The 70,525-nt window shown below is 45.5% G+C and overlaps 3 protein-coding genes across 10 annotated transcripts in view; 2 read left to right on the top strand and 1 right to left on the bottom strand.

Annotated features, from left to right (window-relative positions):
- Positions 1-934, bottom strand: part of Dio1 (iodothyronine deiodinase 1) — an 11,298-nt gene extending 10,364 nt beyond the window's left edge. Inside the window, exon 1 of the mRNA XM_034503287.2 lies at positions 579-934. Coding sequence (XP_034359178.1) covers positions 579-915 — 337 coding nt within the window. The 5' untranslated portion in view covers positions 916-934. The remainder of the gene's footprint in view (positions 1-578) is intronic.
- Positions 935-11,608: 10,674 nt separating this feature from the next.
- Positions 11,609-53,780, top strand: Yipf1 (Yip1 domain family member 1). 7 transcript variants are annotated; one of them, XM_034504007.2, is made up of 11 exons: positions 11,621-11,760; positions 11,920-12,253; positions 13,436-13,515; positions 17,415-17,578; positions 29,821-29,901; positions 30,135-30,222; positions 33,636-33,752; positions 37,753-37,919; positions 38,271-38,453; positions 44,240-44,341; positions 53,270-53,780. In XM_034504007.2, the coding sequence occupies exons 3-10, from the start codon at positions 13,485-13,487 to the stop codon at positions 44,327-44,329; spliced, it is 921 nt and encodes a 306-aa protein (XP_034359898.1). In that variant the 5' UTR covers positions 11,621-11,760; positions 11,920-12,253; positions 13,436-13,484; the 3' UTR covers positions 44,330-44,341; positions 53,270-53,780. The 7 variants fall into 7 exon arrangements, with proteins under 7 accessions (XP_076790646.1, XP_076790644.1, XP_076790645.1 ...); XM_034504005.2 differs by having other exon boundaries at positions 11,622-11,760; positions 44,240-44,367; XM_076934529.1 differs by lacking the exon at positions 11,920-12,253 and having other exon boundaries at positions 11,610-11,760; positions 44,240-44,367.
- A 5,346-nt stretch (positions 53,781-59,126) lies between these two features.
- Positions 59,127-70,525, top strand: part of Ndc1 (NDC1 transmembrane nucleoporin) — a 44,442-nt gene continuing 33,043 nt past the window's right edge. The window contains exons 1-5 of one of the 2 annotated variants that reach the window (XM_034503684.2): positions 59,127-59,524; positions 60,244-60,364; positions 63,141-63,242; positions 65,418-65,592; positions 66,341-66,479. In XM_034503684.2, coding sequence (XP_034359575.1) covers positions 59,156-59,524; positions 60,244-60,364; positions 63,141-63,242; positions 65,418-65,592; positions 66,341-66,479 — 906 coding nt within the window. In that variant the 5' untranslated portion in view covers positions 59,127-59,155. The remainder of the gene's footprint in view (positions 59,525-60,243; positions 60,365-63,140; positions 63,243-65,417; positions 65,593-66,340; positions 66,480-70,525) is intronic. The other variant, XM_034503685.2, reaches the window with a different exon arrangement.

Here is a 70,525-nt window from a genome sequence, read left to right as displayed (position 1 = left end):
TGACAAGTGGAGGAAGGAGAGCAAAGAGATGGTCTGCCAGGGAGAGGAGGAATGAGGAATAGTTAGGGCTTTCAGAACCCAAACAGACCGTTATACCTGATGGAGAGAAGGATGGAGAACCAAGAGGTCTCATAACTCATAAACTACTATCCTGTGCCACATCAGACACAGGGCACTCTGGTGGGTTATTGGTCACCCCCTGTGAATTTATAGGCTAGTGAGAGTGGCAGGGAAAACCTAGGTACCCACTTATAACTGAAAACCTTGAGTGTCAGTAAAGCAAAGTGTCGGATGCTATTTGGCACATAAAAAGGGTAACCTGGGGAAGTCAGACTGGAGGCTGAGAAGGATTTCACCAGGTAGAGGTGAACTGCCTATATCCAGGGACTGGAAGGCCAGAGCACATGGCTTGTGATATGAACCCTGGGGAGATACCAGCCCAAGAGAGAGAACCTGGAAGAGTTCACCACTGGTCAAGAAGCTACACAGGAGCATCTGGAGCGATGACAGAAAGCTTGGTGCTTTCCATCCTACCTCTCCACCCCACCCAGCCCCCTGCTCCGAGCCCCTGAGCTGACCTTGAATGAAATCCCAGATGTTGCACTTCTGTCCTGAGAGGTGGACCACGGTGCAGTTGGGGGCCAGCCCCCCAAACTCAGCCCTGTCTTCCAGTCTCTGCCAGCGGACCTTCAGGACGAACCAGAAGTACTGAATGCTGAAGAAGGTGGGGACCCAGTTGTCAGGGGTGAATCGGGGGTTCCTGGCCATCCCGGTCTTTTGGCCCATGGCCAGGATGTTCTGCTTGACTCTCTCTGGGAACAGTGTCATTAGCACCTTGCCTACAGCCACCTCCAAGGCCACCTGCAGGAATATCACAAGCCGCTTCAGCCACAGCCATAGCTGGGACAGTTCCATCTCAGCACAGGGCAGAACTGGCTCTGAGGCCTACGGACTGAAGGAGAGGCCCCAGCCAGACAACACTGGGTGGAGCTGGACAAAGGTGCAGGGTTCTGCAGCCAACCCTGACAAGAGGATCCTGCCAGGGCAACAAGTGTTTGCCTTGCTGTCAATGGGATGGAAAATTCCAAATCCAGGGCACAGAGGTCTCTCTAGCAATTATCCTCCTGGATTCTTTGTTACCTTTTGAGAGATTCTTAGTTTCTGAAAGAAAATTCTGTAATTTTTTTTTTAAAGACAAACACTTGAAAAGATCACACTGAAAGGGACCCTGGTTAAAGTATAACAAACTCCACTATTTTGTATAATTAACATCCAGCCATTTTAAAAAAAAGGACAAAAAAAAAAAAGGAGTCTGTTAGAAGATCCCAGCTGCTGTAGCAGCACACTTTTAACTCAGCACTCAGGAGGCTGAGGCAGGGGGATCTCTGTGAGTTTAAGACCGCCTGGTGTACATTAGTAAGTTCTGGGCCCTGCCAAGAAGAAGAAGAAGAAAAAGAAGGAGGAGGAGGAGGAAGAAGAAAAAGAAGGAGAAAGAGGAGGAGGAGGTAGAGAAGGGGAAGGGGAAGGGGAAAGGGGAAGGGGAAGGGAAGGGGAAGGGGAAGGGGAAGGGGAAGGGAAGGGGAAGGGGAAGGGGAAGGGGAAGGGGAAAAAGAAGGAGAAGGAAGAGGAGGAGGAGGAGGCAGCGGCCGGGCAGTGGTGGTGTACACCTATGTATATCCCCAGGAACTATAAAATAAAATGCAACAACTTGTATTAGGTTTTTTTTCAATAATGAAAAAATATTCATTGTCTGGCTATACCCAACTTGATCCATCCATCGACTGGGGAACATCTAGGTTGCTCCCAAATCATAGACAAAACAGACACAAGCATCATAGGCAGATGGAGACAGTTTGTCAATTCATTTGGCTCTCCAGCGGGTGCAGCCGATGGTTTGTGTAGTAGAAGCGTGCTTGGTCTTGTAAGGAAGCACCCTACTGTCTTGCAGTTTGTTGGGGATATTTTATTGCCCCAGCAATGACAAGGTTGCACATCTGTTGCTTCATACCTTTGCCAATGTTTGGTATTGTCAGTATTTTGCACTTTTGCTATTCTGGTATGTGTACCTCAGCATCTCTCAATACAGCTTGCAATTCTCTGATGACATATGCTATGGAGCACATATTAATAATAGATAAATTTTATCCTTTAGTTCCAGCACTTGGGAGCCAGAGGTAATTAGATCTCTGTGAGTTCGAGGTCAGCCTGGTCTACAGAGTGAGTTCCAAGACAGCCAGAGCTGCTATACAAAGAAACCTGTCTAAAAAAAAAAAAAAAAAAAAAAAAAACCCAATAAATAAATAAGCAAAAAAAATTATATCCTGATAAACCTACTGCAAGTCAAAGATATCAAAAGTTGAAAATGCCAAGGGGCATGGTGGCTCACGCCCTTAACCCCAGCACTGAGGAGGCTGAGGCAGGTAAATCTCTGAATTCAAGGCCTAGACTACAGAATGAGTGTCAGGATACCAAGGGCTCTACAGAGAAGCCCTGTGTCAAAAAACAAAACAGAACAAAACAAAACAAAACAAAATAAAAAAGCATTTAATACAGCCAATCTACCAAGCATGAGAGTAGCACCCTACTATTGTAAAACTAAAAATTAAATTACATTTATCTTCTTTCTGTGTCAGGGGCCATGCATGCTGTGGTACATGGGAGAAGGTGAAAGAACGGCTTTGGCAGTCGGTTCTCTCCTTCTACAGCGTGGTCCCCAGGGATTGAACTCAGGTCCTTGAGCTTGGTGGCGATCGCCTTTACCCACATGTGCACTTTTGTGACACAGTAAAGTTAAACCCGTAAGCAGAACATTGTGTGTTCAGCAGCATCTTCAATCAGCTGCCATCTGCATCTCTTCTTGGATGAGGTACAGATCACAGCCTCTGGGTTTTTTAATGGGATCCAATGGCCTCTTCTGGTGTATCTGAGGACAGCTACAGTGTATTCATATATATATATAACAAACAAACAAACAAACAAACAACAAATCTTTAAAAAAAAAAAAAAGCCCACCCCTATAGTGACATACTTCCTTCAATTTAGCTTTAGCCACACCTACTCCAACAAGACCACACCTTCTAATAGTGCCACTTCCAATGGGTCAAGCATATACAAACCATCACATCCTCTGATTTTGTTCTTCTTAATTATTATTATGACTATTCTGAGGTCTTTTTTTTGCTTCACATAAACTCAAGAATCAATTTGTGGTGGTTTGAATATGCAGGAAGTGACACTTTTAGAAGGTATAGCCTTGTTGGAGGAGGTGTGTCACTGTGGAGTGGGCTTTGAGGTCCTATGCTCAAGCTCCACCAAGTGCGGAGACCCTCTTTCTGGATGCCCGCTGAAGACTTTCTTCCTGGCTGCCTATGATCAAGAAGTAGAAAACTCTTGGCTCCTTCAGCACCATGTCTGCCTGGGCGATGCTGTGCTTCCCACCATGACGATAATGGACTGAACCTCTGAAACTGTAAGCCAGCTCCAATTAAATGTTGGCCTTAATGAGAGTTGCCTTGGTCATGGTGTCTATTCACCGCAATGGAAACCCTAACTAAGACATTGTATCAGTAACACAACTTGCTTGGTGTAGCTGTGGGTTGTGTTGAGTCTGTAAATCTACATGAAAAGAATTAAGATCTTGGCTGTGTTGGATCTTCCTGTGTGTGGACATGGAAGACATGTTGTTTTATCAGAACTTCTTTGGTTTCTTTTGTTGGAGTTTTGGCGATCTTGTCCACATATTTAGATTTTATACTAAGATTTTTACTTTGGGAATGCTAATATAAATGGTATTATGTTTTAAATTTGATTTTTCAGCCATTCACTGATCTTCGTTGTCAATTGACAGAATCTAGGATCACCTAAGGAAGGGGGCCTCCAAATCTTCCTGTTGCATTAAATGAGGTAAGAAGACTTGTCCACTGTGGGTAGTGCCATTCCCTAAGCTGGGATCCTGGACTGTAAAATAGAGAAAGGGAGATGAGCAGCAGGATTCATTCAGCCTTTTCTTTTTGATTTACCACGATGGACTGTGACCTTGAACTGTGAAGCAGAATAAACCCTTTCTCCTTTAAATTTGCATTTGGTTGAGTATGCACTAAACGTGCGTGTGTGTGTGTGTGTGTGTGTGTGTGTGTGTGTGTGTCCTTATGGTACATGGGTAGGGCAGGGGTCATATGCCATGATATGCATGGTGGAGGTCAGAGGGCACCTGTAAGAGTCAATTCTCTTCTTTTACCATGTGGGTCCTCAGGTTGTCAGTCTTGGCGGCAAGCACTGAGCCATCTCCCCAACACTGAATTTATCTCTTATTACACTCATTTTGTTTTGTTTGAGATGGGGTTTTTCTGTGCAACCCTAACTGTTTTGGAATTCACTTTGTAGACTAGGCTGACCTTGAACTCAGAGATCCTTCAGCCTGCCTTCCAAGTGCTGGGATTACAGCTCAGCTACACAGCATTTTAATAATATAAAGATAATATAGTTCCTCATTCAGCCTAAAAAAAGGCATCTATAAAATTCACTTGTTCTATTTTAAAAAGAAAATCTTAAGCGGGGCATAGGGGTATGTACCTCTAATCTCAAACTTTTGAGTTTAAGGCCAGCTTGGACTAGTTGGGATCTTAATGACCTTTGTCCAAAAAAAAAAAAAAAAAAAAAAAGGAAGGTGACAAAGAAGAAGAGGAAGAGGAAGAGGAAGAAGAAGAAGAAGAAGAAGAAGAAGAGGAGGAGGAGGAGGAGGAGGAGGAGGAGGAGGAGGAGGAGGAAGAAGAAGAAGAAGAAGAAGAAGAAGAAGAAGAAGAAGAAGAAGAAGAAGAAGAAGAAGAAGAAGAAGAAGAAGAAGAAGAAGGTCTAATAAAATCTTAAAGTTAAAAGCGAGTTAATGCTTCATTAACTAGAATACTAATCTCAAAACCATTAGTGACATTAGTTCAGATTGACCTTAGGTCAAAGTGGTGGATAAGGAGTTCTCAAGAATGATGCCTGGGATTGTCCTCTGGCTTTTACATATACTCGTTCATGTATGCACACCTATACATGTGCATATACATGCACTATGTGCAGACTCACCATAGATTTAAATAAAAAAGTATAAGTAAGGGCCAGCAAGGTGGCTCAGCAAGTACAAGTCTAATGACCTGAGTCTGATTCTCCAGAGACCATACAAAGGTGGAAAGAGAGACCTGATTCCACAAAACTGTCCTCAGACTTCCACACATGCACTGTGAGGTATGTGCATGTGCACTCACCCACACACACTCACCCACACACACTCACCCACACACACTTACCCCAATAATAATAATAACAAAAAAGTTTGGGCTTTTTTGAGACTGGTTCTCACTATGTAGCCCTAGTTAGCTTATAACTTGCTATGTTGACCAGATATTGAACTCACAGACATCTGCCTGCCTCTGCCTCCCAAATGTTGGGAATAAAGATATACCTCATCATGCCCAAAGATAAAGGGTTTTTTTGTTTTGTTTCTGTGTTTTGTTTTGAGTTTTTAAGTTTGCTTAAAACTTGTGGACTGAGCTGTCCTCTTCAGGGAAAGGACCCCTGAGGGATTTGACCTGTTGCCCATCACTCTCAGGAACCATGTCCTAATGTAGTAACTCCGTGACACAGAGCAGGGTTGTGCAGGAGCCTACTGACCTTTTGTTTCCTCTGTTCCTAAACATGAGGGGTCCTCTAGCTTCTACGGTGACCTTGTTCATCCTCACACCTCTGCTTCTCAATCCAGGTGGGGCTCCATAAGGACACAGTAAGCTATGGCAGGAAGAGGGCTCTGAATTGTCTCCTATGTTCTTATTTCTTTTGAGATAGGGTCTTATGTATCCCTTGACATTCTGCGGTCCTGCCTCATCTCGCTAGGGCTAGGATTCCAGCCTTCACCACACCTGGTGCTGGGGATTAAGCCCAGGACGTTTGCATGCTAGGCAAGCACTTTACTAACTGAGCTGGATGCCCCAGCCTCTGACATTTTCTGTTAAATTAGCATAATGTGGGCTTGCTAGAAAAGGCAGGGAAAGCTGAATCGATGGCCCAGAATCAAGAGAAAATGTCACATCTGTTGACATCTGAATACTACAAAATGTCTCTTGGTGTCATCTGTCTGAGAGAAAGTGAGAGACATTTAGCACTGGGGCTCATCTCCTGCATCCAGGAGTCTCCCAGAGAGACTTTTTGGTGTGCACTCCTGCAACCCCAATGCTTTGGAGGCTGAATCTGGAGGACTACAACTTTGAGGTTAGCCTGGAGTGTATGGTGAGATCTTGTTTGTCCTTATGATATTAACTCCATCACATTTTGGACATATGTAAGGCAAGGGGTGGGGCTCCTGTGGAAGGGCCCCAAGGCAGAGTCCTGTCTGGAGTGGCATATGTGAGGAGCTTGTCACAGCCTACACAAGTCATAGCAGAGGTGTTTAGAAGGCAAGGGTTGGAGGCAAGAAGATAAGAAGTGTCCCTTGAGAGGCACTGGATGGCATCTGCAGAGGGGCTGTGCTCCTGCACAACCCTGCTCTGTCTCACAGAGTTGCTACATTAGGACATGGTTCCTGAGAGTGATGAGGAACAGGTCAAATCTCTCAGGGGTCCCTTCCCTGAAGAGGACAGCTCAGTCCACCATGATGTGTGGTAAAGGGGGCCACTGTTTTCTGATGCTGCAAGCAGTTCCCTTCATTTCCTCCCTCCATGGCCTCTCTCCAGTTTCCCTCAGCCTTAGCCAGCATTTTGGAATGACTTAGAATGCTCTCCCTGAGTGACTCAATCCTTAGATGCCCTTGCCAGAATGAGAATGTAGTGGCTTAAGATGCCTGCTTATCCTTATTGCTAGATGTGGAAGTCCCAGGCAATGTCCAAGGAACTCCCTTTTGTCTCTGTTCTTTCTATGTAGCTCAGGCTGCCCTTGAACTCACAGCAATCCTCCAGCCTCAGCTTTCTGAATATTGGGATTACAGATGTGGGCCACCACACCTTCTCCCAACTTTTTAAAGCATTCATGGCCAATTATCCTTACCTCACAGCCTTCCTCTAGCACACTGGAGCACTGGAGGGAGGAACCAAAAATGTCAAGAGATAGTTACAGTCTCCAATCTAATGTTAGGGAGCAAAATTGATTCCTTTCTCCCCTGACCTCTCCCTGGGAACCAGGATTTCCCACAGAGAGGAACTTGAACCTGGGAAGGACATAAATCCCGCTCATGGGCTGCTTTGCTGAAAATGATAAAATGCACCACCCTGTGGCTTACAGAGCCATGGACACATATTTACAACAATGCCCATTGTAATTGGTAAGCCATTGGTTTGATGCTGATGCTGTGCACTTCATGATGGAAGACAGAGTTGTCATCACATTGAATTCTTCAAATGTGCCTTAGCTGTGCCTTCAACAAGTTATTACACAATTCTGCTAGGCTGGCTCCTTCTGTGACTGAGTTTTGAGTAGATCCAAGGTCAGATATCCCTGTTGTTAGTAGTTTCCAATTATCTCGGTCCCTTAGTCTGAAACAATGATGAACAAATTACTATTTGTCAGGCTTTGAATCTGAAATCCCCCCGGAGGCTCACGGGTTAAAGGTTAGGTTGTAGCTCATGGGGCATTATGGACAGGACTAGATCATGAGGACTCTGGCTTCATCAGCAGATTTGTCCAAGGATGGATCATGATCCACTGGCATTATTAGGAGATAGGAGAGACTTGGGAGGAGGCAGATCACCGGAGGCATACCCTTCAAGAGCATCTTGCTTCTTCCTGTCTGTCCCCCTCTATTTCCTGAATGCCATAAGGTGAGCAGCCACCTGCTCCTGCCACCATGATGTTTTGCTTTGTCTTAGACTAAAAGGAATGGATCCAGATCACCTTAGGCTGAACTGTTGTTTTAAAAACAAAAATCCCAGCTGTTAAATTTACCAGTGAAGACGCAGGAGCCAGATGCTGGCGTACAAACCTGCTAGCTCAGAGAGGCAGTGAAAGCACCCAGCCGACCTTCCTACTTCACTGATGTCTCAGAAGGAAAAAGCCCCTTCTCCATGACGTCTTAAATACCCTTCAGCTCAGAGTCTCCTTTCTCTTTCCTGCATTTCCTATGTTCACTGCCTGTCTACTGGTTGCTTGCCCTGCCTCTTGACCTATGGTTGACTTTTATTTATCCTGTTTACAGAAAGCTCTTGGGTTAAAGGCGTGTGCTAGGGTTGAGCCACACCACAACAAGAAGAGGATTTTGCAGCTCAAAGTCTTGGGGTTCACAATGTGATCAAATATCTGACAACACTGAACCCTTGGAACCATGAGCTTACACAAACCTTGCCCCTCTTAAATTGTTTCTCTTTGGTATTTGTTGCTACAAAAAGTTACCTGGCACTGTTATAGCACCTGTAAGCAAGGGGAGATTTCTTTCTTGGGCAACAGAAAAAAATTGCTTCTGCCTCTATTGGAGACCCAAGGAAGTATGGGAGTGGGGTACAGTCGGTTGTGTATGTATGGCTTTTCTATCCAAATGTCTACATCCAATTCTCAGGTTTCCACTTCTCCTGTCTGTGCTGGGATTGTTCTGGAGGAGACTGAGAGACTATGCATGAGGACTCTTAGACACTTGGCCCTCCTGACAGTAAACTGATTTGCAGGCAGCTTTTCTTTGGAAAAAACACAAAACAAACAAACAAACAAACAACAGAGCAAGTCTCCTTCAAAGCTTTTTTCCTCCTCCTCCTCCTCCTCCTCCTCCTCCTCCTCCTCCTCCTCCTCCTCCTCCTCCTCTTCCTCCTATTCTTCTTCCTCTTCCTCCTCTTCCTCCTCCTCTTCCTCCTCCTAGACCAGACTAGCCTCGAACTCAGAAATCCGCCTGCCTCTGCCTCCCAAGTGCTGGGATTAAAGGCATGGGCCACCACTGCCCAGCTTCCTTCAGAGCTTCTAAAGAGACTCTGCAGTGTCCACATTGTGCCCTAAGATGACAGCTGGTAGCTCTGACCTGTTTTCTCAGGGCTTTCCATGAAGTTAAGAAAAGCTAGTCTGCAGGCTAAGCATGGTATCATACACTTTAATCCCAGCACTTTTGGGAAGGAGGCGAAGATGCAGGGGGATCTTTATGAACTCAAGGCCAGCCTGGTCTACAGAGTGAGACCCTGTCTCAAGCAGCAAAAGCAACAAATCCAGTCTGTTTCTTAATCATTGTCTTAATCATTGTCATTCCAGGGCCTCAGTGCTTTTTCTTTGATGTGTGTCTCTTCTCTGTCAGCCATACTTAGACTCTTGAGGAATGTGATGCTGCAGCCTTCCCCTCCCACCATGTCCCACCCACCTTTATCACCAGCCATGGGCTGTTGCTGCTTTCTGACTCGTGGGTGGGCTGGTTCCAAATGCCTGTACTGAGGCTGAGGAGATGGCTTGGTAGGTCATAGCACTTGTTCAGCAAGCATGGAGACCCGAATATAAAATCTCCAGCACATACATAAAGGGCTGGATTTAGTTATGTGTGCCTGTAACCCCAGCATTGGGGATGGGGTGGAGTTAAGCTGCCCAGGACCTTTCTAACCAATCTAGCTAAAATATTGAGTTTTTAGTTCAGTGAGAAACCCGTTCGTAACAGAACAAGGTGAGAAATGACAGAAGATGCCTGATGCCCAGTTCTGGCCCAGTGCCAGCTGTGGGATATTGACCTTCCAATTATTCAAGGTGGGGTCCCCACAGACCCTCCTAGGACAAAACAAGCTACTGTCTTGCTCACGGTTACCGACCAGAGACAGATGATAAGACCCTCTGCTGAAGCCACCACACATAGGACACGGAGAATTGAAGCTAGTACTAACCTCAGAGTTTCTTCCCTACTGACTAGTGTTCATCGTACCTGTGCTGGTTGGTATTTTTGTCAACTTGACACAAGCTATAGTCATCCGGGAAGAGAGACCCTTAAGTGAGCATTTACCCCTATCCAGAATGCCCATAGGCAAGTCGGTGGGGCATTTTCTTGATTGATGGTGGTGGGGCTCACCCCAATATAGGTTGTGCCACCCCTGGCAGGTGGTACTGGGTAGTATGACAAGGCAAGCTTGGCAAGCCATGGGAAGCAAGGCAGTAAACAGCCTTCCTCCACAGTTCTGCCCTGACTTCCCTCAGTAACGAACTATGACTGGACCGTGTAAGCCAAGTCAACTCTTTCCCTCCCAAGTTGCTTTGGTCATTGTATTTATCACAGAAATAGAAAACAAGCTGGAACACAGTCAGAAGGTGCGATACAAGCGGCTAGTAAAGTTTGACCTAGTTGTGAACACTTGTACCCACATGCATTTACCAGCCCCCAATATACACCCGACTGTGCCTTTGCTTGGTGCCTACACGCCTTAGTGTGTGCGCTCATGTGGGTAATGCAGCATGAGTCCAAGGACTAGGTGAGGGTGGGGGGGGGATGGTAGTGTAAGACAGGGCAGAGAGTTAGCCATCTCAGGTATGCATCATCAACGGGATTTGGTTGCTCAGTCCTTCAGTGCATTTGAAAGCAGCAGAAAGCACCTGTAGGCATCTGTGTGAGGGGAGATGCATGGGCTCACCAACTGTTAACTCTATTGGTCTGGTCAAGGATTTGCCCGTGAGGCGTTAACTGCTTTCTCCTCTGCATGTCTGGGATGCACCAGCCTGGGTCCTAGGTGGTTTTAGTAGAGTCCCCGTGATCTATGAATGAAGAGACAAGGCTGGGTGCAGAAGATGAGGAGCGCATAGCATGGGTTTGGGATGACCTTTGCTCAGGGTCTGCCTGCTGTAGCCAGAGTAGGATCAGTGGGGGTGAGGTTAGCAGCAGGTGAGTGTGAGACACAGAAGGTGTTGGGCATGCTCGCACGACTGAATTCATAAGCTGATGTTCATTCCCAAAACATTCACCAAAAGTGCTCGGCACACACCCTAAGCCCAGTTTTCCCTTCATATAACAAGGTGACCCCATCAGGTTTGCAGCATTGTTCTGAGAGTCAGAGGTCCTGCATAAGACAAAGCCCCTTCATATGAGTTACAATGACTAACATGTGTTATTACACCTGATTGCTTGCTTGCTAGTTAGAAAAACATTATCTGGCTGGACAGATGGCTCAGTGGTTAAGAGCACTGACTGCTTTTCCAGAGGTCGTGAGTTCAATTCCCAGCAACTACATGGTGGCTCACAACCATCTGTAATGGGATCTGATGCCTTCTTCTGATGTGTCTGAAGAGAGTGACAGTGTACTCACATACATAAAATAAATAAACAAATCTTTAAAATAAGAAAAGAAAGACATTATAAATCATGATTAATATTCAGAATATGTTAGAAGTCAAATGGGAAGTACCCTGTGGATGAGGCTAAAGACACTGGTCTCCTTGTATGAGCTATGAATCAAGTGTCTGCTGTTTACACTGCTCCCAGACAGCAAGAACTGTCTATGGACCCTTTCAGTCCATGTTAGAATACTGTGAACAGTAATTGTATGCTACTGCCTTGGCTGGTACTGGCTACCCGGAGACTAGAATCATTCCAGGTCTTTTTGTTCTCAAAGTGTTCACTGGCTGGCAAAGATGAGCAAACAGAATTCAGGCAAGCATTGCCAAAGGAGGGGGAAGCCCAGGGGATTAATAGAGCAACAAGAGTCCCAGGGGAGAAGGTAGAGTCCTCTATGGGTAGGAGGAGGCAGTTTCCCAAGCCTGGAGGAACTCCAGGAAGCAGGCCACAAGGTCATTCACCAGACTTCTCCAGTGTTGCTGAGTCCTGCTGTTTTCGATGTGACTGTCAGACAGGTAGGTGGTACAGCTGGGGGGCCAGCCCCCAGTGAACAGTGACAGGAGGACTCCTTTTATTCGCAAGCCACTGCTAAGGAGCCTTCCTTGCTGGTTTTTATGACCAGTGACACCCGAAATTGGTGACCTATTATTTCCTTTTTCTCAATTATTTTTCAGTTTTCTATTTGCATAAGAAAACGTAAAAACAATGAATAAAACATTCCGGAACTCCCGAGAATTCGTCCTACTTCGCCTGTCTCTTTAAGACCACCGAGAGGGGCGGGACGCGGCTCAGAGCTGCTCGGTGCTCGGGCGTCTCTGGTGTCTTCCGAGTCTTCGCTGGGTGACCGCGTTTGCTTTAAGAGAGGAGGCGGTGCTCTGCCCGGAGGAGGCGGAGAAATCCAATGCCTTCCCCCGGATCTCCGGCTTCCGTAACCGGGCTGACTGGTTACTAGTGCAGAGCATCCCAGGCCCCAATCTTTCCTGGACAGCTGGACCCTCTCCCTGCGAGGTGAGGGCGTCAGGGCTTCTGGGCAAGTTGGGGAATCTCCTTCTTGCTCCGGCCTCTGCTGCTCAGGCTTTCCCCCAACTAAACCCTGTCGGTGCTTCCCCGGGTCTCTGACTGCAGGGTCGCTAACAGTCAAGTGCTACTAATTGCCTGGTTCTTCGCTAAGCGCCTTACACGCACAACCTTATAGAATGGTCTAGACACCATCATGAGCCCATTTTACAGATGAGGAGGCCTCGAGGAGAGCACACACAGCAGAGAAGCAGCAGATTCGGGACTCAAACCCAGGTCTGTCTGACCCCAGGGTCTAGGACCTTTAACCTGCTGCACTGGAATGCTTTCCCCATCACCTCTCCCAAATCCTAGGCTCCCTTCCATTTCCTTCCATCTCCTGGCTGCACCTGACCCCTAAACATTCAGGCGGTGGCAAGTGTCCCCTGCAGCCAGTCTCTTTTTGTTGATACAGTGCCCTCTTCTAACTCATGGTCTTGGGCTCACCAGGTAGCTCCGGATAACCTTAAACTTCCTCAGACTTCTGCCTCCATCTCCAAGGTGCTGGGATTGCAGGCATGCACCAAATTTTGCAGATCCTGAGTACTGAACCCAGGACATTGTGCAAGCTAGGCAAGCATTCAAATGAGCTACACCACCAGCTTTCTGTTCCTTTATAGGCTGGCTAGTGTTGCTCTAGATGGTTCTTCCTGTATTGGGTGGATTCTGCTCACAGATGTCTTGATCACAGGCTTGGGTGGACATTCACTCAGAGTCCTGAATACTTACTTCTAGGCTTTCCTGTGTTCAGTTCTCACACCCGGTGTTCAGTTCAATCCCCACTGAAAGCGTAGCCAAGTATTTGTGCGGGGAAGATTGCTCAGCAGGTAAAGATGGCTGTCCCCAAGCATGGTCCGAGTCCCATTCTGGGTCCCTCATGGTGGAAGGAAAGAACTGACTCCTGTAGCCACAAAAGATAAAGAAATGTAATAGACATTTTTAATTTCTGAGACAGGATCTCTCTATGTAGAGCAGGCTACCCTTAAACTCATAGAGATCTGCCTGCCTCTGCCTCCTCAGTGTTGGGGTTAAAGGCATGTGCTCCCACTACAGCTAGCCCTAAAAATTCTTTTACTGTGAATTCTTTCTGCAGATTGTTCCGTTTTCCTAAGCTTACTTATTTCTCTGTTTTAGACCCCGAAACATTTGCTTCCTCACTCTTGGGAGAAGAGCCTCTGGCTGAATGGCAGCTGTAGATGACTTGCGCTTTGAAGGTATGGCAGGCGGGTCCCTACTTTTGTCTTGTGATTGTAGCTTCCTCTGCCACAGCAGCGAGTTTCATTATGGACACATATCTTAAAGGACTTATTTCAGACATCTTGGTAAGAGGCTGTTAGGCACACCCAGGTTTTTCTTGTTTGCTTAATTTTCTCACAGAACTATTCTGATGGGCAGCAGGCACCATAAACTAGGAATTAGCAGTTGCCTTGTGTTTTCTGAGCACTCGATGTGCAGACACCGTTGTAAATCCTTTACAGGGGACAGCTCATGTAATCCTTCTCAGATCAGGTTTTATAAAGTAATCATTCTGCTTGTCTTTTCAGTAAGGAAACCAAGTCACAGAAAGAAAAAAAATCAAACTATCTGCTTAAGAGTCACACAGTTAATAAACCAGACAGTCAGGACTGGAACCCAGGCAGTGTGACATCACAGACTCTCCACTGTCTGATGTTAAAATAGAAATAACTTCTTGGGCAAATACTGTCACACCATAATTCTCCATCTTGTTTCAGACCACCCGTAAGAGCACTTGCCCTGGGAAAGTTCTCCAGTGCAGATTCCCAGTACCCATCCACATCAGGTGCTCCCAGCTGCCTGTAAATCCAGTTTGGGGGAGCTGATGCCCCTTCTGGTCTCCACCAGCACTGCACACAGGCAGCCATATACTCCTCCACCCCCACACATACACAGAAACACTAATAAATTAAACACCTGCCTGTTCCTCACGTCCTCTCCCCTTCCCATAAGGTACAGGGTCACCTTCACCACAATCACCTAAATTAAAACCCTGCCTTTGCTGTTCCATCTCACTGGGACTGAAAGCCTGGAAAACCGGGGCCCACTGCCTCTGTCATCTCCTGTCCTTTCATAGCTCATGGCCTTTTCTGCTCTTGCCTGCCACACAGGCTGGTGACCTAATAGACCCCACTTAGGGCTTTTGCCCTGTTTTCCAATTCCAGGCTGTCTTTCTTCAGATCTCCCTTCACGGGCGAGCTCTTCCTTGACCATGCTATCTAAAAGCATAGTGCAAGGAGGTGCAAGTATTCTGAACAGCATTTGCAAAGCCCCTTGGGCGGCAGGAGGAAGATTGCTTAGTCTTTTTTTCTCTTTAAAGGACTGAAAGTTGGTCTGTGTTCCAGATCATAGACTGGGCAGCAGAGGTTGTTGGTGCAACGTGACTTGAGAGGAGGCAGGCAATGACGAGCGTGAGGCTATTTAATGGTGTTAAGGACTTTGGCTTCAGAGAAGAGCACGTGGTCCCTTGGGTGGCCCGGAAGGCTGTCCAGAGGAAGATGGTAGACAAGAAGGTGGAGTTCAGGTGCCTTCTGTCAGAAGTCACTGTGCTAGGAGAAGATGGACATAAAAGACAGCTTCAGACAGGCCAGGGTGCAGGGGCAGAGAACGTTACTGTTGGAAGAGATACACTCCAGATGGTGCCGTCCGTGTCTGCCAGCGTGCACACACTTCCTTCTCTGCCCCTGGGTCCTTCGCAACACTTTGTGTAGCACCTACGGCCATTCTTATTGGGCCTTTTTCTCAGGAGTCTCTGACCCCATCACCTCAGCGAGCTGTATCTTCCCTTGGGCCCCTTTGACCTCGTGCTTGCACAGTGCCACTCTGTTCCTTCTCCTCTTCCTGGTGTGCCTTTTTGATAGCAAAGGTGCTTCTGAAACATGTATGACTTAAGTGTGTCTCCCCTTATGTGGCTCCCTTTGACAGCATTGTGACCATCTTTTAAATGTCAGTATCCAGTCTGCCAATATACAGTAGTCAGAACTTGTACCATTTCCCAAGGTCTCTGTGGGGTAGGTATTGTGTGCAGTATTTAGGTGAAGAATCAGACTCAAAGACATGGAATAATTTCCCTAACAACCAGGGTCATGCATGTTTGTTTTTGTTGTTATTGTTATCATCATTATTATTACATTTATTTATTTTCGGTTTTTCAAGACAGGGTTTCTCCATGTAACCCTGGATGTCCTGGAACTCAATCTGTACACAACTCTAGCCTCAAACTCAGAGGCCTCTGCCTCCTAAGTTCCGGGACTAAAGGCGTGTGCCACCAGGCCTGGCATATGATTGGAGTCTTAACTGAAACAGAGGTCATCTCATGCTCTTAAACCCCAAAGGTTGGCCACAGGCTCTAGCAGTTGTTACACAGTAGTCTGTTTCTTCAACCTTGTTGCTTCGATTTTCTACATAAAGTATTCATGGACTTGTGAGGCACTAAGAGAGAGCTGAGCTAAGCTCCACCCCACTGCTGGAACCTGTGAGTTACAGTGTGTGTTATAGCCATGACTACTGGTGCTCTCTCAGGTCTTCAGACGTTCAGAGGTAAGCTAGGTGTGGCAGTGCCTACCTGTAACCTCAGCACTCAAGAGGCAGAGGCATGAGGATCTCAGGTTCAAGACCAGCTTGGGTTATTTAGTGAGATCCTGTCTCAAAGCAAAAATGAAGAAGAAAAATTTCAGTGTTGTCTTGAGTTTTCTTCAACATAGCTAATCAAAGCATTTGGATGCTCAGAGATAGTCTCCATCACTGTTGGTGGAAGTTAATGAGGAAAGTTTTCTGGATGCAATTTAACAGTATAGCCCAAGAACCTTAAAATGCTGACCTAGGGCTGGGGAGATGACTCGGTGGATAGAGCACTTGCTAATGTGAGAACTGCATGAAGCACGTGGGCAGGTGGGCAGGCTGCCTGTAGTCCCAGCACGAGGGAGGCAGAGACAGAGTTTCCAGCTAGCTGGACTGGCCCGATTGACAAACTCTGGGTTATAGTAAGAGTGCCTGCCTCAGTAAGTAAAGTGGAGAGTGATGGAGGAAGATGCCTGATGTTAATCGTAGCCTCTTTCCGTACATATGCAAGCATACATGTGCAGATGATTACACACCATACACATATACATGCATATGCATGCACACACACATGAACACACACACATACGCAAAGGTGACTTAATGGTCCCACTGATTAGTGGATACTGGAGCCCCCATACTCTTTTACTTTTCTTCCTTTTATTCTTATTCTCTGCTCATTTGTTTACTTATTTTTCAGGTTAGCATGGAAAGTAACCGGTTCACCATGGTATCTTCATATGTATATGTCATTGCGTGTTCTTTCCCATAGTCCCTCCACTAAGAGCTTTGTCTACACTGTCATCTCTTGTGTACTTCAAAAACTATTATAGTACAAAAGTCATTGTTTCTATAAGGTCGCCAGTAGACAAAGCAGGTTCTAGAATTGTTTGTTAGATGTGAGCACACCCAAGAACAGGACCTGGTACCCTCTCAGCGGAGGAAAGTGTTTGTTTTATGAGGAAGTGATCATCACTGGCATGGATTTCACTATGCAAAGAAAGGAAGCACACAGGACGCTCCTAGCACTTGCCTTCCTGTAATGGAGCTGAGTGATTCTTTTTTTTGTTACTTCCACTTTGCTTTTTGGTTCTCATGGCATCTATGGTGATAAGGACTTGCCTGAATCAGAGATGTTTAGATAGATTGGGTACCCTACTAAAGACTGTTTAGATAATCCTCCTGGTTCTCCTCCTGGTTCCCCTCTTCACTGTGCCGTGTGCGCAGGTGGATCTTGAGTCAAACCCTCCTGCTTCAGCCTCCCTGGTACTGAGATTGTTTCCAGAGCCTCTTGCTTCTTGTCACAGACAAGGTTCATGGCGGAGCTGAGGTAACAAGGAGCCTGAGGACTGGGCATCTTCATATGTATATGTCATTGAGTGTTCTTCCCCATAGTCCCTCCACCAAGAGCTTTGTCTGCACTGTCATCTCATGTGTGCTTTCCCACAAAGCTACGTCGTCTCCAGCACTGGAGCTCTCAGTGAAAAGCTAGCAGTGCGGGAGGGTTTCCAGGCCTTTGTGCTTTGCTTCATTTCAGAATTTGGTGATGGAGCCACACTGTTAGCAGCAAACCCAGATGCCACCACGATAAACATCGAGGACCCCAGTGTATCTTTCAAACACCAACCCAGACCCCCCGGGAGCTTGGGGAGAGAAGAGGATGAGGAGCTGCTGGGGAACAATGACTCTGACGAGACGGAGGTTTGGACCAACCTTCCAGTGTCTGTTCCTTTACACTTCTCAGAGCTTAGAGTCCACACTTTTACTCATTAGGTACATGCTTGGTGCCGTGCCAGGCAGTGGTGACACCAGGGTACATGGCCCATGACATCACTTTGGGGCCGGGAAACAGACAGGTGTTGGGGTGGTGTCTGGGAAGCAGAGGGGAGGTTAGGAAAGGCTTCTTCCGGTCAGTGATGCCTGGCTAAGTTTGCTGCAAGAGGGAAAGATGGCCCGGGGAAGAAGATCAGCAAGGGTGGTGGAGGCAAAGGGGAGGATCTTAGTAAAGCCACAGAGGTGTGAAAGATCTCAGTGCAGACAGGAACAGCCTCCGACTCCTGCACTGCAGCGAAGGATGAGTGAAGACAGCAGGTAAGACTACAGACAGGCAGGGACCTAGTGAGTTCTGTTCTCGTGTATTCTGAAAAAGCATCAGGAGCCAACGAAAGGGTTAAGCCATGTATCTAGATAAGTTCAAACATTATTTAGATGTGGTGGCCTTAAATATAAGTTGGAGGAGGACAGACTAGAGGCCAGAAAGCCAGACAGAGCAGGGCAAAAATGGTCTTGACTAGAAGCAATGGGAGCGGACTCAGTAGGATCTGAGAAGTGGTGTAGGCGAAGGAGAGCCGCAGGAAGACATGGGAGCCTCCATCTGATTGGGTGGTGTATAAACTGAATGGGTCTTTGTGACCCTGAGCACACAGTTGGGGTGTGTGGGGGGGTGGGGAGGAGTATTTCTTCAGTATTCCACACATTGAATTATGTCCACAGCCCATGAGAGGAGTACTTGCTCAGTGTGTAGTAGTGGCTTCACTGTGCAGCTCTGGGGCATCATCACTAGCTGTGTGGGTCCTTTGTCACAAGTAGGATAGGAATCAGACACTGATTCATCCTGCAGTAAAGGGAAAGTGAGTCTCTTACTGAAAAGACATCCAGAAGCCTGCAGAGCACTGGGGTTAGAGAAGTGAGCAGCAGGCTGCCCTCCAGGGAGAGCAGCCAGGAGCACAGGGCTGCATATCATCCAGAGGGGGCAGATGTGAATGTATGTGTTCTCTAGGAAAGGACAGAAACTCAAGACTCTGTTCATGGCTCAGCACTTGCTTGGACGTGCAGTATAGCTCCTGCTGACAAGGCTCTTAAGATGCTTTACCATCACCATGTAAGGAAGCTCTCAAAGGCCTGCATGGTTGCATACACCTGAAATTAAGGCACTCCAGAGGACGGGGCAGGATGATTGAGAGTTCAAGGCCAGCTTGGGCTACATGGTGAGACTCTATCTCAAATAAACAGGAACAAAACTAACAAAGCCTAAGGATAGTAATGTCCTTGGTCAGAATGAGTGAGTAGTGACTAGTCTTAACCACTTTGCCTGTAGCTTCCTTTTCTTATTTTCATTTTCTTGCTTGTTGGTCACTTGCAGTCCTCTGTCTCACCTGTCTTCCTAAAGGTTTCTGAGGCCTAGTGGCAGGCCATGGCCCTTGTCTCCCGAAAATTGCCTGGACTCAGCACTTGAATGTTAAGGTAGATGCTTGTTTAGGTGGAATGTTTAGGTAGAATACTTGTAACCTAGAAACACAAATCTGGCCAAAATTTTTACAGAGCCAAGGACTGAAGGTGGGTTACTAACAAAATGATAGCCATTAGACGGCCAGCGTAAGGTAGAAGCCAAGTCAGAGGAACAGGGAAGTTTTTACTGCTGACCAAGTGGCCTTTGGGTATATGAAATAGTACCTTAACAGAACAAAGTGGGCTGGAGAGAAATGGCTTAGCCATTAAAGGCTAGTGTGGTAGTTTAAATATGCATGGCCCATAGGGAGTGGTACTGTTAGGAGGTGTGTGGCCTTGTTAGAGGAAGTGTGTCACTGTAGGGGTGGGCTTTGAAGCTCCACCCAGTGTGGAAGAGTTGGTCTTCTCTTAGTTTGCATTTGGAGCAAGATGTAGAACTCTCAGCTCCTCCAGTGCTATGCCTACCTGCATGCTATCATGCTTGCTGCCATGATGATAATGGACTGAACCTCAGAACCAATAAGCTAGCCCCTATTATGTGTTGTCCATTATAAGAGTTGCCTTGGTCATGGGATCTCTTTACAGCAATGGAAACCCCAACTAAGACAGAGTTGGTACCAGTGATTGGGGTACTGCTATGATAGGCCTAACCATGCTTTTGTTTGGAAGAATGTGGATTTGGGGACTTTGGATTTGGACAGCAGTGGAATACTTTAAATGGGGCTTAACGGGTTATCCTGTAGGAATATGGAAGACTTTGTTACTGAAAGTGATTTGAACTGTGCAGACCTGGCCCAAGAGGTTTCAGAGGAGAAGAATTTTAGACTGAGAGACTGTTTTTGTGATATTTTGGTGAGGAATGTAGCTGCCTTTTGCTCTTATCCCAAGAGTCTGCCTGAGGCTAAGGTGAAGAGACTCAGATTAATTGCATTGAAAAGGGAGGTCTCAAAACAAATCAGTTTAGACTCTGTGCTGTGGTTTACACTCATGAAGAATGTTTTGATGAAGTGTAGCAAGAAAAAAGAAAAAAAGAAAAAATACAAAGTAGAGTAAACGGGTTCCAGGAAGTTCAGTGGAGTCCAGGAGATAAACAGATTAGGGGAGTGGTGACTTGGGGCAGGATCCCACCCAGCTAAGCTTATTGTTTATGCATTTGCTGTTGACCAAGGAATAGTTAGAACATGTTAGGTGTTACTGTTACTCGTTATTGTTCTCATTTGAACTTTTAATCTGGAATGAACTATAGTCCAGAAATGATGGCACACTTTTGATCTGGATCATAAGGAACAGTGGCTATGAAAAGCTTAGGCCCAGGCATTCTGGTACACACCGTTGATCCCAGTAGACAGAGGCAAGTAGATCTCTGAGTTCAAGACCATCCTGGTACAGAGCAAGTTCCAGGTAAAGGAAAGCTTAAATCCAGGTGTGGTGGTACATGCCTTTAATCCCAGCAGTCAGGAGACAGAGCCATACAAATCTCTGAGTTCAATGTCAATCTTCAGAAAAGTTCCAGGACATCCAAGCTTAAGCAGTGAAGGATGAAAACAGAAAGCTGATAATAACGTACTAGAACAAGGGGGCCATGTTTCAGCCCCAGCAAGCAGCAGAACTTGGCAGCTTCGGCCATATGGTTCTGGCTTTAGAGTCAAGAACAGAAGGGACTACTGGGACAATTGATGCTGGTTAGCTGGAGCTAAGAAATTAGCAGTGATTAAGAAGAGAAGCATCAGGTGAAATCTTCTGGGAAGTGTTTTCTGCGAGCACAAAGAAGCTGTGTTCCAGAGATAGCCAAGATTGTACCCCTGCTTCAGCCATACTCAGTCATGTGTAAAAATCACCCAAGTGGTACTGGTTTTAAAGGCATGAAGGAGTCATGGAGAGCAGCTGAGGCTTGGCCCTGTGAGAGGTCAAGGAAGGCCACTGGTGAAAGTGCAGCCTCAGTTGCAGTTGATGGTCCAGGACTGAAGGAGTCATGAAAAGAAGTTAAGGCTTGGCACCATAAAGAAAGCCTATGAGAGGCTATTAGTGAAGCCTAGTTACAGTAGAGGACTCCAGTGAATTGGAGATGCCAGTACCATGGGATGATCACCAAGAACAGCATCAGCAGTGGAGTGGAGTCAACCAGAGCCTAGAGTGCTACAGAGGGCAGAGCTGGAGCTATGACCCAAGCCCTTTGGAGGAGCCCAGAAGATCATGTTTGGATCCTAGACATTGGAACAAGAACGTGGAAAGTTGAAGACCCCAAGGTGTTAGAGATGTCAGAGTTGTGAGATACCTGCTGAGGAGAGCTGCTAACACAGAGTGAAAACAGCCAAAGTGAAAGAGGTTTGTTGCAGTCAACACAGATGAAAGGAGCTGGAGATCTACAGAGAGTTTTAACATCAGACATGGAGATGCTGAGTTTGGAGTTTGTCCAGCTGGTTTTTGGTCTTATTTTGGTCCATTATTTCTCCACTTTGGCATTTTGGAATGGTAATGTATTCCCTGATGTTGGAGGTATGTGATCAGCTTTTTCATTTTGATTTTATGGGGGATTACAGTTAAGAGATTGCATGAATCTCAGTAGAGACTTTGAACTTTGGACTTTTTACATTGTTGAGATTGTTATAGACTCTGGGGACTTTTGAAGTTGTACTAAATGCATTTTTCATTATGCTATGGCTAGGTATGGCTTCCTAGACTCAGGTGTTTGAACAAGCCTATGGAGGCCAGGGAGTGGAATGTGGTGGTTTGAATATGCTTGGTTTATAGGAAGTGGTACTGTTAGGAGGTGTGGCCTTGTTGGAGGAAGTGCATCACTGTGGGGGTGGAGTTTGAAGCTCTGCCCAGTGCAGAATAGTTAGTCTTCTCCTATTTAGGAACAAAATGTATAGCACTCAGCTCCTCTAGCACCATGCCTACCTGCGGCTGCCATGCTTCCCACCCTGATGATAATGGTCTGAACCTCAATTAAATGTTGTCCTTTATAAGGGTTGACTTGGTCATGATGTCTCTTTACAGCAGTGGAAACCCTAAAACAGCTAGGCTCACAACTGAAAATAGAACAACCAAGTGGGCCGGAGAAGGATGGCTCAGTGGTTAAGAGCACTTGCTGTTTTGCAGGAGGATTAGAATTTCGTTGCCATATCAGGGGACCCACAACTGGCTGTAACTGCAACTAAGGGATCCAGCACCTTCTGGTCTCTGTGGATACCTGCATGCATGTACAGGCACATACAATACATACACATAAGTAAAGATGAAGGTCAAAAAAGGAAAACAAGAAGAAAAAAAAAAGGAACCAGATAATTTAGTCCTAGGGCAAAGCATGGGAAAAAATTCAACTGGACAGAAAGCCAAATGAAGATTTTTATGCTTCTGTGCAACCCATGACCATCGACCATCAAATAGCAAGGCATGTATTATGGGACCACATCCTAACATCTGGACCTTATTCTATAGACTTAAAGACCTTTATAGGTATTGGCTCCAGATAGTTAAAATGTAAGCCTGAAGGAGACACAGAAAGATGTGTTATATAAATATAACACATATATTACATATATAATATATATATAATATATATATAACACATATAATATATAATATATAACACATATAATATATAAATTATATATATATATATGTTGTATCAAAATAACACTGGCAATTTACTAAGAAGAGCTGGTAGTCCACCTGTGGAAGAGCCGGTGGAACTGGGGATCTGAGCGTTGCATAGCTGTGGGTTAAAGTCACAGAGGGGTGACCAGGGCTTGCTGGGATCAGTCAGCTTTTGTCACTGACCACTGTGACCACAGGTATCCTTTTTGAGCAGATTCTGTAATAAACAGCTGATATCACTCTGAACCCATTTTGTCTTATTTCATTTTATTTTACTCTTTTGAGGCAGGGTCTGTATAGCCCTGGTTGGTTTGGCACTCTCTCTGGAGACTCTCTCTGAAGACCAGGCTGTCCTGCAACTTGGAGGTCTGCCTGCCTCTGCCTCCCCAGTCCTGGGATTAAAGGTGTGCACTTCCATGAGTGAGAACAGAACAGGAACATCATCCATTGCAAGTTAACGGGAAACCAAAACAGGAAAAATGTACCTTGCAGGTTAAGGGTTCTGTTTGCCGTTAAGACAGTTAAGAATAGGGCTGGAGAGATGGCTCAGCCGTTAAAGGCTAGGCTCACGACCAAAAATATAAGTCAGTTAAGAATAGCTGCCTGTTGTCCTGTGTTCAGTCCTTGCAAGGTTAAGGTTAAGAAATTATTAAGAATAATTTCTTGTTTCTTAGCTCTGATGTAAACTGCTTGCAACCCATTCCCATGATGCACAGTGCTCCCCTTGTTCCTTCTCTTACATTGTATCTCCCTAACAATGAATAACAACCAATACTCTCTTTCCTCTGAACACCTTATCTCTCCTATAAAAGGGACTTCAAGAGAGGGGCTGCTCTCTCAGTTGTTACTTAGGGTGAAACAGCTGGCTGGCTAGTCCTGGGTACACCCCCAAATATAGTTTGATTTAATTGGACGACCATGGATTGTGATCTCAGGTTTAAGACATGGCCACAATCAGTCCCTATTAGATTTGTTCGGGTTTTTTCCTCACTGATTTAATGCTAACTTTTGCATTCTTTGACTGTGCCTTCCTGTGTCTCAGCCTGAGAAGGTGGCTCACAATGCCCTTTTCCTCTTTAATGTTAAGGTTGGTTGAGGCTCCTCAGGGGTTGTAAGAAGCTCCTTTAATCTTTGTCTTTGGCTGTTTTGCTAGGACACATTTGAAGTCTCAAGGCCACATGGCTTTCCTTGAAAACATGGGGACATTCCCTTTCCAGTGACTCTCACTGTAGAATGCATCCTGGTTACAGGCCAACCTCAAATAGCTACAACCTCCCTGACCAAGAAGACTGGTGACTTATTGGGGTTGCAGGCTCCTTTTAGAGGGATCTCCTCATCCTCTGGATGTTCACTGACTGTAGAGGCCAAGCACTGGATGTTGGCTTCTGTCTTTCCTGGCAGTGCTTCCAAGCTTTGATTGTTGAGTATGTGGGTTGCTTCCTCCAGTCCGTTTGGCTTGGCTTGGTCTGATTTGATTTGGTTTGGTTTGGTTTTTGAGACAGACCTTGCTTTGTGGACCTGATTAGTCTGGAACTCACTGTGCAAACCTAGTTGGCTTTGAATTTGCTGTGATCCTCTGGAGAATGGTAATGCGTCCGTCTCTACCTGGCTGGACAGAATTTTAATTGGGCTTAATTTTGTTCACTTTGGGGCTATCATAACACAGAACAGGGTATAGAAGTGGAACCTTGGGCTGGAGAAATGGTTCAGTAGTTAAGAGCACTTACCACCCTTCCAGAGGTCCTGAGTTCAATTCCCAGCAACCACATGGTGGCTCACAATCATTTGTAATGGGATCTGATTCCCTCTTCTGGTATGTCTGAAGACAGCGACAGTGTACTCACATATATAAAGTAAATAAAATCTTTAAAAAAAAAAAAAGAAGTGAAGCCTTAGTCTAGCCAAGATGAGTCTCTGAGAAGAATCTTAAAGTGTTCACATGTCACTAATTAATTAAGCTCCTGTTGTTGTTATTATTATTATTGGTGTGTGTGTGTGTGTGTGTGTGTGTGTGTGTGTGTGTGTATGCGCGCACGCATGTGTTTGAGACAAGGTTTCTCTATGTAGCCCTGGATGTCCTGGAACTCAGTCTGTAGAGCAGACCAGGCTGACAGGCTGGCCTCAAATTCAGAGATCTGCCTGCTGCTGCTTCCTGAGAGCTGGGATTAAGGCCCTCATTTTTTTTTTCCTCCAGGACTATCAGTATGGCTCCACAAGCCAGGTAACCTGAGTGTGACCCCTGAATCCGTGTAGAGATGGAAGGAAGGAGAAAAACAACTCCACAAAGTTGTTCTCTGACCTCCATACACACCTGTGCACAAAATAAGTGCATAAATACAAAAAGCTTTTGTTTTGTTTTAAGTGTTGCCTGTCACTCAGGTGGACTTCGAACTCACTGTGTAGTGGGGCTGTCTTCAAACTTCTGATCCTCCTGCCTCTACTGTCTATATTTTAGAATTACAGCCATGTGTCACCATGCCTGGCCTTATAATTCATTAAGAGCTTACTTATCTCAAATTATGAAATAGTAAATGAGATAATACTCACTGCAGAGCTGGGGATGGTGGGGCACGTTGTAACCCCAGCACTCCCAGCACTAAGAAGGTATAGGCAGGAGAATCTGAAGTTCAAGGCCAGCCTGGGCTACATACCAAGACTATCTCAAAAAACCAAACAAAAATAAAAATAAATGAAACCAAAAGCAAAGAGAATGCCTGTTACACTTTGCTCCTGTTTACAGACGCACTTCCCAGGTGACAATGTCCAAGTGGCGTTATCAGATGCCACTTCCTTCCTAGAGTGTCAAGTGTTGGGCAGGACTAATTATCTTCACCTGAGGATGATATTCATTATACAATTAAGAGGACACAGACAGGAGCCTGAGCCAGCGCCTCTAACAGTTCCGGTTTGGAGGACACCAGCTCGGTACCATGCACCCCTAAGCTCTGCGATTTAGAAGCTGTGCACACTGGGGAATATAAGTATATTAAATAAACAAAGAAGACAGAGTTAGTTGTCTAGGCTTTTACCTCCCGAGTGCTGGGATTACAGGCCTGTGGCACCAAGCCTGGCTTGTGTTTACTTTTGATTTTTTGTGTTTTGTTTTTGAGAGCCACCTTGAACTCACAGTGATCCTTGTGACACCTCTACCTCATGAGTACTGGGATTATAGGCACACCGCTGTCTAACACCTGGCTTCAATTTTTACGTTTGAAGTAAAATTTAGACTCTTGGCAGGATGCTAGGTTTATATATATTAACTGCATTACATCCCCCTGCCCCCTAGAAAAATCAAAGCATAGTTTTAGACTTTTGAGAAGTTCTGGAAGTATTAGCAGTGACCACAGGGGCTAGAGAGATGGTTCAGCTGTTAAGAGCACTGGCTGCTCTTCCAGAGGTCGTGAGTTCAATTCCCAGTACCCACATGGTGGCTCACAAACATATATAGTGGGATATGGTGTCCTCTTCTGACATACAGGTGTACACACAGACAGAACACTTGTATATAAATGAATTAATTTAAAAACAAACAATGACCACAGACTGACTTCTGCTTAATGCCCAAGGATATACAATAGCAAAGCACTTATTTTATTAAAGCAGTAAATGCAAGTCAGACTTTTTTTAAAGTAGAACTTTACTAGCCTTTGTCTTAAGCTGTGTGTGTGTTCTTGAGACAAGGTTTCTCTGTGTAGCCCTGGCTATTGTCCTGGAACTCACTTTGTAGCTCAGGATGGCTTCAAACTCAGGAATCTGTTTGCCTCTGCCTCCCGAGTGATGGGATTAAAGGTGTGCACCACCACTGCCTGGTTAGCTGTTCTTACCAAGGTCTGGAGTCTTCCTAACCCCTGCAGCTGTTCTCCACACAGGGAGACCTCCTCTCTGCTGGAGTTCCACTCCACAGGCGTGGTGGTTTTGTTCCTGCAGTCTGGCATGATTGTTTCTTTCCTCCTGTCAGAGGGGAAATGGAGGCACACTGGGCACTAGGGCTGCCACTCAGGGGTTCTTGGACAGATGGGCTCAGAATAGAAACAGACAACTTGGGGCATAAGATCCAGAGCAGATGTGAGTGACAGAGCTGATGAAGATTGTCCTCTGTCTGAAATTCGTCTGATTACTTTCTATCTGAATTATTGAATACAGATGAGAGGTGCACTGGCCATGCTAAAGTCAGAGGCCCAGATTTAATGTGACTTGTAGAAGCAAGAATGCCTGTAGATTACCTTGTGTGCTTTGAACCTACATGCCTCCGTTTTTGCATATGTGTTCATACATGCATATATACCCCTAAATAGTCTATAATGACCTAAAAAATAGTTGTTCAAACTTAACCAGATTTTAGCATTACCTTGTTTGTGTGTTTGTGTATGTGTGTGTATGTGTATGTGTGTATGTGCCATGATGCATTTGGAGGTCAGCAGACAACCTGAGGGAGTCAGTTCTCTTCTTCAGCCACGGGGGTCCCTGGGATCATAGTCAGGTCAGCGGCCGTTGTGGCAAGCACCCTTACCAGCTGCACTGTCTTGCTGGCCCTACAGTGGTTATTTTAAAGGTTTCGGGACAAATAGTTGAATAAATATTGACTGTGCTAAGACTAAATTCCCTAGTAATTGGGAGCCCCCACCCCCAATCAGAAAACACAAGCTGTTGTCTCCTAAAGCACAGAATCTTCCTGTAGCCAATTTTGTGTAACTGTTACCAAGAGTAGAGCAGAAGTTTAAGAAAATCTGTGTCTTTTTTTTTTAAAAAGACATATTCATTTTTATTTTATGTGCATGAGTGTTTTGCCTGCATGTGTGTCTGTGTATCATGTGACTGCCATGCCTGAGGAGGCCAGAAGAGGACACAGGATCCCCTGGTACTAGAGTTCTAGGCAGTTGTGAGCTACCACAGGGATGCTGGGAATTGAATCCAGGTCCTCTGAGCCATCTCTCTAGCTTCCAAAATCTGTTTATTTAAACATACAGGATACATTTTAGCTTTATGCAGTATATTAAGTTTTAACCTTGGGAAATAGTTTCAACAACCTTTAATTTCTTTTAAAATTACTTTTAGGTGTATGGGTTTTTTGGGGTTTTTGTTTTTTTGTTTGTTTGGTTTGTTTTTTTGCAAGTATGTACCTGGTGTCTGAGAAGACCAGAATAAAGATTTGGATTTCTTGGGACTGAAGTTATGAGCCACTATGTGGGTGCTGGGAATCCAACCCAGGTCTCTGCAAGAGGATCCAGTGCTTGTTGTACCTGTCGAGTCATCTCTTCAGCCCACACTAACCTTCTAATTAGAGTTAACTTGACCCCAAGCATAAACCATTTTTTATACAGCTGCCCACAAGATCACTGTAACCTACTATCTTTGTCTTTACTCTTCATTTCATTTTGGGTATAATTCTTTACTTTAGGGCACAGCCTAATTTTATCATACAAAATCCTTTCTTATCGTAAATACTCTCTTTCCTATTAAGTAAGGTGGGATGAGTTTATTATTTGTGTTGTTTAATTTTTGTGTATGTGTCTGTTTTGTGTACATATATGTGCCAGTGTCTGTGAAGGACATTGGGTCCCCTTAGGCTGGAGTAACTGGCTGTTGTGAATTACTTGACAGGGGTGCTGGGAACCCAACTCTATCTTCTGCAAGAGCAGCAAGTGCTCTTAACTACTGAGCCCCCTCACCTCTCAAGCCCCATTTATTTGTTTGTTTCTTTGTTTATTAGAGACAGGGTTTCACATAGCCCAGGCTGACCTCACCTGTACCATGTAACCAAAGATGACCTTGAACCTCTGGTCTTCCCGTCTTCACCTGGGACTAGAGTGCTGGGATTACACAACAGTGAGATTACAGACATATGTTGCTACATCTAAATATATACTTTAAAATGTATGACAGCTAGTAGAAGCAAGATAAAACATGGCCATGTTACGGCTGGGGAGATGGCCAGTTGTTAAAGTGCTTGCCAGGCTGGCGTGAGGGAGAACCTGTTTAGATCCCCAGTACCACATTAAAAAGCTGGGTGTGGTCCATACCTGTAATCCCAGCACTGGAGAGATGGAGAGGAGAGCGAGGGGCTTGCTGGCCAGCCAGTGTAGCCACTCCACCAGCTCCAGCTTCACTGAGAGATCTTGGCTCCAAAAATATGGTGGAAGGGGCTTAGAGAGGTCATGGTGAGGGTTCTTCAGGATGTGTCATGGCCTCAGATACTCAAAGGAACAGGCAATTTTGCAGGGCTAATGGTACAGAAATGCCAGTATAATATAGGAAAGGACAATAACAGTCACCTTAGTTGACCATTTTGGTCCCAGCCAGTGACAAGTAGTCTTGTGTCTTGGCTGTTTGAACAGGCATGTGGCAGCCCACTGTAATCCTGTCAGCCATTGTCCCGTTTCTCTCTGTTTTCCCTTATGCCCATCTGGCCTCCCTCAGTTTTAAGGACTAATATATTCTATGTTCTGTTCAGCCTAACGCTTGCTTCCTTCGCTCCCTGAGGTAGGGAACTTGCCATCTTCTCAGCCTGAGGGCTAGCAGTACCAACTCTCCCCTCCTTAACTGATGCTTGTTTCTGTGTCAGGCTGGGAGTGGGCTGAGACCATCGCTCTCAGTCACTGAGCATCGGTTTTGCATTTTGGTGTCTCAAGAAATTGAGAAGTCGGGGGCTGGCGAGATAGCTCAGCAGTTAACAGCACTGGCTTGTTCTTCTGGAGGTCTTGAGTTCAATTCCTAGCACCCACATGGCAGCTCACAACATTCTATAATCGATAATCGTAGTCCCATGGGATCTGAAGTTCTCTTCTTGTATGCAGACATACATGCAGACAAAATACCCATGTGTATAAATGAATAATAATTAAAAGAAAAGGAGCCGGGCAGTGGTGGTGCACGCCTTTAATCCCAGCACTTGGGAGGCAGAGACAGGTGGATCTCTGAGTTCGAGGCCAGCCTGGTCTACAGAGTGAGTTCCAGGACAGCCAGGGCTACTCAGAGAAACCCTGTCTCAAAAAAAAAAAAAAAAAAAAAAAAAAAAAAAGAAAGAAAGAAAGAAAAGAAAAAAAAGAAAAAAGAAAAAAGAAAAGGAAGAAATTGGGAAGTCTGGAGCTCACCATGTTTCATTTCCTCTCTGACAGCTCCTTGCCGGTCAGAAGAAAAGCTCTCCCTTCTGGACATTTGAATACTATCAGACATTCTTTGATGTGGACACTTACCAGGTCTGTGAACCAGCTTCAACCCTTACTTTCCACAGTGGGGACTCGTTTCTGCTGGGATGGAACAGCTGCCATGTTAGAGGCCTGGTCCTAGAAGTGGTCTTCCTCAGGCACAAAGGCTGCCTATAAAACACCACATAAAAGCTCACACAGCTCACCTTGAGTTTTGAGGCTGAATAGATTAAACCCTAAGGGAAAGAAACCTTGAGTAGACTCACTGCTCTATTACCTTGCAGGTCTTTGACAGAATAAAAGGGTCTCTGCTGCCGGTCCCTGGAAAGAACTTTGTGAGGCTGTACGTCCGCAGCAATCCAGATCTCTACGGTAAGTATGGGGTTGCTGGGAAGTTAGCCAGTCGCACTGTTAGTGCAGTGCACAATGCTTTGTGCTTGACTCCCTGAGATTTAGGAACAATCTTTGCAGAGACTTTAGAGGACAGTGCAGCTTCCTGTTGCTGTGATTCCTGTGGCTGCAATTATTACCATTCTTTTTTGTTGTTGGTTTTTTTTTTTTTTTTTTTTTTTTTTTTTTTGGTTTTTCGAGACAGGGTTTCTCTGTGTAGTCCTGGCTGTCCTGGAACTCACTCTGTAGACCAGGCTGGCCTCGAACTCAGAAATCTGCCTGTCTCTGCCTCTCAAGTGCTGGGATTAAAGGCATGTGCCACCACTGCACGGCATTACTACCATTCTTTAAAGGGTGTTAGGTGACTCTGGTGTGGGCTTGACACAGATAAGTGTTTCTGAGTGTTATTGATTGTCCTCTATGGAGGATTTGGTGGTGTAGGGTTGGTGTGGGGAAGGGCCTTGCTGGAAGAGGTATGTCAATGGGGACAGGCCTTAAGGTTTCAAAAGCTATGTGCCATTCCCAGTTCGACGCTCTTTGTCCTCGATGCTAGTGCTTCAGGATGCAAGCTGTCAGCTAGCTGTTCCTGCTGCCATGCCTGCCTGACGCTACAATTCATCACACTGTGATGGACATGAGCCACAAGCTCCAACGAACTGTCTACGAGTTGCTTGGGTCATGGTGCTTTTACCACAGTAACAGAAAAGTAACTAATTCAGTTCTCTTCTATGTTGTCACTGATATTGTGAGTTCCTTCTCAGCTGTCCGGGTGTGTGTGGGGGTACTGGCTCCCTTAGGATTGGCTAAGGAATGGGTGTAACCCCTGACTTCTTTGCTATCTGAGAAAAACACAGAGGCCCACCCAGAGCTCCTGAGGGAAGGATTGCACTCCACAGCCTTTGTATTTGAGGGGAGATGAGGCAAGAAGGCTGTGGTGCCTTTGCATGGTCTCCCTATGCTGGGCTGCCCATTCTGAGGGCAGCTCTTCTCCTTCAGTTAATGTTTTCTGGAAATGTTTTTACAGTCACCCTGAGGTTGGGTTTTAGATGAGTCTAGGTCAAATTAACAATCAAGACCAGAGCCAGGCAGTGGTGGCACATGCCTTTAATCACAGCACTTGGGAGGCAGAGGCAGGCGGATTTCTGAGTTCGAGGCCAGCCTGGTCTACAGAGTGAGTTCCAGGACAGCCAGGGCTACACAGAGAAACCCTGTCTTGAAGAACCAAGTGAATAAATAAATAAATAAATAAATAGATGTGAGCCACCACTGCCAGGCTTCTTGAATGCTTTTTACCATTGTTTTTTTGTTTTTTGCTTTGTTTGTTTTGTTTTTTTTTTCGAGACTGGATTTCACTGTGTAGCCCTGGATGTCCTAGAACCCACTCTGTAGACCAGCCTGGCCTGGAACTCAAGAGATCCATCTGCCTCTGCCTCTGCCTCTGCCTCTGCTTCAGCTTCAGCCTCCTTGAGTGCCGGGATTAAAGGAGTGCACCACCACACCTGCCGGGTTTTCTTTGTTGTTTTGTTTGTTTTGAGGCAGGTTTCACGCTATATCTGAAGCTCATCTATTTGGCTAGTCTGACTGGCCAGGGAGCTTCAAATATTTACCTGTCTCTATTTCCTGACCCTCCTCTCACCAAATCTGGCATTACAGCATGTGCTCTAAAGCGTGTGCTCCTCCTATGTGTGGTTTTTCACAGAGATGCGGGGGAACCAAACACAGATCGTCATGGCAGGCTTTTAAGTAACTCAGTTGTCTTCCAAGATTTGTAACACTTTAAAGGAAAACTTTTATTCTCTCTGAGACAAGGTTTCTCTGTGTATCCCTGGGTATCCTGGAACTCACAGAACTCCTCCTACCTCTGCCTCCAGATTAAAGGGATTAAAGGCCTGTGCCACCTCTGCCTGGCTTTGTGTTGACTATTTCCGGCAGGATTCACTAGGAACAGTGGGGATCTTTCTAGAGTCAGGTACAAAGCTGGGACAGGAGAGGGAGGGAAGCTTGCTTGTTCTTTTCCTGTATTCTGTTTGAACTTGGAACCACTGTTTTGTTTTTTTGTGTAATAGGGCCTTTGAGGCTGGCTCTCTGGCAGGGAACCCACTATGTAGACCAAGCTGGTCTCAAACTTGCAGCAATCCTCCTGCCTCTGCCTCCTGACTGCTGAGATTACAGGCATGGACTATGTCCAGCTGGTTTTGTTATTAGAAGGAGAAAGGAGGACAGTTCCCAGCACATGGTCACATGGATGGCCCTGGTTAAACTTGAAACTTGGTATAGAACAGAACAAAAAGGCACCAGTGTGAGAGAGATTTTTAGGGAAGAAGGAGTAGATGGGTGATAGGAAGAGGGGGAGGGTAGGGCGTGAGAGTGGTCACTGTACATTATATACATGCATACAACTTTAAACATGTGTGTCCAAAAAGAAGAAATGATGGCATTTAACTGTGTCTCTTCATCTCTGACTATCTCTGTATGTTTCAGATACAAGACATACACAAACATTCGTGCATACACACATGTGCTCACACAATGATGGTGATTAAGTATGTTATAGATCTTTTTTCTTAAAATTTCATATATATATATATGTATATAATCACACATTGTGTGTGTGTGTATGTGTGTGTGTGTGTGTGTGTGTTTAACCTGCATGCATGCGTGTGTACCACATTCGTACCTGGGTCCTGTAGAAGTCAGAAGAGCATCAGATTCCCCTGGATCTGGAATTATGGGCAGTTGTATGGGTTCTGGGACTCAAACCTGGGTCCTCTGGAAGAACACTCAGTGCTCTTAACCAGTGAGCCATTTCTCCTCCCCCGAAGTTGACTTTTTCTTGAAGTTTTCTTCTTGCACTGCTCTTCATTTATAATGCAGAAGGACCTGACTAGCTGGTTCACCTGTGTGTCCTCTGATGTTAGCAAAACTGCTTGCATGTTTTTGATGATCCTTTACTGAGGGACATCTCCATTCACTCAGGTGGGGACTTTTTTCACCTATGGATTCTGACTACCCCAGCTTTTCAGGCATCTAATTACTGAGTTGGGTTCCGACCTTTTGAAAATGAACATTCCCAGTGAGTAAGTGTTGATTACATCTAAAATTCTTTTTCTCTTGTTTCAAGCATGATCAGAAATAAGAGCACTGACTGCTCTTCCAGAGGTCCTGAGTCCGGTTCCCAGCAACCACATGGTGGCAGGCAACCATTTGTAATGGGATCCAATGCCCTCTTATAGTATATCTGAAGATAGCTACTGTGTACTCATATATATATAAAATAAATAAATCTTAGGGGGAAAAAAAAGTATGACCAGGAAGAGCTGGTAAGAAATGATTCAGAAAGAGTCTAACAGCGAGCGCCTCATTTCCCCTTTCTGCATCTTCTGGTTGCTTTGCAGGCCCCTTTTGGATATGTGCCACGTTGGTCTTTGCCATAGCAATTAGTGGGAACCTTTCTAACTTCTTAATCCATCTGGGAGAGAAGACATACCATTATGTGCCCGAATTCCAGAAAGGTAGGTGAATAGTTTGACTACATGTTTCGAATGCGGCCTGCCTTTGACTGCACGCTTTTACCCCCTGAGCACATCATCCAGTCTATATGCACTGTATCTCAGCTCTCAAATTCAGCATGTACTTCAGAGTTCTCCACCATCCATCTTACAAGCCCACAGTCTTCCCGGCATGGCAACATTCTATTGCATACAACTTTCAGTCCTAAGTGTATATTGCTCTGTGGCACACGCATATTCACAGTGTTGTAAATCTGTGTTACTTTTAGGGTAACTGTTGGACTGAGTACTGACTGGAGTTTACTCTAAAAAGATACAGTGTGCACAAAGTGTTGATTGTAGCAGTGTTTGCATTATGCAGTGATTGGAAACAGCAGAGGCATTGTTCTTTAAGTTCTGATGGCTCAGCTAGATGAGATGCCTGTAACCACTAATTACAAAGCACCTAGAGCATTGTGGGAAACCAGTAACTGCCAGCCAGGGGCCTGTGATGTTGGCAGTTTTGCTAATGACAAGTCTGCAGTGGTCAAGACTTGGAGAGGACCACACAGAACATGACCCCAGTTGGAGTCCGTAAATGACATTCTCGCTTTATAGTGTCCTTCTTTATTTTGCCTCGTGTGTGTGTGTGTGTGTGTGTGTGTGTGTGTGCAAAAGAGAGAGAGAGAGAGAGAGAGGTGTATGTATGTGTGTGAAGTGTGTGTGACAGAAGTGTATGTGTGTGTGAGAGAAGTGTATGTGTGTGTGTAAGAGAGAGATGTGTATATGTATGTGAGGTGTGTGTGTGAGAAAGGTGTGTATGTGAGCAGTGTGTGTATGACAGAGGTGTGTGTGTGTGTGATATGTGTGTATATGTATATGAAGTGTGTGTGGTGTATATGTGTACGTGAGACATATGTGTGTATATGTGTATGAAGTGTGTGTGTATGTGTATGTATGTGTGTGTATGAGAGAGAGAGAGAGCTGGGCTTGGTGACCCATGCCTTTAATCCCAGCACTTGGGAGGCAGAGGCAGGTGGATTTCTGAGTTCAAGGCCAGCCTGGTCTACAGAGTGAGTTCCAGGACAGCCAGGGCTACACAGAGAAACCCTGTCTCGAAAAACAAAAAACAAAAAAAAAAAAAAAAAAGAGAGAGAGAGAGAGAGAGAGAGAGACCATGTATCCTTCTTTTTCTCCCTTTTTACCCTCTTTCTTTTCTTTTGTTCCTTTTCAGTACAGAGTTAGACATGGATTCAGTCCTGTTTACTAAAACCCTTCATTTGAATGTAAACTTGGAACACGTTCCTTGGCATGGGCATTACGTTCAAGTAGCTCAGTGTTTAAGAGAGCAGGACAGTGACTGTCGCTGTAAGTAGTTAACTTGCACATTGCAGGTCTGTGTACAGCTACTGGCCAAGCAGAGCAACCTGCCCTGCCCGCGGGGGAGCTGGAACTCAGAAAGGTCCTTCTCTGTTGTTATCCCCTTAAGCTGGGCATTCCAGTCATGATGTTTTATACACTAGTAAGACAGTCATCGCTCTGTCCATGAACATTTTCTCATCTTACATAATGAGTATGAGTCCTAAGCCTGTGGTCGGTAGGTTTGGCTGGTAAAGTACTTGTCATACACACCGGACACTTTGCATTTGATCTTCAGGGACCACAGTGGGAAGTGAGGACTGACTCCTGAGAAGTTGGTTTTCAGCAACACACACACACCATATATACATTAATAATAAATTTAAACACTGTTTAAGTATGAGACATATCTGACTCTAGATCCTACTCCTATCGGCTCATGTGTGACCTTGATCCAAGTGCTTGGTCTGCTTTCATCCTGTCTTCCTCTCTGAAGGGAAAATAGAGGTGATACAAGACACTGTGTGTCTGTATATGTACTAATAACATAAAATGGCGGCTCTAATTTTAACATGGTTTGCTATATAGTTCAGCCCATGAAGTTATAGTTGTCTTGCAGTAGCCTCCCAAGCATTTGGATCACAGGCATGTGTGTGTATCATTAACACTCAAGTTATAATCCTTTGTGTGTGGTGTGGTGCAGGGGATTGAACCCAGGGTCTTGAGCATACCTGCCACTCTGCTCCATTACCAGTCCTTGTTCTTTGGAGACAAGTCTTCTCGAGTGGCCCAGGCTAACTTCTAGTTCACTGTGTATTAGAGGGTGGCCTTGAATTCTTGGTCCTCCAGCCTCTACCTTCCAAGTGCTCGGATTACAGACTCTGATACCATGCCTGGCTAAAAAGATCATTATTTTACTTACTTACTTTTATATACTTATTTTTGAGACAGGGTCTCTCTACATAGCTTTGACTGTCCTGGAACTCACTATGTAGACCAGACTCATCCTGAACTCATAGAGAGCTACCTGCCTCTGCCTTCTGAGTGCTGGTATTAAAGGCATACACCACAGTAACCAGCCTTAATTATTTATTTTTACAATTTATGTGTGTGAATGGGTGTTTTGCCTGCATGTATGACTGTGTACCACTGGCTTGCTTGTTGCTCTAAGGTGTCAGAGGAGGGAATCAAATTGGAATTGGAGATGCAGATGGTTATGAACCATCATATTAGTTATGGGAATCGAACCTGGGTTCTGTGGAAGAGCAGCTAGTGTTCTTAACTGCCAAGCCATCTCCAGCTTTCATATCTAACCCTTGAGTATGTACTATATGTCAATCACTGCTTAGAATAGTTTATACCTGTGTTTACTTGTTTGACTCTCCTTAGAGACTCATAAGGTAGTTTTCCTTCCATTTGCAGACAGGAAAACTGAAACAGGATGTTTATGTAACTCTCCACCCAACTTTACTTTGCCTAGGATTAGAACCTATGGCCTGGAGTATGCTTTGCCTTAGGTACCACATTGCCTCTCAATTAAGCTCCGAGTGCAGTGTCTGATATCCAACCAGTGCTTAATAAGCAGTGGCTACAACCAAGGTGGAATTTCCTTCCCCTTCCTTACCTACCCAAGGAAAAGGAATTATGTCAGCAAAGCTACATGTGGCTCAGTAAGGCCATTCCAACACGGAAAAAAAAAAGACCTGTTATGGAGCCTCCGAGGCTTCTGGGCAACATGCTTTAATCAGAGTCCGACTGTAATTACTAGGAGGGGCCTGTTTTTGCAGGAGGTGATAATTTAATTATTTGCCAGTTTTCATGTTGGAAGGGCAGGTGCCTTAGTTTAGCATGCTTTAGGATCGTCACTTCAGAAGGAAGGCAGTCCTGGGGATGTTGCTCTTGAGGAGAGGACAGAAGACCAGGAGAGCATCCAGCAATGGTTCCCAGGAGCCGCTAACAAGCGCTTCCACCACCCCCCTCTCCCCCAACACACACACAGAGTTATTTGTGTGGGAAGAAACTAGCGTGGAGATATTTCAGGCGCCTCTGAGCTGGAACTCTGTATTTTAGAGACGGATCACTAGATGGCATGCAGAGCAGGTTAATTTGCACCCAGGGCATTTTAATACATTTGCTAAAGGAATCAGTGTCAGCTCTTGTTTTGCTAGGGAAGAAAAATGTGTTCTTCCAAGGGGGTAGTTGGATTTTATTTGATCCAAAAGCTAAGTATCTTTAGACACTTTTAGTATGGCTCCCTGAGGTATTTCAGTTACATAATTCAGTTGTTTCTATTAGAAGTTTTTAGTCACCAAGTCCATTATAAAACCATATGGGAGCCGGGCAGTGGTGGCGCATGCCTTTAATCCCAGCACTTGGAAGGCAGAGGCAGGCGGATTTCTGAGTTCGAGGTCAGCCTGGTCTACAGGGTTCCAGGACAGCCAGGACTACACAGAGAAACCCTATCTCGAAAAACAAACAAACAAACAAATAAAACCATATGGGAGACACTAGTCACTACCAACAAAGACACATGCTAAGGGTTCATTCGATCAACAAATGTTCATAAAGCACCTACTGTGTGCTGGGCCCAGGAAAAGTATATAAACACCCTGACAGTGAGCTTGCTAAGGGCTTGATGGGGATGGGACCACCCTGTCCTCCACAGTGTCCATCGCAGCGACTGTCATCTATGCCTATGCCTGGCTGGTTCCTCTGGCTCTCTGGGGCTTCCTCTTGTGGAGAAACAGCAAAGTGATGAGCATCGTTTCCTATTCGTTTCTGGAGATCGTGTGTGTCTACGGCTACTCGCTCTTCATCTATATCCCCACAGCAGTAAGTACCACACGGACGAGTAGGCAGAGCCGTGGTGTTTTGGGTAGAAAATTAGAAAATGCAACAAAGTATTCCACAGGGCCTTGTTATTTCCAGCCTAATGCTCTCCCGCCTCTGGAGGCTCCTTTTGAATTTAAATTGCAGGATGAATGGGTGCTGGGAAGGCAAGGGTTTTGGCTGTGTTGGGAACCCTTGGTTAGGCCAGCATCTGTCTGCATGCCGCTAGCGTGCTCTGTAAAGCCACATGGCAGTACACGCCCAACTGCTGGCTAGAGGCTCAGGAGCTTTGTGAATATATGTGCTGGGAATAGGCGGGTACCTCTGAGGAACTCACGCTCTCTCCTTTCCCAGGTACTGTGGATCATTCCCCAGAGAGTTGTTCGTTGGGTCCTTGTCATGATTGCCCTGAGCATCTCAGGGTCTGTGTTGGCAATGACATTTTGGCCAGCTGTTCGTGAGGATAACCGGCGTGTCGCGTTGGCCACCATTGTGACAATCTTGTTGCTTCATGTGCTGCTCTCTGTGGGCTGTTTGGTATGTTCTTACTGTACCTGCTTGGTACTCTGCTTATTTATTTATCGTGGATGTACAAGTGTAGGCCCCCTACAAGCCACAGTTCACATGTGGAGGTCAGAGGGCAACTTTCAGGAGTCAGTTCTTTGTTTGCACCGTGTGGGTTCTGGGGATCAAGCTCATGCCACCAGGCTGCCCTGCAGGCACCTTTACCTTACGAGGTATCTCTCCGACACTGTGGGTGTGTATCATGCACAAATGTCGACATTTTTTTTTCTGCAAAAATCCTTAATCCTTATTAGACATTGGTGTTTTAAAAACTGATCCTATGAACTAAACATCAAGAATGTCCTGGAAGGGAAGGTGTGGTATAAATGGGGATTTGGTTGTAATGTCTGGGTTTCCTTATTTCTGTGATGTGGCTAAGATTCAGTGTTTAAACCAGGCAGTCGTGGTGCACGGCTTAAATCCTAGTGCTCTAGAGTCAGAGGCAGGCAGATCTCTGAGTTCAAGGCCAGCCTGGTCTACAGAGTGAGTTCCAGGACAGCCAGGACTACACAGAGAAACTCCTGTTTTGAAAAACAAAACAAAAAAGGATTCAGTGCCAGAAAGGTTTGAGTGCTCACCTCTCTGTGTGGGGCTGGGGAGCAGGATGGGGCTCTGCCTGCTGGTGCCTTTTTGGTTTCCTGTGCACGCCTAGACAGATGCTGGACATTTAAAGTTTCACAGCTGGTTAGAATGAAGAAGAAAAAAAATAAGATTTCATGGGTGGAAAGCTTAAGATTGGGGTCAACTACAAACGACTGGGCTGTTTTTAAGGTGCAGTGAAGGTTGTTTGAGTCCCTGTGCCTGGGGACCTTTTTGGAAATGCATGTGCTTCTGAGTCATGCAGGCCCGGTTGGAGGCCAGCTTTGTCATGTGGTGGCTCTGTGAGCGGCTGTGGCTCTGTGCTCCTGAATCCTACTGCTTCATTTGTCATGTGACTGGCATCTTCCTGCCACAGGTTGACCCCAGAATCAAACAAAGCAAGGCACAGGAAACATGTGATACAGAACATATCCACTGATTGCCTAGAGAGCTGGTCTGAGTGTGGGTCCTCCTAAGGAAACATGTCCAAGCCCTTGGGATGCGCCAGTGTCCCGCTACCCCTTCTGTCCATGCTGGAGCATCCTTTCCTTCGTCAGTGACCACCTAGCTGTACTGCCTCCCCTGACAGCTTCCCACCTCCTCTGGGTTTTTAACATTGTTAGGTAGGCTGAGAAGGGGAAGAGGAGGAGGAAGAGGAGGAGGTGGCAGAAGGAGAGGCTGGTTTTTTAAAAAAGGAAGGACTAGAGAAGAGCAGGGTGCATGGAGTAGGGATGCAGGGATCTGGCATCAGGGATGACATCATTGGTACTATGAACCCGTTTCAGGAGCTGGAGAGATGGCTCTGCTGTTAGCACTTGTTGCTCTTGCAGAGGACCTAGATTCAGTTCTTTTTTTCTTTTTCTTTTCTTTTCTTTTTTTTTTTTTTTTTTTTTTTTTTTTTTTTGGTTTTTTGAGACAGGGTTTCTTTGTATAGCTCTGGCTGTCCTGGAACTCACTCTGTAGACCAGGCTGGCCTCGAACTCAGAAATCCGCCTGCCTCTGCCTCCCAAGTGCTGGGACTAAAGGTGTGTGCCACCACCGCCCGGCTCTAGATTCCGTTCTTAGCACCCACATGGAGGCTTACAGCCATCTGTAACTTCAGTTCCAGGGGGTCCAATATACTCTTCTGACCTCCCTGAGTACCAGGGACACTTGTGGTTCATATACCGTCATACAGGTAAAATACCTTTACACAATAAATAAATAAATAAATAAATAAATAAATAAGGAAAAAAGAAGAAGAACCCATTTAGGAGGAATAGGGATTTGGCCTAATGGGGTAACTCACTTGCTCCACAAGCATGAAGACCTGAGTCTGAATTCCCAGCACCCATATAAAAAGCTAAGGGTGTGGGCATGGTGGGTACACACCTTGAGGCCCAGATCTTGGGAGGCTGAGGCAAGCAGATCTCTGAGTTCCAAGTCAGCCAGAGCTACATAGTGAGACCATGACTTATAAGAAAAAACAAAAATAATAAAGCTGGACATGGCCACATGTGCCTGTCACTCCAGCCTTGGGGCTTGGAGGCAGGTTGATCCTAGGAGCTCACTGGCCAGTTAGATTTGCCCAGTAGCAAACTTACAGTGCAGCAAAGGATTGTATCTCAAGCCAGTAAGGTGGAAGGTACATGATGTTCTGCATGTTCTCTGCGTGGAACATGGCATACATGAATCTGCGCACTCTTTGCATCTCTCTCGATCTCTCTCACAACGTGCGCATGTGTGCGTGTGCACACACAAACACACACACACACACACACACTACCCAAATAAAGTCAAAATAAAAATAAAATTTAAAAGAACCTGTTTTGGGGTTGGGAATGTAGCTTTGTTGATACACCAGAGAGTCCTGGGTTTGTTTCCCTGTGCCACATAAGCTGAGTGTTGTGGTGTGTACCTGTAATTCTCTTGTTTGGGAAGTAGAGGCAAGTGGGATCAAAGTTCAACATTGTCCTCAGCTACCTAAGGAGGTGGAGGCTAGCCCAGGCTAGAGACCTTACCTAAAACAAATATAAACAAAAATTACATGGCACCTGTGTCAGGACCTTCAGGCTCTGCCCATGACATGTCAGGACACAACTGAACTTTCCTGCCCATCGTGCCACTCAAGATTTTCTGGAAGAGAGCCAATGAGATGAGATGGTTCAGTGGTTAGAGGTGCTTGCTGCCAGGCTCCATGTTGAGTTCAGTCTCCAGAACCCACACGATGGAAGGAAAGAACCAAATTCCTTTACATTGTTCTTTGATCTCCAAGCATCATGCACTATATCCTGTCTCTCTCTCTCTCTCTCTCTCTCTCTCTTTCTCTCTCCCACACACACAAATATAATTTAAAATAAGTAACTCTCTAAAAGAGAGCACTATTATGAAGCAGAAAGAGCCCCGACCTGGGAGGTGCTTAGTGATAAACTGAGGCACCATAACTGTCATGACCTCAGTTTCGTTTCTTTCCAGGCTTCTGTGACAGTTGGCATGGCTATGGACGCCCCTCTTTTACTGTGAAGGGTCCTTTACTGCTTTGATCTGAGGCATTAGCAGACATTCCAGGGCCACTCTGTGCAGTTTATAAACTAATGCTCTCACAGGAGGGACCCAAGGTCACACAGCCATAAATGGACCAAGGCTCTTGTGTCAGGTGGTGGCTGTGCCCTTTACTCTCCCTGGACCATCTCTGGCCTGACCATTTCACATTGTATAATTGCCTGAGAAGTTGGTGGAGAGGCAGATGTAGGAGGAAGGCACCTCCTTCCAAGCTCTGAAAAATCTCCTAATCAGGGCGTGCTGGACTCTGGGCCAGAAGTATCGGTTGGGAGAAGGGCTCTTCTTGAGGAGAAGCCACTGTGTTCTCCTGAGCAGACAGGGCCCCTGATGGCCAAATGTTAAGCCAGAGCCCTGTGTCTGAACTGTCTTCTCTGTGTTGGGTATGGCTCCTCCTTTCTCTTCTGGAGAAGGAGTAATAAAAACAGAGGAGCTGGGGATCCTGTCCAGCTCACACACCCACACTCTGGTTATAGAGGAAGTCGGGGATCCTGTCCAGCTCACACACCCACACTTTGGTTATAGAGGAAGTTGGGGATCCTATCCAACTTGCACACCCACACTTTGGTTATAGAGGAAGCCAGGGATACTGTCCAGCTTGCACACCCATGCTTGGTTATTACTCTGGACGCCTTTTTCTTTCCTTAGATGAAGGAACTGACCATGCACGTCGTAGCATTGTCTGTCCCCTTGGAAGGTTTGGATAAGTTTTGCAGCATGAAAATTATGACAGGTCAGCTGTGTCTGGTTATCCCAGTACTCAGGAGGCTGAGACAAGAAGGTGTCCACAAGTTTAGGGCCTGCCTGGGTCTCATAGTGAGTTCCAGGCCATTCAGAGGTATAAAACAAGACCTTGACTTATGAGCAGGGGGTTGCTGGAAGGATAGCTCAGCTGGGAAAGGGCTTTCAGAGGAACCTAGTTCAGTTTCCAGAGCCCACATAGAAGGAGTTGGGCATGGTGCATGCTTGTAACCCCACAACTGGGGAGACGGAGGCAGGCGAGGCTCGGTGTTAGCCAGAGTTTCCTACGTGTGAGGGGGACCTGGTGTGATTTTCGAGGAGGAGGAGGAGGAGGATAGTGTCAGAGGAATAAACTTGAGGTTGTGCTCTGGCCTGCACACACATGTACATGTGTATATACACACCACACACAGGTGAACATGCACGTAGACACACACATACAGAAAAAGAAAGAAAACTGTTCATGTAATCAGAAGACATTATTATTATTATTGGAAAGCAGTGGGAGGAGTCGGCAGGGGGAGTCATTCGAGCTGAGGAGCGAGCACCAGCTGAACCAGACAGCCTAGCCAGCTTTCTCCATCTCCCCCGGGAACTGTGGATTAGTGCTTTGGTTTTGGTGCATTGATGTTTGTGGCAGCCTGACATCTGCCAAGGTCCCTTGGTGACTGCACTGGAAAGTGATCTCCAGGTCTTCACTGAACACACCTGGCAGAGACAGTGAAGGAAGCACAGAGCATGGATCTTTGGTGGGTTGTCGAGAGTTAGACAAGCCTACGTTTGAATGATTACCACCGAACTCAGAGAGAATGTTACCTACTTACCACAATGCCTCAGGATGGGCTGGGCTGAGCACAAACCCTCTGCCACATCACAGGCTGTGCAGAGACTAGGAGACAAAGCCTTTAAGAGATGATTTTTTTTTTTCCAATTTTACAGACAAAACTGAGGAGGAAGAGAGGCCTGTCTAGAGGCACAGTGTTAGTAGCTGTGCAGATGAGGAACCTAGACCATTCATCTCTGAGACCCATAGAGTCCTGAAGAGCATTTTCTCAAGTGGCCTGGAAGAGAGCCACTCTGTCACTGGCGGTCCCACTCAGTGCTCCTGAGGAGCCAAGGATGATATATATGGATTCTCTGGCCTCTGTCTTCCTCATGTCCCCCAAGTAGAGGAGTTTCCTTTCTTTGTGTCAGAAAACAGCTGCAAGAAAAACCTTTAAACGAAGGTTTGCTTCGAGGTTTGATAAGCTAGAGGGAGTTTATGGGGAAAAGCACAGAGAAACTAAAGAAAGATATCTGTTTAGTATGAAGGTTGGAACAGGCTGGGAAGCCCGAGCATGTTGTGTTGGCGCCCTCTTCTGGCTAATAAGGGCAGAGCTGCTGAAAATGCCTCCTCTGAGCCACCAATGCCAAGGGAATCCTGAGTATCTAGTGGCCCTTGGGATGGTAACAGCTTCACCCTCCCTTGCTCAAGACTAACAAGACTGGTGTTTTTCTGGGCTAACATTAGCGTCCTCTGACCTTAAGGCAGGAGGGAAGATCTTCCTTGCTGCCTCCTCCATCCCACCACCTCCTCCTGGTTCCTGGCAGCTAAGGGTGGTGAGCGGAAGCTCTTGCCACACTCTTATTTAAATCCTGGCTCCACCGCTCACACGCCATGCTCACTTATCCAGAGACAACCTCTGTTTCCTCACCTGCCCCGTGAGATCATTGTAACAGCCCCTCAAGGTCGGTGGGAAGAGTCAGGCATGCAACATACCAGTGAACGGAGCTAAGTTTTAAAAGGTTGAGTCAGGGAGACACAGAGAGGTGGCTACAGTTTGGTGTGATAACAAATATGATGTGGAAGAGGCCCCACAGACTGTTAACACGGCTCCCTCGTTGTGTGTCTTTTCCTGCAGGCTTATTTCTTTGACCCTCCAGAGATGGACCATCTCCCAGCAGCTATAACCACTCCCAACCAGACAGTAGCAGCGGCCAAATCCAGCTGATGGGGAAAGCAGGTGGTGAAAGCATTTCATCTTGCGTGGTATGTCACAGATGGGAAGGTGCATCAGCTCTGCAGGAGCATCAGGGTCCAAAAGCTAGAGCCTGCAAAGGCTAGAACCCAAATGTGCCTCTCTCCTCACAGAGAAGCATGAGCGTGTAGATGCTGAGGTGACGGGGTCCCTGCTCTGGCCATCACACCCACCTTCTCTACTCCCACTACGCTGTCCAGCGGCACGGAAGGGTTTCTTCCACTTCCTAACTGTCCCAGTGATTTCTCTGCATTCTGTGACGTCTCAGTCTGGTCTCTGAAACCTGTGTTGCCCTCTCTTGAAGAACCCCTAGATTTCTGCGAGGGCTTGGAGATTGTTGTGCTTCATGTGTTCAGGACCTCTGAAGTTATTCCTCTATGAATGGTTGGCTGAGCAGGTTAGAGTGCAAGGAAAAGATCCAGCTCTGTAACTTATTCCTTGCCTCCTGTTCTACTTTCTTAGTCCTTTTTTTTTTTTTGACAAGTTCTCATGTAGCCCAGGCTAGCTTCCAATTCACTGTGTACCCAAGGATGACCTTGAACTTGAACTCTTGTACTTACTTCATCCTCCTGCCTCTGGTTCTCAAGTGCTGGTGTTACAGGTAGGTGTGTGTCATCATGTCCAGGATGCCTTTTCCTCTTTTGCCTCTCTTTGAGGACTGAACCTGAACCCAGGACCTTGTACAAGCTAAGCAAGTACTTTCTCCATCCACGCCATGATGAATTTTGGCGAGGAGGGACACTTACTGATTACATTGCAGTTACTTGTTCCAAGCATGTCTGAACTACACCTGGTACTTCATGCGGGACAGGGGAGGCTTCTTTGTGTAGCACCAGCTGGTACTGACCCTGGCGCAGCACTGTCTGTCATGAGTGTTCTCGCCCTAGACTCCCTTGCCACCTCGGGGCCACTGTCCTCAGAGCAAGGCCCGCTTTTCCCTGACACAGACTGAAGCAAGGGGTACACTACATCTGGCAACCAGCCAAGGCCTCTCAGGGATGATGGGAGCATGGGAGTCCCCCAAGTTTGTGTCCCCTCACAGGTTCTGGGTTGTCTCTGCTCCCATGCTCACATTTGGCCGATGCTATTGCTGGAATGCACACACTGGCAGTTCCGTTCGTTGTCTAGAATGTTCTTCCCTTCCCACAGTATCAGCTTCCTGGTGATCCTGACACGCCCTGTATTATGTTCTACTCTGGTGCTCAGAGCACTGTCTGCATGTCCATCTGCCCATTCGTTAATATGTTCAGTCATTTAGCCATCCATCTGTCCTCCATGTACCAGCGTCAGCTCCGTGAGGACAAGGGATGGATTTCTTTGTCCACCGTATAGCCTGGTATGCAGTGAGTGCTCAGTAAATGTTTGTATGGGAAGTACACTTGAGCTCACTGTGGGACGAGCCTTTGCTCTGTGAAGACTGGCTGTCCTGTCTTCCAGGGCAAAGGAGATGTGCAACCACCAGCCAGTTAGTGGCCACATAGAAGGAGAATGGAAGTTTATTTTTACCTGGTACTTACAAGGTGCATTTGAGCCATAGGTAACTTGGACACGGCCCATATGAGAAGATCGTAGTCTTGCTTAGAGACAGTAGCAAGTAGGCACTCAGTGGTAAAATGGAAGCCTTTGTCCCGCTGACAACGCTGCTCCTTTATGTTGAATGTGGTAGTCCCCTTGACTCTGCTTTGATATTTTAGTTTGATATTTCGTAAAACGTGGGGATTTTCTTTCTTCACTGAGAAATTCAGTTGTAAGCCCTTCAAGTTAAAGTTATGATCATTAAAGGTACCTCCTGTGACCTTGGGAACATCTTCCTGGCTGACACAGTCCTTTCTTCTCAAGGTTATGCAGTTTAGAATCAAAGATGACCAGAGTAGGCTGGGTCTTCCTCCTCAGCTGTATGAATGGAGCCACAGCCAAGAGCGTGCAGTCCCTTGCTCACGGCCCTGAGTTTGGGGGCAAACATGCCTATCATACCCTACTGCACAGAACGCTCCCCGGCTCTCTCTCATTGGTGTCTCTTCCCAGCCTTGTCCGCCTGCTTGTGTAGATGAGGAGTGTGACTGTGTGTTGTTGACTGTGGTCACCTGCTGCTGAGTAGCAGAACTGGGACTTGAACCCAGGTCTCAGAGAGCCAGCCTCCATCTTTGCCCATCCTTCCCAATTTTTAGAGGTGACATTCTTTCTACCTCTGAAACCTATGGGCCACACTGCTGCCGTTCAGAATGTGATGCCCTCTTGTTTGGTCTAGAGAGCTGTAGTTCAAAGCACCTGCTTCTTGACTACTTGTCTTGCTCATGGCGAGTCTGATCCTGTGTCTGTTGCTGCCTCCTCCCAGTTTCTGTGGGCTGGGGAATCTGGACACAGCTTCCCTGGCTTCATCCTGACTTTCAGGTCCTCTTACAAGGCTGTGGCTATGTGCAGGCTGAAGCTGGGGCTCATCCAGAAGCCAGACTTGGGGAAGAACTTCTTTACTCCTTAGGATCATTGGTGGGGTTTAGTTCCTTATGGCTGATGAGAATGAGGGAGCCTTGCAAGCTGTTGTCTGGAGGCCACTGTCAGCCCCTTGACATATAGGTCTCTTCATATGATTGCATACTTCATCAAAGCCAGAAGTGGACAAGGGGTCCATAAGAATCTGTTAGCAAGATGGAAATGACTGCCTTAGATAGCACAGACCCGAAAGTGAGTCTTTCCCTTGCTTTGTTCTGTTGGTTAGAAGCAAGTCACAGGTCTAGCCTACACTGGAGTGGGGAGGGAGTTATATAAGGGCATGAGACAGCCACCATTGAGTCCCTTTTCCATTCCTTATCCAGTACAAACCAGTGATGTATGCATTACATATTTGCACATACTTTTGTCAATTCATATGGTAACTATTGAAACTTAAGTTTTTGTGGAAATGTAAATAGAGGTTCTAGTATTCTCTTTTCACTCTGTAGGTGGGTTTGTGTGGCTCCCTTAGCATGGACCTGTATCATGTCACTCATTCTGCAGATGGACTCCTCTGATGTTGATGGAGACAGCCTTGCAGGGCAGTCCTTAGGTCAAAGTCCTTGAGGATGAGACAGAGTCTTTGATTTGGCCTCTGTAGCAGCAGGCCTGGGGCCTGGCTGGCATGAACAGCACAGGTGAACAGTGCATGCGGGGAGGGTGAACCAGCCTTTGTGAGGTGAGGACATACCTAGATGAGGGCACACAGGGATGAGAGTTTTACATGAAGCTCAGACCTTCATTGCCTCTCATACCCTCACTGGGGCAGTTCTATGGGACCTGGAAAGCCAGATCTGGCCTCTGCCTCAAGGCAGAGAGTAGTTAGAGAAGTAGGCTGTTAACTGAGCCCTGTGGGGTACAGGAGGGAGTGGCATAGGCATCACAGGAGAGTCTGGTCTGAATTGGGTTTTGACAGTAAGTGCAAGCAACTAGTTACTCAGTTCTGAAAGAGCTGTCCACTTCTCATGGCTTGGGAAAGGGGACAATCTGGGCTATTCAGTGGAACATGGTGGTACCTTAGAAGCAAGCATTTCTGAGAAGAAGACACTGAGTCCTGCTAGAGAAGGAAAGAGAGAACACAGGCAGCTACTGTCTCCTTAGTCTAGACTGCCCACCATCAAGCTCATGAGGGCTCCTGACTCCTGAGCAGGGACTTAAGACTCTTTTTTGCATTTTAGTACTAAGGAGCTGGATGCACTCACTACTCCTGGTGCTTGATCCTCTGGCTAGTTGGTGCAGGGTCTGGGAAGAGATGTCCAATCTGGTCTGCACAGAGCTGGCACCTCTGGGCTGTGCACACATCTGTGAGCTGGGGCGTCTCCATTTAGGTGTCAAGTCTCCAAATGAGATAGTGATGAACAGCTTCTTTGCCGCCTTCCCTGGCAGAGCATCCATCGCTTTGCCAATAAGAGGGGCTGTTCAGAGGCCCAGGCACTGTGGATTTACGAGCTGGCTGTGCCTTCTACTGTAAGCTCTGGGCTCCTAGCTTTCACTGAAGAAAAACAGCTTTGAATCTCAACAGTAACTTCCCCTGCATAAATCTGTGCATGGGAATGGCTCAGCCAGAATGAGTTCTTGTGAGAACATTAACCTCCCCTCTCCTGGGAGCACTGGTCTCCTCGGGGAGCCTCTAATTACTGGTAAGCAGGAAGCTGCCCCAGAATAAGTCAAGCAGGGAGTAGAGTGTCTGCATCTGTCCTTTCTTGTGCACTGACTTATCACCTGGGCTCAGTGATGCATTTCCTATGTCAAGACCCTGGGAAGTTCCAGAAGCTATGTGGGAAGGCCTGCTTTGGCTTGTGGGATTGTATGAAAGACCACATCCGGGCCAAGGCACCTCCCACGAGCAGTGGCAAGTACGAGTGCACAGAGGAGAGCAGCTAGCACACAGTCAGACTGCATTGTGATGAGGGCTTTAATAGATGAACAAAGGGTTGCTGGAGAGGCCTTTGTATAGAAAATCCTCCTGACTGGACACATGGGCTTAGAAGCTGCCATCCTTCCTCTCGCCTATGCCATGAACACTTACTTTTTTTTATTCATTTTGAACATGCATGCATATAGATATGTGTGTATGTGTGCATTTGTTTGTGTGTGAGTGTATATATGTGTGTGTGTGAGCATGTGTGTGTGCATGTGTGTATATGTGTGAGTGTGTGAGTGTGCATGTGTGAGTATATGTGCATGTGTATATATGTGTGAGTGAGTGTGAGTGTGTAAGATGGCACAGTGTGGGAGGCCAGAGGATATCCTGAGGGAGTTGTTTCTTTCCTTGTACCATGTGGGTCCTGGGAATTGAACTGATAAAGACAACAAGTTGTTTTGTCCTTGGAGCCATCTTGCTGGCCCAAGAGTTCTTATTTCATAAGTTAAAAGTACAAACCATTTCCCCAGGTTTCTACACTTTAGTTCTTTTATTATGAAATTGGCTTTTATTTTGTACTGCAAGCTGTCCCCTTCCCATTGCTAAAAATATGGCGTGTTTGTGTGAGTGGGTGTATGTATGTGAGTGTGTGTGTGTGTGTGTGTGTGTGTGTGCGTGCAAGTGTGTGTGTTGGTGTGTGCCTTTAATCCAAGCATTTAGTGGGTGGAGGCAGGCAGATATTTGTGGGTTCAGGGGCAGCCTGGTCTATGTAGCAAGTTCCGTGCCAGCTAGAACTACATATCGAGACCCTCTCTTGGAAATAAATTTCTATTTTACACTATTTTAGTTAATTCCTTGAGACGTATACATTTATACAGCGTGCTTGCCCCCATCAGGTCTACCCTCCATGAATCTCCCTTTATGTCCTCCAGCCTGCATGTCTTTACCCCGTCAGCCCCACTGTGTCCTGTCCTTTCCACACCAGACATGTTAGCGGTGGCCTGCTAGAAAATCCCTTCCCAGTCTCTGGGCCTCTGCTTTTTCCTCTTTGTTCTCCCGTCCCTTTTTGAGATAGACTGCAGGACCTGGGATGCTAACTGGGTCGGCACAATCATTTTCTTATTGACAGTAGAAAGTTTTCACTGAGAGGTTGAACAGGTAGCTGTGGACCTCCAGCCTGACAGGACAGGTACTGTCTTGAAGTCAGACAGTTGTAATTATTTGCACTCACAAGACCCTCATAAGGTTGGACTGGCTAACATTCCCATGCAGGGAAGGGGTGGGACTCACAAAGCTCCACGCCTCCCAAAGAATATCTAAGCAACCAAGGAGGCTCACAGGAGGGCCTCCTTCCATGGTACAACTGGCTGACTGCTGCCTACATTTCTGTAAGTAACCTGGTTAAAACCATGGGTTCACCCAACTAGAATTTGGGTAAAGTTGCTTCTTTTTCATTTTTGTTGTTTTGTTTTTGTCGTTTTTCGAGACAGGGTTTTTCTGTGTAGCCCTGACTGTCCTGGAACTCACTCTGTAGACCAGGCTGGCCTCGAACTTGGAGATTCACCTACCTCTGCCGCCCAAGTGCTGGGATTAAAGACGCGCCCCACCACTGCTCGGTTCACTTTTTTATTTATCTTTATAGTGCTGGGAGAGAGAGCTCAGCAGTTAAGAGCACTGGCTTCTACATTCTAACGTCAGATCACACAGATCACACAGAGCAAAGCCCTTCTAAAGTAAAGAGACACATCAGTGGAAACCTCTGATTGGAACACTGCAGCCCAGGCAGTGGTGGTGTGGGTGGGATTCATACTCTTTTGTGGTCTAGTCCAGTACAGACAACTGAACATGACACTGCCCTGGGAAGCCCTCCGTGGAGCTCTTCATCTGCAAAGGTTGTGCATTTGAAACACTTTCTGGCATGTGACCCCCTCTCCTGTGCAGCTGTCTCAAGCCCTTTTTTCCCTCTCTCACAAATCCCCAGTGAGGTACCTCAGCTTTGCTGTCTCCCAAGCTAAAGTGGTTCTCCAGGATACTAGTGTCCTAGTATGCTTCCCTGCTGTGACAAATGGCATCGCCATTCACACTTGCCTCTGACTTCATACAAGGGCAGAGTCTCAGTCATCTATAATTAAGTCATGCTATATGAGTTTCTCGGTCCTGTTTCTTCCTCTGCTAGGCTAACTTTCTTGAGAGTTGAGACCATACCTAGCTTATTCATCGTTGTGCCTGTGGTCTGGGATGGGACCTAGCACATAGGTATTCAATACAATTAAGAAATCTATACACAGAAGCCAGACATGGTAGAGCACGCCTTTAATCCCAGCACTCAGGAGGCAGAGGGAGGTGGATCTTTGAGTCTGAGGCCAGACTGGTCTAGATTGACCAGGCCAGCCAAGGCTACACAGAGCTACCACCTTGCCTTGGGGTGGGGACAAAAACAAAACAAAGTCAGACAAAACAAAAATCCATTCATAGGTCTGGGGTTTCATCTCCAGTATCAATAAAACAAAACAAAAATTACCTAGTCACCAGACTTGAAGGAGCAGGCTGTAATCCCAGTTACTCAGGTAATGGAGGTAGGAGGAGGGCAGTGTTAAAGACAGCCTGGGCAACTTTGTGAGAAACTGAGAGAAGTTAAAAAGGCAAACGGGCTGGGGATACAGTTCAGTGGCTGAGGACTTGTCTCATATACACAATGCTCTAAATAAATCCCAGATGGAAAGGAGGAGGTAGAAGAGGAGGAAGAAACCCACCTCTCAATCACTGTGATGGTTCACCTTGGTTGTCAGCTTGGTAGGATTTAGAGTCACCTTGGAAACAAAATTCTGGGCATGCCTGAGCATCTAGATTAGGGTCCTTGTGGGCAGTACTGTCCCTTTGTACTCAGTACTGTTCCATGAGTTGGGGTCCTGGACTACATAAAAAGAAGAAAGCAGACTGGGCATTAGCACTCCTCGTTCCCAGCATCCTGCCTGAGGATGCAGTACAACCTGCAAAACCTCTTTTTGCCACCATCCCTGTCTTGCCAAGGTGTACCGTGTGCTCTAGAACTGTAAGCCAATATAAACCGTGCCTCCCTTAGGCTACACTGTGTGGTATTTTGTTATAGCAACAAGACAAAGAACTAAAACAGCCTTCCAGGCTATAAATCCCAACACTAATGCACTTTCTTCTCTCTCATCCTCCACATTGTGTCACTAGGCAAGCGCAATCCCAGTCTATCTCAAAACACACCCACGCACACCATTTTTGAAGATCCAAGCTCCCTAGTTTGTCATGATCTGCCTTAATCTTTGTGTCCTTCCTCATGCCCTTACGTTTAACCTCTTGTTTCAACTACTACAGTTAGCTTTCCAGGCCTGTTTTGTGTCACTATTCCTGGGAGACATGAATAAATGTCTACTCACCCCAAAGAGGGAACCAACAACAGGTCAAAGAAATGATACCTCCAAAGTGTACCTCAGCATACTATGGAGTTTGTTGGGTTTATTTATAGAAGTATGGATGAGGGGTTACTTACAGGAACAGAAACAACTCCAAGACAGCTGCATCACCAGACGCATCACATGAATAATAACTCAAAACAGCTGGAAACCTGGAGCTCATGCACAACTTGGCAGGCAACTTGGCGGGCAGCTCGACAGGTTGGAAAGTGTCTCTTCCAGGCAGCTCAGCTGGTCTGAGAGTTTTTCTCAACAGTCCCAAGTCCTTCTGTCAACTTGGAGAGGGAGGGGCTAGTAAATCTGGTCAGTTTCAGGAATTTCCTGAAGCTTTTGAGTTGTTTACTTGTGTCTTCATTAAGCTTCCCTGCCCGAGGGAATGTTTCATCTCCATTTAAAACATCCTGAGTCTAAGGAGCTTCCTTCCAACAAGTTCCCAGGTCTTTTCCTTTGTGTTTGTGTGTATGTATGTTCACATGTATGTATGGGGGTGGGTGAGGGTGGCGGTGGGTGTTTGTATACGTGTATAGGCATGCAGAGGCCAGAGGTTGAAATCAAGTGTCTTCTATCATTACCCACCTCATTTGCTGAGGCCAGGTCTCTTGCTGAACCTGGAGCTCATTGATTTGGCTAGTTCACCTAGCTGGCTTGTCTTGGGTTTATCCCTTATTTCTTTCTGCTGGGCTCTGGGGTTACAAGCATGGGAATGTGAGGTCACCACATCCACATGGCTTTTATGTAGGTTCTGGAGATCTAAACTCCAATCCTCATGATTGTATGGCAAACACTTTATCCACTAGGCCATCTCCTTAGTCTCAGATCTTTTTAAGTCCCTCCATATCATATCATACCTACACCTTAATACAATGGTGCCACACGGAAGTGGGTGAAAGAGGGCTAAACAAATCTTGGGGGTCCAGGTTGGAGAAGGTTATCTGGGTTTCGAGGAAAGTAGAGGAAAAACTTAGGCATTGCTATACCCTAATGTTCTGCATTGAGTGTAAGTTCGGGATCTGTGTCTGGGGGCAGCAGGCAGCCCTGATACTGAAGTTGAAGATCCTTTCTGTTTCTTAGTTCCGGGATCTTTATCTTTAAACTCACTTTTTTTTTTTTTTTCAGCTCTCTAACCTTTGGGGAGGTGTGGCTCTTCTGGACACAGCATCAACTACTGGAAAACAGAATGGCCAGCATCAGCAGGAAACTGATTGTCTTCACACTGAAGCCTCATCATCCATTAACAAGAATTAAGAGTTGGTCTGGGGTGTCAGGCACCTGGTAGAACACTTGCCTCGCATGTGTGGGGCCCTGAGAGCCCAGTCCTGAAAGTAAAGTGCAGTGAGGGTGCTTAGCGTGTATGTTCGTTCTTTCTTCCTGCATACTGACCATTACTGTGACTAAAACCGACTGGGGAGGAAAGGTGAGGGTGGGGCAGGCAAGGGGAGGGCTTAGGTGAGGGTCGCTGAATCTAGGAGTTGGAGGCCAGTCCGGGCAGCATCAGTCTGAGCAGCATGGTAAGACCTGGATGCCCAGTTCATCTGCTAACCCCATAACAATGTATACACAGGACACACTTCATACCTGGGGAAACCCTCACAGAAATAAACACTTAGACATAATCTTATAAGATGAATGGATTTTTGTTTTGATTTATTTCTTTGAGACAACACCTTGCTATATAGCCCAGGCTAGCTTTAAACCAATGTTCTTCTTGCTTCAGCCTCCCAAGTACTGTGATTACAGATGAGTCCCAAGTACGCAGTTGAAAGCATGGGGGTTCATAGTAGAATCCACCTTCAGCAGAGTCATAAAGGGATTTGGTGGTAGAGTCACGGTGAGCAGAGGCATAAGGACAGAAAACAACATGTTTAGGGGACAGTAAGGGGCCTATTGGGAGGGTCTATAAACAGGTAAATTTTAGTGTCTTTGTGTGCCTAGTGCCCTCAGAGGTCAGAAGAGGGTGTTGGATCCCCTAGAACTGGAGTTACAAACCAGTTGTGAGCCCCTGTGTGAGTGCTGGGAATTGGACCCCCCATCCTCCGGAAGAGTAGTCAACGCTCTTAACCACTAAGCATCTCCAGCCCCAAGTTTCAGTTCCTTAAACCTCTGCTTCCTGTCTTACATGTTCCAGGAAGAACATGTAAGCAGAGCGCTAGTAACCAGTTCTTCCAGGCATACTGGTTGAATACCCATGAGGACAGAGAGTGGCTAAACAGAAAGCTTGACTACCAGACAGAAGCATCTAGCACAGCAGATATGCTAGACGTAGTAGTAGCCTGGCTTTACTCTTTGCTTAGTGGGTGCTGGTGAATTACATGAGCAAAGCAGAGCAGAAAACAAGGTTTTCAAGGACCTAGGCCAGCAGGCTGCTGTTCAATAACAGGTTCCTGAGAGGGAGACACTGAAGAGACACGAAAGTTCAGGATCAAGAGGTCTTGCATAAGTTATGTCTTCTGCCCAGCAAGAAGTACAGCACCTTATATACAGTGTTTGGGGTAGGGGAGGATGGGACAGAGTCAGCAGAAAGCTATCATACAGTGAGATGAAGTCTGCAGGCAGCTAGTCAAGTAATGTTACCTTATGGACCGAGCACAAGCGGCCTTGGAACTGAGAGCTCTGGTCTCTTCAAGGGAAAAAGACAGGTTCCCAGGAACCAAAACCTTATTTCCTCCTAGGCCCCATCCCCAGTCCCAGACTGGAGTTTGCCAAGTCTGCCCCTGGACAAGGACTCAGATCAACTTCTATTTGTCCTTCCCTCAGGGCCTCTGAGAAAGCCTTGGGAGCAGCCTGACTCCCAACAGAATCTTCTGGATTTGTCAGTGCTGTTTGAGAGGGTAGTATGTTATTTTATGCCCTCCATCAAATCCAGAATTCCAACTTAAAACATCAGTGTTGTATTTCTTGTTCATATTACAAATTCATCCCAAGTCAATGGGGAGATGGTTCATTCCACTGCTCAGGTACTGAGACAGGCACAACTGGTTCTAAAACCTTGTTGGTCACTGTGTCAGAGCAAAAATCTCTGGGGCATCTCAGTGCAATGAAATCTGCTGACTGTAAATGAGACGGCAGTCCTGCTCACGAGAGCTTATATGGCCCTGCTGACAGGTTATTTGAAAGGTGGATGACTGCTCAGGACTCAGTTTCAATACATTGGTGAGAACAAACTGTATACAGTCGTGTCCTCCTTTACAGATGAGTTACTCAACGCGGAGGCTGAGCGACTTGTTCAAACTCCTGCTATTCACAGGGCTCTAGGGTCTTTCTCCTGCATCTGTTTCACTCCAGGGCCTTTACCTATGGCCTTGGACACTACTCTCAAGTGTCCAGATGGAAAGCTTTGGTGTAGCCTCTTTCTCACAATCCTGCAGACTGCGTATGCTCTTGACCTGTGGGTTTCTTTTGACAATCTGTGTCATTGGCTTGAATCTACCTTTGCAGAAAACCTGTGCGGTATTGGAAAGGGTGAAAATCTGTGTGTGTGCCTTTACAGGCTCTTACATGGGTTTTCCCATGGTTCTCCTCTCAACATTGGTTTCTTGAGAGTTCTGACCCCGGTAAAACACATGGTCCCAAGGAGTACAGCCTGTCCAGTGGGGTAGAGGGAGGAGCCTGAGCTTACGTACCAGTGGACTGAACTTTGCCAAGTCTTTGCCAAGGCCTGGGATTGGGTCTTTAGAACAGTGGCCTGCTCTTATCCTGAGACATGTGCTCCCTACACCACAGGAAAACCTCCCCCTTGTGTTCAAATTCCTTTTTTTTTTTTTTTTTTGTTTTTTTTTTTTTTTTGGTTTTTCTGAGACAGGGTTTCTGTGTAGTTCTGGCTGTTCTGGAACTCACTCTATAGACCAGGCTGGGCTTGAACTCAGAAATCCGCCTGCCTCTGCCTCCTAAGTGCTGGGATTAAAGGCGTGAGCCACCACTGCCCAGCTCAAATTCCTTTTCTAGCCCCATTCACTAAATGTAGCTAGCTGTTTGAGAAATGGATCTCCAAGGAGCAGTCTTTCAAAGTAAATGTCTCTTGTTTTCCTCCTGCAAAGGCTAATTTCATTCCGTTAAGAGGTTGTAGCCTGGGATGAAGAGATGGCTCAGTGGTTAAGAGCACTGACTGCTCTTCTTAGAGGACCCAGGTTCAATTCCCAGAGCCCACATGGCAGCTCACACCTGACACAATTCTAGGAGGTGTTGGGAAAATGCACACATATTGTATTAACTGTCTTTCTTGTGTTCTCAATTGGTAATTGCTGTGCTGGCAGGGCAGGCTAGCGGGTTATGTAAATATCATCTGTGCACAAAGAAAAGGCTGATTGCCTTGCTGAAGGTAACCCTGACCTTCTCAATGCCAACTGGATTGGTAAGGACTGTGGCTCTTTACAGCTTTATTTTTTAATGACCAAAAATCCTTTTGCTGTTGTGTTTTTTTAGCCCTTGAATTCCTTCTAGTTCAATTCCCATTTATTTTTTATTTTTCTCTAAATTCTATAATTACTGAGGTCTTAAAACACTCAGTGGTATTGATTCATTCACATAAGAATAAGATGTTAATTTTATTCTGTTTGGGGATGGGTGAGGTTATAGTTTCATGTGTCTTGTGAACATTTTCTGAATCCCTGTTTAGTTTTCAGAGGCCGGGAAAGAGGAAGTGACTTAGCAGCTCCTGAGTGGCTGGGGAATTAGTTACAACATGGTCACACAACAAAGCCTGTAATGTCCTATAATGTACCAGATAATGTCCAAGCGAAACCTCATTCAATACAACAGCTGACAAATGGTCTTATCATTGGCAAGGAAACTGAAGCTCACACAGCGCCTGCAGATGGTGTGGGCACTTTTGGACATTTCAACCACTTCAGGGGACTAACTCCTCATTTTCTGCCTGATAGCTATGGTGTGCAGGGAGCATATCCTGCATCTCCCTCTGCAGCCTGGCCCTGGACATGAGCTTATTGGTGTGTGCTGGGAAGCAGTGGCTCCCTCTGTGTGGGCAGTGACTCTCCCACTCAATCCTGCAATCCCTAAGTTACTCACTGTGCCGCTCAGTCTTTCCACACTCTGCTCAGTTCTCCACAGTACACATTTCTTTGAACTAGATATCAAAAGTTGTTCCAGATGGACATTCTGATACAATTTCTTTTGTCTTCCTCATTATTTTGTCTATTTAATAAGCATTCTTAGACTTTTGTTAATGTGACAAGCGCTCTGGAAACAATAAGCAGCAAGACAGAGTCAGACACAAAAGGTAAACAGATACTTTGAAAAGATGACTTAAGACTATAATAAACAGGGCGCCCTGTCCAGGCCTGGAATCCTAGGCCTGACAGGTAAACTGAATCCAGTCTGGACTAACAACAAGACCCTGCCTCAAAAGTCCAAGCAAAGCAAAGCAATGTGAGAAATTCTACAAAAAGTAAACTGTCTTGATCCTGAAGACTTCATCTTTCCTGTGTAAATTAACTGAGGAGGTGAAGGTGGGTTCCTTAGGATGCTGCAGTTGCTTTAAATATTGGTTTCCTTTAAGCTCAATGGTTTATTTTTCCACAGTGGTGACCCTCTTCAGTAGTACAATGTGGCCCTACTCCTCAAGCAATCCTGGCAGACGAATGGAGGGAGGGATTAAGAGGTGAAGACTGAAGCAGCGGTGGTGAATGACTTTTATCCAGCAGAGGCAGAGACAGGCCAATCTCTGTGAGTCCAAGGCAGCCTGGTCTACAAAGTGAGTTTCAGGACAGCTCGGCTACTAGAAATCCAGTCCTAGCCACAACACAAACAAACAAACAAACAAACAAACAAGGAGACCAAGTACTGACTCATTTAGCACCATGTCTGAGAAGCTGCCGTGCAGCAATCAGAGAGGGGGATTTGAGCCAGTGAGAAGCTGTGTGTATGTGTGCATGTTTGTGTGTGTGTGTGCACATTTGTGCATGTGGGTGTGGAAGCCAGAGGTCTACTTTGTGTCTTGTTCCTCGGGCTCCCTCCACCTTGTTTCTCTCAGTGGTCTACAGCTCACAGAATAGGTTTGGCTCACTGGCTGTAAGCCCCACAGAGCTCCCTATCACCACCTGCCCAGCACCTGCCCAACACCTGCCCAGCACCTGCCCAGCACCTGCCCAGCACTATGTTTAGGTTTTCCACCTGGGGTCTGTCCGGGTACTGAATGTTGATCTTCATGCTTATGTAGCAAGCACTTTGCTGGCTGAGCTACCTCTCCACCTATGGGAATCTTCTTTTTGGAGACAGCCATTTCGCATATTCCAGACTAGTCTCAAACTCACTAGCTAAGCATGGCTTTGAGCTTTATGTCCTCCTGTCTCAATTTCTTGAGTGCTGCTATGTTTTGGGAGGTGCTGTAGATCAAACCTAGGGTTTGGTACACATCAGTAAAGCGTTCTACAACTCAGTCACACCACAGCCTTCAGTGGTTGTCTTATAGCATAGTATTTATATCTTCATCCCGTCAACAGGATGTTATTTTACACTTGAAGAAACAGAGGCTCAAAAAGGATCAAGATGTTGCATTTAACAAGTGTAATAGCTGAAGCTAAAAACCAAAACGTACCTTCCTTATCAACAAAACACGTGTTTTTAATAAAGGGAATTCAGTAAAATTACTAAGTATTAAGACAGCTTCAGTATCCTGTGATTTCACTTTTAGAAAGATGGCATTCTGAAAAAAAAAGTGAAAAAGCACATTTTCAGTTCTAACTGTATAACATCCCTCCTCACTCCTACTGGCTATTACAGATTTAGTTTAAAAAAAGAAAAAAGAAAGAAAAGAAAGAAAGGGAGGGGCTGAGATGTCTCATAAGAGTACTGGTTGTTCCTCTAGAGTATCCAGGTTCAACTCCCAGAAACCACATGGCAGCTAACAACAGTCTGTAACTCCAATTCTAGGACACCCCAGCATGCTTCAGTTACACCGCGAGCCTGTACTTTGGAACTCCAAGTTCCAGAATGCAACGCTCCTCCTCCCCTTGGTTCTCAGGGGTCGTCGAGACTACAGTTCCCAGCATGCAGCACCGTCGCCCTTTGTTTTTGACGCCCCGATGGACCCTGCTACGGAAGGACTTTTTGGACTCCAGAGCACGGTTCCTCGAGTCACAGCCCACCTGGGGGCATGTGGCTACGGGGAAGTTCTGCCCGGTTGAATCTGTTCAGGCGAAGCTGCGGAGAGATGGTCTGGCGGCTTTGCAGGACACTGCCCAGGCAGCGTTCCGGGCAGCCCCAGCTGGGTCCTCCCGGGGCCTTCCTGCCTTTGAACAGTGGTGGCGGGCGGGCACTCTGTCCCCGGCACGCTTGAGAGTGGGGGCCGCCATCTCCATGGCCACGGCTGCGAGCGGGCCCTGCGCCGGCGGGTCGCCGCGGGACATCCTTTGGCGCGTGAGTTAACGCGCTATGGCGCTCTCTGCCTCTCTGGTGGGGCTGCCAGACTTTGGCGGTGCCTGCGCGCTTGGCTAATGGAGCCTGTCTTGGGACGGTTTAGGAATAGCGCGAAGGGACCTCACCGCCTTGGGGATTGGGTGCAAGGGTGTGTGGGTGTCCCCGAGTGGAAGTTAGATCTGGAGTGTTGAGCTGGAGTCCGAAGTGGAAGTTTGTCAGAGTGGGTGGGATGACCCGAGTGGAAACTTGGACAGGGTAGAAAAGATGTAGAGCAAAAGGTTAGTGATTCGAGCTGCTGCTTAGTAAATGGCTTGATTCCTTGGGATAGGAAACGGGAAGGGGTGCTCTGTGTTGAAAGAATGTGTGGCCTTAGACGCTGGGGTTGTGGAGACGCTAAACCAGGCGTGTGTGTGTATATATATATACATATACGTGTACATATACATATATATATATATATGTGTGTGTGTGTGTGTGTATATATATATGTATATACACACATATATATTTTTTAAGACTGCCTACTCCAGGCTTCAGCTAAGGAGATCTCACCTCCCTGCACCCATTCTGTGTTTAGGTGGCACAAAGAGAGAAGTAAAGATTCTTTTTCAAATGCAAATAGTAGTGGTTAATGATTATAGCCCAAATGAAGAAGCAGGATTTGCATGACTAAGTTAGAGTAACTGACTTCATGTTTGAGGAGTTGTGTTGAATTTTAGGTTTTGGGTTGGAGGATAGTTACCAGCATCGTGTGGTCAGTACTGCTTCTGCCCGTCTGCATCGCAGCCTTTATCGTCTTCAGCAGCATCGATTTATTCCACCCTATACAGTGGCTGTCAGGTAAGTGGCAATTTTCAATTAAAACATTAACTTTGAGGCTACATAAAGACACTCCCTGCATTTTTATACTCACAGAACTGCCATTTTTGTTATATAAAATCAGCAGGTGTGTCAGAGATTATGTATGATGACAGGACAAACAGACAGATCATTAGAAGACTACATAAATAAACAGCTAGGTGTGATGGTGTGACCCAGTGTCACCGGAGGCAGAGGCAGGAGGACCTGAGTTCAAGGCCAATCTGGGGCATATAGTGAAACTCTAGATACATAGTAAAAGAGAAAAGGAATCCATTTGTCTCTTTCCTTAAAAAAAGAAAAGATGACTTATTTTTTTTTTTTTTTAAAAATTTAGATATATTTATTATATGTACAGCATTCTGCCTGCTTGTATATGTGCAGGTCAGAAGAGGGCACCAGATCTCATTACAGATGGTTGTGAGCCACCATGTGGTTGTGGGGAATTGAACTCAGGACCTCTGGAAGAGCAGCCAGTGCTGTTAACATCTGAGTCATCTCTCCAGTCCTATTTTTGTTTTTTATATGTATAAATCTTTTACTTGCATATATGTATGTTCATTTTGTGCATGCCTGGTGCCTATGGATACCCCTGAAAGAGTTACAGGTGGTTGTGAGCCAGCGGATGGTGGTGGGAACTGAACCCAGGTCCTCTGGAAGAGCCATCTGCTGAGTCATCTCTCCAGCCACCAGTTTTCTTTCTTTCTTTTTTTTTTTTGGTCGGTCTTTCCTTTCTCTGTCATCCACTTAAAATTGTAGATGGAAATTGTGACCCATCTCTTTTTTTTTTTTTTTTTTAAATGTCTAAGCTAGCTAGTTGTAGTAGCACATTCCCATAATCCAACTCTTAAGAGACTAACAGGGGGCTCTGGAGTTCCTGGCTAGCCAGGGGTTCATACAGAGAAACTATTTCAAAAGCAAGAAAAAAAAGCTATACAAATATTTAAAGAATACTTTATTCTTATGTTGTAGCCAACAAAGACAAGAGAGGCCAAAAATAAGGACTGTCAGGGAAGACTTAATACAAAGTCTGCTGAGGAAGAGGAAATGGAAGCAGGCTGAATGTTGATTGGAATCTTTGGATGTGAAAATAAAATTATGTTCAGGAGCTAGAAGGATGCTGAGATGGTGAAGTGCTTGCTGCTCGAGGCTGAGGACCTGAATTTAGACTCACAACATACACAAAAGCCAGCTGTGTGATATGTGTCACAACCCAGTGTGGCATGGGGCTCACTGGCCGGCCAGCCAGCTGCTGAGCTCCAGGCTTAGTGAGACCAAGAGCCACAGAGGAAGAGAGCTAGTGTCACCGCGGCCTTCACGTGTGCGTGCTCGAGCAAACACACTCACACAGAAGCAGTTAAGATCTTATGTCAGTGGCAGCCATGACTGTACCAGGCCCCGAGTACCTTATGTATATTATCTCTTTCCTATAATTCCACTTCATAAGGTGCTATTAAATCTGCTTTGTAAATGTACTACTAAGGTTCAGGATAAGGTGATCTGTTCACAGCATCCAGGTAGTGAGTAAATGAAATCTCTTCAGATTTTGTTTACCCACAGTATGACATAATAGATAATTTTAAAAAATTAAAAAAGCATAAAGGTACAGAATAGGTTTTGAAGTCTTGAAAATATCCCCTAAAATTAAAAAACACAAATTATTTTGGGAAAATTTTTTCTCAATAATATATTCCTTTATTTTTCTTCTAAGAAAGTGTAGGTCATCAAAGAATTAGAATTTGTTGTTGTTTGGCCTTTGGGAATATTGCTACTAAGCAAATACAGTCATGCTTTGGCTGTTGTGTGTCATCTTTGCTAAGATACGCAGGACTGATGAAAGTAACCTGTAAGCTAGTGCAGAGGTGGCAGATGAGTAATGGTGGAGGCTTAGGAAATCTGTGATTAATTTTGGTTTCTGAATTCTACTTTAAAAATAATTGCTTTCATTATTAAGTGAGTCTATTCAGCCAACATGTCCCATGCCTCTTTTGTTCATATTTTTAGATAGTAACATACACACAGTTTAAACTTGGAAGCATGTTGGTTGTTGAGTGTTTTTTGTTTCCACAAGGACCTCATTGGTTTTTGTTGTTTAGACCAGCCCTTTCGATGACTGATAAATTACACTGTTTCCACATTACTTTTACTTAGCTGTAGGCACTAATTGCATTTACTGCATAGAGTTTAAAAATGCTGTTTACATTTTGAAAAGAAACTTGGTCTGTTACTATGGTAGCTTTCCTATGATGAAATGTTTGCATATGGTTGTATTTTCTTTGTTGCTAACATCTGTGTGATTTAAAAGAAATTCTAATGCCATTTTCCAGTACCCAAAACAAAGTCTGAATAACTCATTTTGGAGTTCTTGTGTTGATGTCCTATTGGACCTGACAGCAGCATACAAGTAAATTCTTTAAAAAAAAAAAAAAAAAAAAAAGACAGACTTTGAAAGTTAAAATTATAGTTGTAGAATCTGCTGAGATGGCTCAGTGGTTAAGGATGTTTGCTGTGTAAGTATGGGGACCAGGGCTTGGATCTCAACACTCACAGAACAAACTAGGTATCCCATAGATGCCTGTAACACCAGCTACGAGGGATCTAGTGCTCTCTCAGTCCTGTACCATGTATACAGGTACACAGACATTTACAAATACAACTGTATGCACAAATAAATGAAGTTAAAAACACCGTTGTATTGCAGTGTGCTGAACACAGCTGGAAGACCGAACATTACTAATTCATTTCTCTTGTGTTTTAGATTCTCTCAATGAATTCTATAGTTCCCAAGTAATCTTTTACCTCCTGCTGCTTGCAGTGGTCATTATAATAATAAGTATTTTCAATGTGGAGTTCTATACAGGTAGGTTTAATCTTTTTAAAAGTTTGAGCATCAAGTGTGTTGGCATGTGCTTATAATCTTAGCACTGAGTAGGTTTGAAGGAGAGTCACCATAAGTTTGAGGCCGGCTTCAGCCATGTAGTGTGTTAGACAGTTAGCCTAGTTTAGATGACAGACTTTGTCTCAAACAAAACAAAACAAAACAAAACATAATTCTTCTTACCTAGGGCAGAATTTAAGAAATGTGTGCATAGCCGTATTTTGTTGTCCTTTCAGTTGTACTTACAATTATTTTGGTGTTTCTCTTTTGAAGAGACATTTAGACCTTTCTTTCATGATAGATGGTCATGAGTCTGCTTACAGAAGATGGGCATATAGAGAGGTCAAACCATAAAGACAGAGTGGAGTGTTGGTGCCAGGGGCTGCAGAAAAAGGGGTCAGGAGGGTCTGGGGAGACTTGCCAGCAGTATCCTGTTTCTTATATTTTTTTGTCCTGTTTCTTATATTTTTTTGCTGTAACATCTTTTAGCTCTTAAATATTAAAAGAATTCTATATTAAAAAATAGTATGTAAATTTGTTAAGTCCCTACTGGATATTGTAATATGTATCCATTTTCTTTGCTTTCTTAGTGGTTTTTGGTGGCTAGGTCTTTTTGTCTAGTCAAGCCCTGTTCATTACTCCTCGGCGTATGGCTTGTGCTCTTTTACTCTCTCCTATGATCCTGGGCCAGGTGAGGGCGCTCAAGTTAGTGTTTTTACTTTATTTTACTTTATTTTTATATTTTGAGACCATTTTTCTCTGTGTAGCCCTTCCTGTCTTAGAATTCACTCTGTAGACCAGGCTGGCTTCAAAGTCAGAGTTTGCCTCTGCCTCCTGAGTGCTGGCATTAAAGGCATACACTAGCATTTTTAAAACCTCACTGGCGACTTGGCTCATCTGTAGGAGTAGGCCCTATGTGTGTACCATGTGCCATGCACCCTGTGCTCCCAACTTCTAAGACTTGTGAAGTGTACACTGGGCATGTCTGAGGGAGTACTGAGGGGCACCTTTGACAGAGCATGGCAACTTCCTAGAGGAGCTGATGTCTTATCAGACTTTGAAGGAGCTGTATTAAGCAGACAAAGAAGAGAAATGATTTTTCTAGAGAAGATGGAGCTTGAAAGAACATTGAGTGACATGGCGGGGTTTGTCCTGTTAGGAAGTCAGTCACATACATAATTGGCTTTGGGGGCATTTTTTGTGGGAGGAGGAGGTATTATTAGCCACTTCTTTCCTAAAATGCCATCTGAGCTCTCTTCCCCACCCTGGGCTGTTGCCCACAGTGCCCTTGCTTTCCTTGGGTGTACTAAAAGAAGGTTATTATGCGTGTGTCTGTCAGGGGCCTGGGCTGCCTGCCAGCTCTCAGACATAAACACCTTTACTCCTTTCCCATAGCTGCCCACCATGTCACTTCCAAAGAACTTTTTTGGATTGTTGGAGAGGTCCTGAAAATACCTGTTAGGAGCTAGTGTGGAGGCTCAGTGGGTTAAGGAGAACCAGCTCTAACTTTTGCACATACCTCCCTGCAAATAAATGACTTAATGTAATGAAAATACCTATTCAGAGTTGGGTGTACTGGTACACGTTTGTGATTACAGGCATTTGATATTCATTATTGTGATTTATGTCTTTGGCTTATTTTTCACAGATGGACTCCTAATGAATCTCAAATGTTGAATTAAAGTCAATTTGGAGCTATCTTCTAAATTATTTATGTCACTTAGGAAAAAGTCAGAGTTGGCATTATATTAACTATCTGGGAATACTAGTTTAAAGAAATGAAAGGGCCAGTTGTTTGAGGGCACATCTGTAATAGGGAGACAGAGGCAGGAGAATATCAGTAGTTCAGATATGTCCTCCACTGTACAGTCAGTTTGAGGCCAGCCTGGCAACGTGAGCCCTTGTCTATAAGACGAACAAACAAAAACAAGGAAGTTGAAAAATGTTAATTATGCCCCTTCAAGGCCCTATCTAGAGTCCCTAGTTTTTCTTGTATGTGTGTTTTTTTTTTTCAAGAGTTTTAAAGTTAGGATTATTAGCTTGAGTTTTCTGTATTGGATTTACATTGATTGGGTGTGTGTTTGGTGAGAGGGAAGGCACTGGCTCCTTGGGCTCTAGGTGCCACAGTTAGAAAGCCATGCTGTGCTCTCTCTGCAGTTGTGCCCTCCATCCCTGGCTCCCGACTGGCCCTGATAGCACGGATCCTTCACCCCCAGCAACTCACGCACTCCTTCATACACGCTGCCATGGGAATGGCAGTGGCTTGGTGTGCGGCCATCATGACCAAGGACCAGTACAGTTCTCTCGTGGTTCCCTGCACTGGAACTGAGAGGTATGGTAAAGTTGTCTTCTCTTCTTTCTAGGAAACCTGTTTACTTGTCAAGTCCAAGGAGGCCTATGGAGATCACTGGTGTAGTACCCTGTTTTCCAGACTCACAGGAATTCCTGTTTCTGTGTATCAAGTTATTAAGTGATATTTTATGTTTGAAAAAATTAGCAAAATTTTTATGATATTTGTATGTGGAAGGTGCTGTGTAGGCACTGATGGGTTCCTGAGAGTGATTCAGGGACAGTCTCTAAGCTGCTTCAAAGTTGAGAATGCTCTGACATGGCTGCAGACAGATACCTGGGGAAAGGGACACATGATCCACATGAGTCAGGCGTGGGTTGTCCTGATTAGAGGCTAGTGCTCCCCAGGTCTGCTGTCTTTACAGGCATGCAGAGGCCCTGAGAAGGCTGCCTGGTTAGGAGAGACACAAGAAGCTCAGAGCTCCAGCACCTCCATTAGGTACATGCAGATTATTTATAGCTCCCTATCAGATGAAGTCAACTTGCCTTGGAAGCAAGATGACTGTTGTACACATTCTTACTTCAGATTTCCAAGGAAACAGCAACAGTGAGAATCCATGCATGAGGGGAAATGCTTCATTATCTGTGTGCTCCTGTTTGCCTAAAGTGAGCCATTTGGTGAATTCGGGCCATTTCTTAAGTTATTAACTTGGAATTTTGCCTTCTGGCAAATAGCCTTAAACCAGTGATAATGTGTTTTCAGCTATTAATAGCGTAACTTTCTTCCTCAGCTTCGATAACCCTGCTGCTCAGACCTGCATGAACGAGTATCATCTGTTTTTCCTACTGTCTGGAGCATTCATGGGCTATAGCTATAGTCTTCTGTATTTCATTAACAACATGAATTATCTTCCGTTTCCTATTATACAGGTAAGATATAATTTGAACATTTCCTAGCTATAATTTGGAATTATCAGCACTGCCATGTCTGTGCATATGACCAGCCTCATCTGATCACTTCAATATTTGACAGTAAAATTAAAATGGCTCTGTAGTAAAATCGCCTGACAGCCAAGTTCAGGTCCCTTGAAAGTGCAGTAACACAGGGCAAACTGGGTTTGCCCTGAGGTCAGCTAGCCTGGAGGGTAGCAGTGGACAGAGCCTACCTTAAGCACAGCTTAACTTAAGACGTGTGTCTGTGAGACTTGAGTCTGTTTGAGAGCTAAGCTGTGCTTTCCTGCTGCCACTTTTGAAGGCTGCTCCCTCTTTCCTGGTCAGTCAGTTGCTGTGACATGGCAGGTTGGAGGAGGGGAACCATTCACAGGAAGTGTTGTATGGCCACCTGCTTAGGGGTGTGCAAGTGATTTAAGGACACTCAGTTATTATCTCAGACATGGACATGTAAATACAACCCTTTCGCTTGGTTTGAGTGGCATAGTAAAAACTATGCTTCAGTTAGGGTGTGTGTGTGTGTGTGTGTGTGTGTGTGTGTGTGTGTGTGTGTACACATGCTCATATGAGTATGCTTGCTTATGTGTGTATATTGAGACCAGAGGTTGATGTTGGTTGTGTTTCTCAATTGCTTTTCACTTTAGATTTTTGAGACAAGGTCTCTTACTGGATTTGGAATCTATTAACTTGGCACAGTGGGCTCCAGGGATCCTCCTGTCTGACTACCTAGTGCTAACATAAGCATGGGCTACCATTTCTGTCTTTTCACATGAGAGCGGGGAGACCTGAACTCAGGCTCGCATGCTTGGACGGCAAACACTTGACTCAGCTATCTTGCCAGCTTATTCACTAGGGTTTTTGTTTTGTTTTGTTTTTTTAAAACCTAAACTGAAACAGGTGAGATACTCAGCAGTTAAAAGTACTTGGAGTACAAATTGATGGTCTATCTCAGTCTCTGCCTCCCACAGTGATAACTGTCTAACCTCCAGATGTGCATTTTGACACCTTTACTGGGGACATACACAGACACATTTAAATTTAAAAAATTGAAAAAGCCCCAACTAATCCAGTAGGAGTAAGCCTGGACCTGAGCCGTGAGTTCATGCTGTCTCTGCTTGTGTTTTTATGGACTTCATTTCTGCTCTGGCTGGGAGGCCGTGAAGCAGTCGTGGGGGGACGAGGATGTTGTTCATGAAGAGGGTACGCATGCTAGGGTTCTCCCAGCCTGGCTTGTCATGTGCCCATTGTGTTGGTGAGCAGAGCTGGAGAGAACACATGTGAGGAGGTCGTGTCCTCACCTTCCTGCAGCTGTGAGTGTGTGAACAAAGCTTCTTCCTTAGGAGTGACAGTGGATGCACTCCCAGCATCTCAAGGAGAAAACTTGCATACATAAACACAGAGAAGGAGAAACAGAAAGTGCTGGAGAAAATAGGACACTCCTGAACATCTTGCTGGGTCTCGAGGTGAAACCAACCAATGTATAATAGATATACATTGAACACTTGAGCTAATAATTGACATTGCTGATAAATTATTGTATCTACCATATACTGCCAACTTTTAGTGCTTATTTTTGTAATTTCTTTGGATAAAATTTTGGATTCTTGTATCTCAAAGGTTTATTGTAAGGTGATAAACTTTCACTTTAGATTAACTTTGTAAGATTTTTTTTTTTTTTTTTGAAGTAGGGTCTTAGTAGTCCTGACTCTGGATCTTCTTGCTTCAGCTTCCCAAGTGTTAGTTACAGGCATGTGCTGTACCTAGCTTTAAAATTTTAACATTTGACCAAAATATATATCTGGGACATCTCTTGTAGCTATACGAATGAAGTCATCTGCTCAGGTGGGTGCTGTCCTCCAAGGACTGCTGGGTGGAGAAGTGAGGATTGTGTGGGTGCTTGAAGTGATGGACCTGCCTTTCTTCATCAGTGAGTCTCCTGAAAGGTGACTACAGAGGGGATTGGTAGGGAAGAAGTAAATGTGAGAAGACAGGCCACTCCCATCCACTTTGCTTTATTTTATGTGAGACAGGGTCTCACTATGTAGCTTGCTTGTCCCATAACACACACACACACACACCAAACTGGCCTTGAACTCACAGACATCTGCCTGCCTTTGCCTCCCACGTGCTGGGATTAAAGGTTTGAGCCACTGTGTTTGGCCTACTTACTTATTTTTTTAGACAGGATCTCATTATGTACCCATGACTGTCCCAGAGCTAGCTATGTAGGACAGGCTGACCTTGGACTTGCAGATATCGTTCTGCCTCTGATTCCTAACTGATGAGGTTACTGGTTATATACCACGACCTTCCTAGCATAGCCACTTCAATTACACGGCCAAACTCAACAGAAAAGGGACTTAACAGTTTGAAAAAAAAAATTACATTTATTTATGGCGTTCCTGTGTTTGTGTTTGTCCATGTGTGTCTGTTCATATGCACATGCCATATGTTCATATGTGTGTGCCACGGAATGTGCATGGAGTCAAGGGATAACTGTGGGACTCAGTCCCTTTCTTCCACTGAGTGGGTTCCAGGGATTGAACTCAGGGTATCAGGTTTGGCAACAAACCCCCCTATCTACTAGTCTTCTCACCAGTCCCATGCCCCTCCCCTTTTTAACAAGCAAAAATAACAATTATTATTATCATCATTGCTGTAATTGGTTTTGGTGCTGCCTGTCAGCCAGTTTTCTAAGAATAATAGAGTTTACATATTGTACATATCATTTAGTAGTTTTTAATGTAACCTTTGAGAAATTTGATCAGCCCGTTAGTTATTTTGCTTTAAGCTTGCTTAATATAATTAAAATGCTCATGTCAGATATTATTTTATTTTTATTCTTATTACTATGACCATCATTACTATTATTTTAGACAGTGTTTCCCTGTAACTCAGTATGTAGACCAGGCTGGCCTTGAATTCACAGAGGTCTGCCTGCCTTTGCCTCCTGAGTGCTGGGATTAAAGTTGTACACCATCAAACCCTGCCTGGATTCCTCTTTTTTTTTTAGGTTGATTTTTTTTTTTTTTTAAATTATGTATTTGTGAGCATGTGCATTTAAGTACAGGAGCCCTGAAGAACCTGGAAATCCTTGGGATTTGGAGTGACAGTCAGTTGTGAGCTGCCTGATGCTGATTTTGGGAACTGGGCCTAAGTTCTCTGCAGAAGCAGTAAGAGCTCTAAACCACTGAATTGTCTCTCTTGCCCCCTTTAATGACAAGTGTGACGGGAAAGATTCCTAATGTTAATATTGACAAAGGAGTGAGCTTCGCTACCAGTGTGCCCGCCTTTTGTGCAGCCTTAACCGGGTGAAAGCAAGCTGCAGAGACTTAGTGCAGCAGCTAGTATGTTGTACGTTTTAACTGAGAAACATTTGAGCTTGGGCGCAAGTGGAGGGATGGATGGTGGGTGCTCTCTGCCTTGGTAGTGATTACACGAACTGCTGTAGGAACTGTATCTTCCTGTGGTGAGGTGATAGGGTGGTGGCACCAGTGGCTACGTGCAGGAACAGTTTCATGTTTGTACTTTGAAATCTTTGACTGCATCAATACAGTGGATGCTGTACGGTTGGTGATCACATAGCCATGCTACAATCATGGTATCAAAGTAGTTTCCATCTGTTACTGCAATTCTTTGCTTTTCTTTAGCTTCTAAAATTCCTTAAGTTTATAGGGTCAGTCCCAATATCAGTGTTCCGTTAGCATTTTGGGAGTAAATGGTGGGAAGGAGAAGAAGCAGTTAGCCAATGTTACTGAAGTATGGTTTTGTTATTTTTTCAAAAATGACAAAATGGTTTGGTAATTTTTTTTTTTTTGTTAGAATTGGCAGATAATAAGGCACTACTTTTATTTAGCAAATTTGTTGATTTTGAGATAAATAGAGCAATGTGACGGGCTCAGAATTGCAACGTACAGGAGGCTGCACGATCTGATGCCTGGGCTGGTGCTGCCAGGTGTCTACAGGGAAGTTAGTGTAGAGTGTGCAGGGTCAACACAGAGCTGTCTGTGAGAATATGGACTGCG

Source organism: Arvicanthis niloticus, chromosome 5 (genome assembly GCF_011762505.2).
Source record: "Arvicanthis niloticus isolate mArvNil1 chromosome 5, mArvNil1.pat.X, whole genome shotgun sequence".
NCBI classification, from domain to species: domain Eukaryota; kingdom Metazoa; phylum Chordata; class Mammalia; order Rodentia; family Muridae; genus Arvicanthis; species Arvicanthis niloticus.
This window is presented reverse-complemented; position numbering and strand designations above follow the sequence as displayed.

What these genes read in the sequence shown, in the direction of transcription:
- Yipf1 (XM_076934529.1), top strand. Translation starts at nt 13,485, where the DNA reads ATGGCAGCTGTAGATGACTTGCGCTTTGAAG. An exon ending in ATGACTCTGACGAGACGGAG is followed by an intron (nt 17,579 to 29,820) that starts GTTTGGACCAAC and finishes CCTCTCTGACAG; the next exon opens with CTCCTTGCCGGTCAGAAGAA. An exon ending in TGCTCTCTGTGGGCTGTTTG is followed by an intron (nt 38,454 to 44,239) that starts GTATGTTCTTAC and finishes CTTTTCCTGCAG; the next exon opens with GCTTATTTCTTTGACCCTCC.